The sequence below is a fragment of the Triticum aestivum genome, chromosome 7B (assembly GCF_018294505.1).
Source record: "Triticum aestivum cultivar Chinese Spring chromosome 7B, IWGSC CS RefSeq v2.1, whole genome shotgun sequence".
Classification (NCBI taxonomy): domain Eukaryota; kingdom Viridiplantae; phylum Streptophyta; class Magnoliopsida; order Poales; family Poaceae; genus Triticum; species Triticum aestivum.
This window is the reverse complement of record NC_057813.1, coordinates 174,092,325-174,164,413: the sequence shown is the minus strand read 5'-3', so window position 1 is coordinate 174,164,413 and position 72,089 is coordinate 174,092,325. Positions and strand designations below refer to the sequence as shown.

The following is a 72,089-nucleotide window of genomic DNA, read 5'->3' as shown; positions in this document are numbered from 1 at the left end:
GAACTTGATCCTACAAGAGGCACATGATTCACCATATTCCATTCACCCAGGAAATACCAAGATGTATTTGGATTTGAAGAATACTTTCTGGTGGACCGGAATGAAGAAGGATATTGCAGAGTATGTAGCAGTTTGTGATGTATGTCAGAGGGTGAAGGCAGAACATCAGAAGCCAGCAGGATTGTTACAGCCATTGCCTATACCCGAATGGAAGTGGGATAAATTAGGTATGGATTTCATCACGGGATTGCCCAGGACCCGTTCAGGCTATGACTCGATTTGGGTTGTAGTCGATCGTTTTACGAAGGTAGCTCATTTCATTCCAGTAAAGACCACCTACAGCAGTGCCAAATTGGCTAAGATATACATGACAAGGATTGTATGTACGCATGGAGTTCTGAGGAGTATCGTATCAGATAGAGGAACCCAATTCACCTCAAAGTTATGGAAACAGTTGCACGAAACATTGGGAACCAGGCTTGAGTTTAGCACAGCTTTCCACCCACAGACAGATGGACAGACCGAGAGAGTCAATCAGATTTTGGAGGATATGCTTAGAGCTTGTGCCTTGGATTATGGATCAAGTTGGTATGACAACTTGCCATATGCGGAGTTTTCTTACAACAACAGTTATCAATCCAGTTTGAAAATGGCCCCTTTCGAAGCCTTGTACGAAAGGAGGTGCAGAACCCCGTTGTTGTGGGATGAAGTTGGAGACTGCCAGTTGTTTGGACCAGATTTGATGAAGGAGTCTGAGCAGAAAGTAAAGTTGATTCACGATAGGCTCAAGGTAGCCCAGTCAAGGCAGAAGAGCTATGCAGATTCAAAACGCAAGGAGATAGAATACGAAGTCGGAGACAGAGTTTATCTTCGAGTATCGCCACTTCGAGGAGTTAAGCATTTTGGAGTTAAAGGAAAGTTAGCACCCCGATTTGTAGGACCTTATCGTGTTTTGGAACGCATGGGAGAAGTAGCGTACAAGTTGGAATTACCCGAGGGATTGTCAGGTGTTCACGATGTGTTCCATGTTTCTCAGTTGAAGAAGTGTCACACAGAGATGGCTCATATACCACTGAGAGATACAGTGCCACTGGAAGAAATTCAGTTGAATGATGATTTGACCTATGAAGAGAAACCTGTTAAGATTCTCAAGTTTGCCGCCCGAGTTACCCGCAGCAAGGTCATTAAGTTTTGCAAAGTTCAGTGGAGCCACCACACTAAGGATGAAGCCACCTGGGAGCGAGAGGAAGATTTGTTCAAGGACCACCCTCACCTATTTTCTAGCCAACCCGAATCTCGAGGGCGAGATTCATCTTAAGGGGGTAGGTTTGTAACATCCCAAATTTTCAATTTGGAATGTTATACATAGAGCATCATTGCATATCATATTTTTCATTGCATTTTTGCTCGGTCCTAGAAATTCTACACAACTCAAGGACCCATGGAGAGACTTGGGGATTTCGTTATTTTCATATTTTGAGTTTTCTCAAATTTTGAAAAAATAGGATCATTTGATTTTAATTATTTTATCTTCAATTATTTCTTCTATCTAGATATGAGAGAGGGAATAAAATGACTTTCCCAAAATAAAGAAATAATGAGGATTTAATAAAAAAAAATCAAATAAGAGTTTATTTTGGAGTTTTTCACCTTTTTATTTGAATTTAGGAAAAATGCGCCTTTTTCAAAATTGCATTTAGGCCCCAAATAAATGTTCATCTTGTCTTGCTTGATTTTAGAAGTCGGGGAAATTTTATTTCGGGATTTTTGGAGTCCGTTTAGTATTTCTTTCGTTTGTTTTTCTGCGCGCAATTATTAAAAAAACGCGCACCGACCTTGGGTCGTACCCGAGCGGGACTCCGCCCGGGGGCACCTTTAAATAGCGCCGCCCCGGCGCCCCTCAGCCCTCCGAGCCGCCCCGCCCCAGCCCACCAAGCCGCCCCGCCGCCACCGGCCCACCCGCCCCACCAAACCCTAACCTTAGATCTGCGCCGCCGCCGCCGCCTGCCGTAGCCGGAGCCGCCGCCGGACCCCGCCGCCCCCGCCGCCGACCCCGCCGACCCCGCCGCCGAGGTTCGCCACCGCCTCGTTTTGCGTGCCGCCGGTTTTTTTTATAAAAAAACACGGGCGGTTTTTCTTTGGTTTATTTTCAGTTTTTGTTTTTTTAGTTTTCGTTTTTATTAGATCGGTTTTTTCGGTTCGGTTAAATAGCGAGCATTCGCTCGTTCGTTCGCTTTAACGAACGCGTTCGTCAGATTAGTTTAGTTAACGAACGTCCGTTCGTTAACCCGTTCGTCGTTTTTCTTTTTCTCGGATTTAATCCGCGATTTTTCTGATCGCGATTCCTGATCCGATTTTCGTTTTAGTTTAACTTTTCGCTCGTTTATCGGAATCAGTCGATTCAAGCACCTGGAGTTTCGTCTCGAAACCCTCTTTCCGAATAATCAACTTAAACACGTTTTTGCCTCTGTAAAAATTGACTTAGATCCAGATTAGTAAAACGAAGTTGTTTTCTTTCGCCGTTTGATTTCCGTTGCTTTGTTTGATTTGATTCCTTTTGCAAACCGGAGTTCTTAAGTTGAACTTTCTAGTTAGATCTTTTATTTGAGTTTTACCTGTGCATTCGATGAGTACTTAATGTATGCTTGTTTGTTTGTGTGCGATAGAATACCCGGAGTGCGCCGCCTGTTACTTCGAGTCTCTAGGTTTCGCGGATCATCAGCAAGGCAAGTAACACTTTGACCATACCTTTTCTACTACCCAGTTTTTATGCATTAGATCTATCCTCAAACATTGCATGATTAGGATCTAATTAAATTGTGGGTTTGGGAAGTAGATTGAGGTAGTACCTATTACCTGTTTTATTATCAAACCCTTGGGAGTTACTTCTACGTTTGCTTATTATGCCATGCTATGCTAGTAGACGTGGATTGGGTGAGTGTATCCATGACAGATGTGAGTTTGTTAATTAATGGTTTATTTAAGGTGGCAACTTAAACACACATCTGGGTGGATTGAGGCACCTGGTTTCTATCAGGACTTGCCTGTATTTCTTCGGACCGCCACCCAGGCTCAAAGGGATCATGAGATTATTCAAACTAGAAACTTCCGTGTGCAGCCACAAGCCATTATGGGCTCTGGCATAGTTGATTAAGTTGTGCGAACTCTTACGGGTAGACTAGCAGATGTAGGGGAAAGTAGGTGTACCGGTCTACCCACATGTAAGGTGCTAGTGCTTCTGAAAGACTATGTCTCGGTCATCCGTTTCTCAAACATCATGTAGTGCGAGAAATCTAACGGAGGAGATCGAGTCTTGTGGGGAAAAGTGCGCAAACCTCTGCAGAGTGTATAAACTAATCATGGTTAGCCGTGTCCCCGGTTATGGACATCTTGAGTATCTAGTACTTGGATATCATGTGAATCTCATCATGTTACTTCTAATTAATATTGTTGGGATTTTAATGAGTACTTTTAATTGGGATTGAGAATGCTGTCAACCATTCTCAATGTTTAACAACCACCATGATAGTTAAATGAACTTATTCCTTTCCAGTAGGGAAAAATCGGCTTTATGCAAAACTGTAACCATAGAGCTTTTCCACCAGCCAAATATGCATGTAGTATAGTTTATTCCATTGTTATCCTCTATGTGTTACATTGCCAGCATATTCCATGTGCTGACCCGTTTTCGGGCTGCAACGTTTCATGTTGCAGACTTTTCAGACGACGAGTAAGGTGCTTTTAGGTCGTGGTTCTATACTCAGTGATGCCGTTGGAGTTGATGGACTCGCTTTTCTTCCAAGCCTTCCGCTGTTATATTATTTAGATGGCCTTAAGCCACATTTATTTCAGTAATTTCTCTCTTGAGACATTCGATGTAATAAGTGTGTGATTGCTACTCTGTTATAAATCCTCCGAGTACTGTGTGGTGTCAGCATTACTGATCCAGGGATGACACTGAGCACAGAGATCAGACTGTTTGAGGTCTGGTTGCTACATGTACATGTTCTATATGTCGTGCAATGTGGTATTCAGTTAACTGTTTGGTTCAATTCTGCAAATGTGATATTCAATTTTTCAGGGTGCAATTTTCCAAGTTGTCAAGCATGCTTGGTTTGGTTAACTGTCTTATCTTCTATTAGGAGTATGTTATATTGTGCAATGTGGTGCTCAGTTAATGTTTGGTTCATTTGTTGTGGTGTTTAGTCAACTGTTTGGTTCAATTCTACAATGCGATGTTCAATTGTTGTGGGTGCATTATGTTATTGTATACCATGTGAGAAATAAATCGAATTTGGCTATACTAAATACATGAGAAACAAATACAATTGCTATGTTTCCAAGTTGTTAAGCATGCTTGGTTTGTTTAACTCTCTGATCTTCTATTAGGAGTATGTTATATTGTGTAATATGGTGCTCAATTAACGTTTGGTTCATTTTTTGTAGTGTTTAGTTAACTGCTTGGTTCAATTCTGCAATGCAATGTTCAATTGTTGTTGTTGCATTCTGTTATTGTATACCATGTGAGAAATATATCAAATTTGGTAGTACAAAATACATGAGAAACAAATACAATTGCTATGTTTCCAAGTTGTTAAGCATGCTTAGTTTGTTTAACTCTCTGATCTTCTATTAGGAGTATGTTATATTGTGCAATGTGGTGCTCAGTTAACATTTGGTTCATTTGTTGTGGTGTTTAGTTAACTGCTTGGTTCAATTTTGCAATGCATGTTCAATTGTTGTGGCTGCATTCTGTTATTGTATACCATGTGAGAAATAAATCGAATTTGGTTGTACTAAATACATGAGAAACAAATACAATTGCTATATTTCCAAGTTGTTAAGCATTCTTGGTTTGGTTAACTGTTTGATCTTCTATTAGGAGTATGTTAAATTGTGCAATGTGGTGCTCAGTTAACGTTTGGTTCATTTGTTGTGGTGTTTAGTTAATTGCTTGGTTCAATTTTGCAATGCGATGTTCGATTGTTGTGGCTGCATTCTGTTATTGTATACCATGTGAGAGATAAATCGAATTTGGCTGTACTAAATACATGAGAAACAAATACAATTACTATATTTCCAAGTTGTTAAGCATGCTTGGTTTGGTTAACTGTCTAGTTTGCTATTAGGAGTATGTTATATTGTGCAATGTGGTGCTTAGTTAATGTTTGGTTCATTTGTTGTGGTGTTTAGTTAACTGCTTGGTTTAATTCTACAATGCGATGTCCAATTGTTGTGGATAGAATTTTGTATTGTTGTGCATGTGAGGAATAAATCGAATTTGATTGCACTTAATACATGAGAAACATATACAAGTGCTATATTTCCTTGTTCTTAATCATGCTTGGTTTGGATAAATGGGTTTTCCATGTGGCTTGAATTAATCTGATTAATCTGCAATGTGCTTATTTTTCACCAACATATTTTACTGATAGCATGCGAACCCTTACTTAACCTGATGACTAACTACCTTATATGTGTTGTAGGGAAACAATGGGAAGCACTGAGGTTTACAATCGAGGTTAGCACGTGCATGGTCTGTTGTCTAATAGCACATTATTATGCAATTGCAGGAACCATTCTAATATTTAGGTTTTTAACAATTTGATCTTGCACATGTAGGTCCTGCTGCCAGAGGTTTTGACCCACTGTTCGACCCTTTTTGCATATGGGGAAATGAGTTGTCCATCAATATCAATCAAGTCAAGAAACTCGGAAAGATTTTTAGGATAAAGAAATTAGCGGCAAAAAACAACAAAATCTTTGTCTACACAATGAAGAAGACATCATTTCAGTACAAGATGGTACTAACTATTATACCATGCCTTTTTTATTCCTTTGCCCCATTTCCAATATAGAGAAGATATTTATGCACATCCTTGTTTTCAGGCCTTTCCAAAGCAGTTCACTAATGATTACCTCTCAAACCACGTCTATGGTCAGGAGGCGAGGAAAGTTTTCATACAACACCCACGGTTCAATATTGAAGTGTTCCTGAAGAGGATGAAGGATGGACCATCAATCATCCACAGGCACTGGCCTAAAGTTGCAAAGGCCTTCAACATGAATGAAGGCTCAATGTTCGCCTACCGCTTCAGCAGTTTTCCAGATGAGATGCATCTATCTATGTACCGTCTATGATGCTAATTTTGAAAGGTTCTAGATGTTGCATGTGGAACTTGGTGCTGGTGCAGTTGTGGGGTAGCTGAGTGCTGAAGCTATATCATGTTGTACTCAGATGTATTTCAATTATGAAATCCTGCTTCCTTAATATGGAAATGAAATATATTATGTGCTTAATATGAATGTCAATTAGATTAATAAATGGATTATTAATAATAGGGCAATTAGCCTGCTAATTGGCCAGTTAGCCTGCTAATTGGGTTTTCCTATTGCAAATGGTTATTGAGAAAACACCGTGGACGATGACCTCAGGCAACGCACACAGTTTCTAGGAATAAACCGTGTTGGATCAATGAACAATCACACACGACATTCTCATGAAAACTATTTGCGTTAGGACACCTTGCGCAAACGTTTTCCTTAGAGCGGCTGTGTGGTATGTATATACGAACGGAAACGTTTAGCGGGGACTGCCTATGTGGGATGTACTTACGACCAGAAATGATTGCGCCTGTATACACTACAAAAAAATACACTTCTGTGATGATACGTGTTTGTCACAGTAGGTCACGTTTTTTGTCATGCATGTACATCCATGACAAATTTATGACAGAATCAAGATAGTCATACCTGTGCTGTCGTAGAAGTGTTCCATGACATTACCAAAATTATCATCACGGAAGTGTCCACTTCCATGACGATAAATCGCGCGTCACGGAAGTGCTTTCGTCAAGGGTGACCGACACGTGGCATCCACCGTAACAGAACGCCGTTAAGCTATCGGGTTGGGTTTTGGATCCGATAACCCGTTAACAGCCCCGACCATTGGGGATTTTACACGTGTAAAATCATCATTGGCTGGAGGAAACACGTGTCGGCTCATCGCTGGGACAGATGTCATCCACTCATTGGACAGAAGGCACCTATGATACGTCGACACGTGGCACGGCCCAACAAAGGCCCATTGCTGTGAAAAGGTCGGCCCGTTTGACTTGGTAAAAAGGTGGCGGGCCGGCCCATGGAAAGCCTGTTAACGGCATGTTCGCATATAGCCCATTTACAGCCCGCTAACCCAAGGCCCGTTACGCCCTATTGGAATTAGGCCCAGTAGCGTCATCTGGGCCATCCAGTATGATTCCAACCCGTTTTCACTTCTGGCCCATGTATGGCCCATGAAGTCTTTCGGCCCATATGAGGCCCTATGTAACTCTTGGCCTATTAACGGCCTATGGTGAAACTGGCCCGTAATGAATAGTGTATCACTTTACACCCATTAACGGCCCGTGGTGAAACTGGCCCGTATAGAACAGTGTATCACTTTATACCCATTAACGGCCCGTTATTCCGTTGGGCCATTTCCAGCCCATGTTATCTTTCGGCCTTCTCAGAGCCCATTTATTCTTGGGCTCATTTCCAGCATTCGTTTACTTACGGCCCGTTACTATCATTTTCTGCTTGTGGGCCAAATTTAGCCCGTGGTTACAGTCGGCCTGTTTGTGGTTCGTTAATAAGTTGGGCCGTTTTCATAGCGTCATCAAATACGGCCTATTAACGATGGCCCATTATGGTCGGCCCATGAATGGACGATTCCAACTCTAGCCTGTTTACGGCCAGAATGCGGTCTGTTTGGCCCATGTTTGGCCAATCGATCATACGGCCCGTATAAGGCCCATAGATGATACGGCCCGTAGAAGGCCCATTGTTTCTACGGCCCATAGAAGGCCCATTGTTTCTACGACCCGTAGAAGGCCCACTGTTTCTACGGCCCGTAGAAGGCCCACTGTTTATATGGCCCGTAGAAGGCCCACTGTTTCTACGGTCCGTAGGTCCAGTGTCACTACAGTAAATATTAGCCCACGGTTATTGTGGCCTAGTTTTAAAAAATAGGTTATTGCAGCCACTAGCAAACCGCAGAAAAAGAACTGCACTGACTACAAGCAAACAAATAAACAAAACAACAAGGAAATAAATAAGCAAGCAACTTACACTAGGCTATCACGGTTATTACACATATTACATCCACTGGGCATCAAAGTTCGCCACCAGTGCAAATATAGGGAACACAACACATATAAACACCATAGCAAAACAAGTCCAGAACTGAAACCACTTCAGAAGAGCTCAAGAAACAATATCCTAGGTACCCATAATGCTGGCAAGATGCTTAGCAAGCTTATTAACTTTCTCTTATTTAGCGCTTAAGTCCTCCAGTGCTTGCTGTTGCACCAGAAAGTATGCATCTGAATTCTGCAGGGACTTCCTCAGTCCTTCGGCTTCCTGTCGCATAACATCTAATCGATGTCTTTCAACTTGAAGTTGAGACTCAAGAAGCCGAACTAATTCATGCAACGAGTTCGAAGAGCTGGTAACAGCAGTGGTAACCAGTAACTCGAACACTACATCAAGATAGGACTTTGGGGTTGTCTCAGTGTCTTCAATATAGTTTTTATCAGCTTTCTTGGAGACCAACAGGGATGTCTCACTATCTTGAACCTTATCTACATTACTTCCTTTACCATTGCATAACAGGGTACTCTTCTCCAATATTTTATCCGCGTTCTAAAAGAGAAACAAACAAACACATCTCAGGTTTACAATGTAGTATATGAAACTCATTTTGGTAAACTAGTTCAGTAGTAAGGTGGACAGGATAACAGCATGAAACAAGCATATATCTATGTAGTATGGTCACTGTATGGTCTATATCATTCTAGTTTATGTTGCCAAATCAAGATAGATACAGTTTGAATCATATCTATTTAAGACAAAGCAGCATAGACAGAATATAAGTGTGGGAAACTACACAACAATAACAACACTTGTAATGTGCATGGCATGAGAACATAACTGTTTATTCAATTGAAACTAAAATCAACATAGAGCAAGTTACAACAGCAAACAGCCAAACACGTTCAAGAAACAGGTTTAAAACATACCTGTTGCGCCATTGGAGTTTCAATTGCATCCTTCAAATTTGAAATTGGTTGGTATCAGTAAATACAGTGATGCAAGAGCAAAGTAGTATGAACCATAGCTACGGAACCTAACCTGAGAACAATTCTTCTTCTGCTTTAAGCATTGACTTCGGGTTCGGAGTGGTGGTCCTCGTGATTTGGGCACTGCAGTTGCCTTACTAACTACTCGTGTTTGGGTGCTCTGTGGTGGAGACGGTGTTGTGTCAACAGGAACTGGGTGTCTATCTACTGGGGTTGGTGTTAGAAGGGGTGTAGCTGGTTCTCTGTCCAACTGGGTAGGGGTACAATCTGCATGAGTGTGGGTTATGTGTGGTGGGGCTGGTTCTTGGGCAAGTACAACCGTGGTTCTATCTGCATCGACAGGTAGCACGATCTTTTCTGAAGACCGTGTTTTTACTCCCACAGATACTGCCATCACTCCCTCCAATTGAAATGGCTGATAAACAAGAAAAGTAATTGAATGTACAGACATTGTAAGATAGACAGGTGCAATGGATAGTAGGGAAGAAAACAGGGCATGAAATAATTCACATTTATGTTGTCTAAGCAAACAGAATAGCAGGACATAATTTCACATATATGATGGCTAATTAAACAGGATAGCATGACACAATTTCACATGTATGATGGCTAACTAAATAGGATAGAATGGCATACTTCAAAATATGATGACTATGTAAACAGGATGACATGATATAACTATACGATGTGTCTATTAAAGTGGTTGGCATGCCATAAATCACAAACATGCCGTCGATGGAAACATGATGGCATGATATAATTCACGGATAGAATGACATAATTTAAAATATGATGACTATGTAAACAGGATGAGATGATATAACTATATTATGTCTTTAGAAAATGGGTTGGCATGCCATAATTCAGATACATGCTGTCTATGTAAACATCATGGCATGACATAATTCAAATATATGATTTATATACTAAGGAAGTGAGCAGAGGGCAATCGCATATATGATGTGTCAACTAAGGAGATGGCATTCAATGTTGTGTATATGATGTAAAAACTAAGCATTGCAATACAACATATGCATTATATGAGTAATATAACCCTGCCAAGTTTGAGCATACACCTCAGGGGGATAATAGGACTGGTCATCTGCCTCTGAATCCTCCTCTGAAGAGCTATCTGTAACCAGCAAGATATCTGCTTCAGCAGGTAGCATTGTCTGCTCTGAAGACCTTTTTTCACTCCAGATTTCTCCATCACCAATTCAAATGGTTGATGCACAGGAAGAGAAGTTGAATATACAAACATTGTCGACAAAAGCAATGGGAAATACAAAAAAAGGATGGCATGATATAATTCACATATATGACGCTTGCCTAAACAGCATGGCATTGCATAATTCACATACATAATGCCTTGCAACAAGATAACATTGCATAATTCACATATATAATGTCTTGCAATAAGATGGCATTGCATAATTCACATATATGGTAATTAGACACTAAACATGTGGCATTCACACAAAGCATGTCTAAACTAAGCAAATGACATAGCAATGCAAGATACCATACACACGATATGAGCAACATAACCCTGCCAAGTTAGGGCATGCACCTCGGGGGGGGGGGGGGGGAATATGACTGGTCATCTATCTCTGAATCCTCCTCTGAGGAGCTATCGGTAACCAGCAAGACATGTGCTTCATCAGATAGCATTGTCTACTCTGAAGACCTTGTTTCCACTCCATATTTTTCCATGACTGTGCTGAATGGCTGATGCACAGGAAGAGTAATTGAATATACTAAAATTGTTGAGAAATTTAACACGTAATAAAAAAATGATGGCATGATATAATTCACATATAAGATGACTGGCTAACCAGGGTGGCATTGCAAAATTCACATATATGATGCCTGGCTAGACAAGATGGAATTGCATGATTCACATATACGATAAAGAAACTAAACAGTAGGCATTGACACAAAGCATGTCGAAACTAAGCAGATGACATCTTTAATGTATACAGTAAGCAATGCAAGGCACCATATGCATGATATTACCAACATCAGCATGCCAAGTTAAAGCGAAGACCTCATGGGGTAAATAGGATTGGTCTTCTCCTTCTGAATCCCCCTCAGAACAGTTATCTTCCTCTTGATTATGATTCGAAATGGGTGGAGGGGGGGGCTGCCTTTGCGCCCACCATGGAACGACATCTGCATGAAATTTTATTGCCATGCAAAGCTCGTCTCTTTTTCTCTACATGATCAGTTCCATTTGTGTACAATAACTGGCATGCATAGGAATAAAACATAGTGAGATTATGTAAGGAGTGCATGCACAAATCCAGAGTGATGGTAGCAAAGTTTGGATAGACCCAAAACCAATGATAGCAGGCAGATAATAGCTTTAGTTAAAAAATACAGATAATGGCTCCTTTAATGTTTGTTTGCACCCAACATGAAACTCATAGTAGACACCGGAGATTAACCAGATAGTAGACAGATAGTAGTGATTGCTGCCCCAATATGTACCCCACAACCATTTAAAAACTCAAGTTTCACCATTAGTTTGGACCTGACTCGGAGTCTAATAGGTGAACACGATGATAATGTAGCATGTCATCATATTAAGCGACGCATAACGTAAGCAGACAAGGAAGAGTGCGACCTCTCTTACGGACCCGTGTAGTCCTCAAGGTCATCTGCTCAGTTGATGATGGTGATGCAGTTGTCGTGGCTGCCGGCGGCGGGGAAGAAGATCTGGAGAGCGGATCCCTGTTGTGGTGAACCCTTTTGTCGTTGGAGCAGCTGAGCTGGGGTGGAACACAGCGCCGCATGAGCAGGACAAACCACACAAGGTTTTCTTTGACACATATCTGTAACAGAAGTAATTGAGTAAGGGCTTGTTTGAATTTGAGGATTCTAACAATGCAGGGATAGGAAATAGACAGGAATAGGATAGGAATGCACGTGCAAAACAGAGAATTTAAAAACACAGGATTTCTGCCAATCTGGGTGTTTGATTCACAACAATTGGAAGATCATAGGATGCAAAAAAGCATGGTGAGATTAAGTCAAACCACAGGAAAATGTACGGTTATATTGCTATTATGCTACTATCTCTTAGTCTTGTGCTTGATGAATAGGAATATGAAAAGGAGGAGAAGTGGAAATTAGAATTCCTATGGTTTTTCTTTCAAGGAGACACTAAAGGAACAAATCCTACAGTTTTCCTTTGCTCCATTCCTTTGCACCAAATTCATGAAAAGTAGTACCATAGGAAACTTTTCAATTCCTATGTTTTTCATTCACTTTTCCTTTCAAGCGCTGGCGATTCTAGTAGGCAGGCTTGAGCAAGGAAAATCCTACACTAAGAGATGCAACAAGTGTACAACCTCTTTGGCGAAGCCACGTCGATCTCAGCGTGATTGGGTTGGCCGGTGAGGATGCTCCGGCTGACTTTGTTGTCGGAGGAGGGGAAGAAGATCTTAGGCGTCTGGAGATGGAGCCCAAGGTACTGCTCCGCTGTGATGGAGGGTTTCGTTGTTGGAGCAGCTCCGATGAGTTGTACGGCGTCGAGGCTGAAGCAGGACAAGAGAGACAACGAACAACGTTAACCTGAGTGGAATTCTAATAGCATCTCCAATACATGACGTAAAATACATAACCACAGAGTGCTAGATGTAAAATACATCAGCCGCTCATCTCTGAACTTAACTGTCGAAACTGAACTTAACTGTCGAAACTGAACTTAACTGCCGAAACTGAACTTAATTGTCGAAACTGAATTTTGCTGTCGAAACTGAATTTTGCTGTCGAAACTAAACGCACTAGCAAGGTGAGGCTACATGTCGGTCGACTGACTTTTTCATCTCTGGTCAGTCGATTTTGCAGCCGTTGGATACGAAATCAAGGGCCCGCGGTTCATCTTCAACCTCCACCCCCCTGAGCCGCCAGCCACCACCGGCCAAACAGCAGCCCCCCGCCGCCCGCGGCCGGCGGTGCGCTGCCCTGCCCGCCCCGAAAACACTCCCCATTGCCGGTCCACCGCCGCCCCGGCCATCCCTCTAGGACCCCCCGTGTTGAGCTTTTTCTCCGGCGATCCCCACGCCACCGCCCCGCCAACGCCCCGCCACCGCCGGCGACCACCGCCCCCATCCTGAACCCTAAGATAGATAGTGGGGAACCTCTCTGGCGAGCCCCCCTCCCCGCTGCGGCTGGTTCTCCCTTCACCCCGGCGAGCCCACCCCTTGAAAATCGACTGACCCAAAAGTCGATTCAGTCGACTGAAGTGTAGCCAAATCGGAGCAGCATCGCAAGCAAGAGCAAGAGCGAGAGCAGCAGCAAGAGAAAGAGCAATAGCAAGAGCAGACCAGGCAAGGGACCGAGAGCAAGAGCAGAGCAGCAGCGCGAGTGAGAGCTAAAGCAGCAGTAGCTCTTGTTGATGTGGACGTCGCCGCCGAGGGAGAGACGCCGTGGAGGAAGTGGCCGGTGACGCCACCGTGGATGGAGCCGCGCCGTGTTGGCTCGGGACCGAGCGCCGGCAGCACCATGAGATCGAATCAAGAAGAAAATGCGGAGATTAGTGTACAACCTCTTTGGTGGCGCCGATTAGGCCGCTTCATCCGAGGAAACGGTGATGCTGATGCTCTTCCGGTGGTGCAGGTGAAGACACCAGTGTGGGCATGGAGGTGGCGCGAAACAAGAGGGGAATGTCGGGGCAGCTCCTTGGAGGTGGAGGACGGGGTGGCTGAACCGGCGGGACGATGAGATTGACGATGGATCCTCATCCGGTACGGTGGATGAGGGACGTTGAGGTGTTGATGTGGACGATGTCGTCAGGGAAGAGGCTCCGGCTGGGTGGTGGATGGAGCAAGGTGTGGGGTTTCGTCGCAGGTTTTCGTGGCCTCGGTGTACGAATGGGTGGGCGGATGGGATGGCAGTGGGGAACCATGGCTTAGAGACGCGCTTGTCCGAAATGTGGGGTAAGTTACGAAAGTACCCTCCACCGATTTGACAGGAGGTGGGAGTTTTCGCGCGGTTCTTTCGGTTCAGGGGTACCACGGGCATTTCGTGTGTCGGGATTTCACTGGAGGTGGGAGTTTTCGCGCACGTTGTAATTTCGGAATAGCAAGGCGGGGTTGAGATGGAGGGAGTTGCCGGATCACAACGAGACAAAGATATATCTTAAATATTTCGGGCTAACAAGGCGCGGGTTGAAGAGGCGGGAGTTTCGCAGCACGATAGACAGAGACGCTAGCTTCAATTTTCGGCATAACAAGGCGCGGCTTGAAATTTCGGAAGAACAAGCTTAATGTGTACCCAAAAGAAAAGACAATTTGCACCTCAACACGCACAACACACACACACAAACACCATTTAGACTAGAGTAAGGTACACGTGCACTGCACGCATGAGATTTGGCAACCAAATTATGAATAAATACCACATTATAGCATGCAAGCTTTGAGCCATATATGCATGATGTAGATGTTCATTTAATTCTTATAGTTCATTTCATTCAAAATCATCTAGTTTTTATAAGAAAGCTAATCTATTTTAAGATTCATGGAATTGTGCGTTGTAAGACATAAAGTAAAAACAACAAATGGCAAATCATGTAGAAAAACATTTGGGCAATTCTGATACGAAAGATTCTAGAACAAATAAGAAGTGCTTGTGTTTTGATGTTTGTGCATTATTCTTAAGTTCAACCATGGAGTCTTCTAGATTATACATGTGGCAAAATCTGGTGGAATCTAGATGATATCCAACGACCAATAGTGCTCAAATTTTCCATCTTTGGACCATCGGATTCGCCTCATCCAACGACCATCTTTCAAAGTTAAAGTTACCCGCACACAATATAAAAATATATATAATATAATATATTTATAGGGGTATAGATATAGATATGTGATGCGAAAGCCGCCCATCATCTCCAATTAGAATAGTGTGTCCATGCACGGATGCGACGTGGCCAAATGATGTCTGCCATCGGTATCTCAAATTCAAATCAGTCTGACCTTGTTCAGTGTGTATACATTACAACATGCTCGTTTCCAAACCACACCGTGCAGATCTCCATTATATTCATGCATGCATGGGTTTCAAACATCAGGATCTCTTATTCAAATATTTGAATTCAACTTTACATTGATTATGAACTCACCTATTCTTTTACACCTACATAGTAGTCTTCTCTTTATAATTGTACCACTAACTTCCTCTCGTGCATGCATGCACACACACTACCAATCGGCATTATCCATCGCACGCATGAAATCTTTTTCTTCAGGTCGGTCTCCCATGAAGGCACACACCCACACACATCCCCCTCTCCATCATATCGGGCATTCTTTATCTCTCACGCGTGCGTGCGCAATGATCGATGTTCCTCTATGTATGTGTGTATATAGCTAGGTCTTTCATAGTTTTCCACACAAAGCGATTAATCGATATATCCAGTGAGGTCTCACCCTCTTTCCCATGCCCACATCGATCAATCTATACCTCTCTATATAGGATTAACATAGATAGCTAATACACCCACATTAATTATATTCCAACGTCCCCCTCTCATCATCCATGCCTTCCGCTTCATCTCTCAGACGCGTGCACAATGGCGAAGACAGGGGGCAGTAAAGGCCCTGCCCCCCCTAACATCACTATATATCGAGGCTAATATGAATGTGATCATTAGACAATTGCTGCTAAAAAAGGTTTAATTTCATGAATTGACCCTCCTCATAAAGGATTGGCAATGCTTGGCCCCCTAGATCATTTATTTTTCATGGCTCCGCCACTGCGTGCAACAGCGCACGTGTTCGCCCCCTCTCTCTAAATATCGATCTCGCACTTGTGCATTCCTTCATAGTCTCCCTCCACTCGGCCCCTCGCACCATCTTCTAGCCCCCCACCGGATTTTGCCACATGTACAATCTAGCAGACTCCATGGTTAAACTTAAGCATAATGCACAAACCTCAAAACAATAGTGGTTCTCTTTTGTTCTAGAATCTTCCATATCATAACTGCCCGAACTTTTTTCTAGTTGAATTGCCATTATTTGTTTTTACTTTATGCTTTACAACACACAATTCCATGAATCATAAAATAGATTAAGGGCTTCTTTGATTCAAAGGATTCTCAAAGGAATTTTGGAGGATTCTAATCATTAGGAATTTTTCCTATCTTGGTTGTTTCATTCGTAGGATTGTAAACCATAGGAATTTTTCCATATGATTCATTTGCACTAGATTACATAGGAAACATCCCATCCACTCAAAACTCTTTGAAAGAATTCTGCGTTTTTTCCATGCATAATCAAACACTCGTACAATTCTGTAGGATTCAAGACGACATTCCACTATAATCCCATGTTTTTCCTATTCCCGCGTTCTTAGCTTTTTTATAAATTGATTTTGAATGAGATGAACTATAAGAATTAAACGAAGGGCTACATCAGGCATATATGACTCAGAGCTTACATGCTATAGTGTGGTATTTATTCATAATTTGGTTGCAAAATCTGATGCGTGCAATGCACGTGTACCTTACTAGTACTTCGAGTATGTGCAAAACACGTAAATTAGAATACCAATGGCACGCTACACAATGTCTCTCTTACAGTTCATGAAGCCACGTGGCACATGTGGAGGCGTTGTCGTGACCTCCTTGCGTGGATTGGTCACAATGGCGTGTTGCTGGTTCCAGAAGAATGTACTCGTCCTCCCTGACCCATACTGGCGGTACATGCACGAAGCGAAGATGTGCACGCACGCCACGCACGCACTCATTCCCTCGCACGCACACGCGGGTACACGGGCGGACGCAATTTTGTACCAAGATCCACCCCATGTGATAATTTGACGCGTGTAAAGTCGTTCACTTCATTGATGGTCAATTAATACAGCGCATGCAAATTGAGTGGACGTGAGGGCGGAAGAAAGACATTATTACTCCACTGCGCGCATGCGAGTAGTTAAATCGTGGGTTGCTAGTAGTACTTCCATTGGTCTCCTTCGTATTTTGTGCCAATTTTTGACAGTAACATAATATTTACGCATTTGAGCAGTGTAGTACTTGAAATTTATGTTCCGCTAAACTCATCGGGAGCCATTTCGGGCCTCGAAACCAAAACCATCAATTAATCTTTACCTTGTTCCCATCACATTCGAAAGCCTGCTCACACCTACTAGTATGTACCAAACCTGAACGTGTTCCCACTATGCAGGTATTAGTACTAGTGCTAGTACTTAGGTTATAAAAAGGGGAACTACCTAACCGAAAATTACTCTACCTTTCCTCCTCATAAGTGCTTCTTCTTCGTCCGTCGTTGCCATGGCCGGTGAGCAGAGCTCTAGGTTGAGAACTACTCGTAACAAGGGAGCGGCAACCAAGGCTATGGAAAAAAGAGAGGGCTCGCCGCCATGCAGAGACCTCGAAAGATCTCTCACGGGCAGGCGATGGCTCCTAGGAGCGCCCTAGCCGCTGAGGCGAACATGCCGAGCCGGCGGAGCTGGAGTCGTTATCCCTCGACAGCATGCCCGATCAGCTCAATAAGCACCTCAATAAGTAGACGGAGTTCATCCAAGGCTTGATGGAGTTGCTAAAGGAGAGCCTCGACGACATGCCCGCTGAGCTCAATTAGCGGGGGGAGTTGACTGCCGGCTTGGTGATGCTGCTGAAGAAGAGCATTGCCTCGGAGAAGAAGGCGACCGGCGAAATCCTGCGACTTCAGGAGGACAAGGCGAAGCTCTGCCACGAGATCGACCTGTTGAAGGAGAAGAACGCCGGCTGGAAGAAGCTGCATGAGAATAGTAGTTCCTCGATGAAGATGTTGCAGGCCCTCGTCATGGAACAGAAGGAGGAGTTGGCGAAGCTCTGCACCGAGCACCCGGCTGCTGTCAAGGTATGTAATGCGGCCGTGGAACAGATGATGAAGGCTCGCGTCGAGAAATCCCGCGTCATGGACAGAATGAAGAAGATGGCGGAGGAGACGCGCAAGGAGATGGAGGTCGTGGAGGCGATGAAGAAGCAGTTACGATTCCGCGGCGAATTAGATCATTTGGGGTGATAATCTTCCTTCTTCTTTTGCTGTTGTGTTTCATCTTTTGCTTCGGGTGTTTCGCCGCACGTGTCACGTTCTCTGCGAGGCATGAATAGAACAATGTTTTTTTTGAGGGAATGAATAGAACAATGCTAACAATGAGATGACTAGCAAATTAGATCATTTTTTATCGCCATATGGCACTGGGCTGCCGTGTTTCGTGCTCCTCCGTCGCAGTACTACTCCAGTGGAAAACTTGAGTATACCGCACGGTTCTTTGCTCCTCCTCGATCAGGTCGTCGGCGCATTTATACGAGCAGTCAAATCACAAGGCCCCGCCTTCCAGCAGTAATGAGCCGTCAAATCACAAAGGCCCTCGCCTCTCGTGAAACCGACCAAGCTAGACTGCCCCGCCCTCTAGCCTTTTAAAAAATATATACTTTTATACAACAGTAGTATCTATGGGTTGTGCCATGGAGCAAAATTTGAAATTAAAAAAAAGGTGGTACATATAGAGAGCGCTCGTCGCCAAATTATGCATATAGTACTATTAAAAAGGCTAGTCACAATAATGGTGTCCAGCACAACCCACCCCTCAAATAAAACTAAGCACCCTGGAATTCTTTGACAAAACTAAGCACCCTGAAATTGTTTGACAACTAAACTGCTGGCTATATGATGTTGGCCATATATATTGTACGTATATAATGTGAAGAAATGAGTGGTAGTACTATAACAACTAAAAGATGAAATGTAAGAAATACTAGTATGTACGTACTGAAGAGTTAAAGTAACAAGAAGAGACATAACATAGTTCTGCTGGGGGCTCAGCACAACACACCCCTCAAATTAAACTAAGCACACCTGAAATTAAACTATGCAACTAATCTGGTATACACTGCATTAGAAGTTTAGAACCACCATGAGCAACGACATTGCCACCTTACTCGGAGTCCTCATCCACGTCCTCGACTTCGTCCTTGTCCCTCTTCCTCTTGGCTGATACTTCTTTGCTTGAACCGCCAACTTGGCTGTTGCTCTTCATCCAACCCTTGTAGATATTGAAACAAAGGTATCCATCCATTGCAGCGTAGTGTATGTGGTCTATATCTAGTACATTCCACTGCCATGCATGATGATGAAATGTGTATGGAGGTTTCTTCAGTTTACCGTACGAAGGATGAACCATGGCTCCTGCGAGGGTCAGCATTGAAGGCTGACGAGAGGGCACCAGCCGATTCTTCTGGAGTCGAAGGGGTTGCCTACAACGAGGCCTATCCGATGCAGGACTTCTTTGTCGTTACCAAAGTCTACAGTAACGAATTTGACTAGGTTGCTCTCGAGGAAGTCCTTAAAATCTTGGCACTCAATGTCGGCATGGCATATGTGGTAGACCAAGCATAAGTCATGCACGCAAACCTGGATCACGGCGGGCTTCTTCCTCTCTTCGTCCTTTAGATCCTTCTCTCATCCCACACCTGTGGTGTACTCAACATCTAGCCCATCGACCCACTCATCATCTGAGTTTTCGAACATGCGTCTAAAGCGAGAAAGGCATCCTTTCACCATCGCGGAAGTACGGGTGGAGATGACGTCGAACTCATCGCCGGTGATGGTTCTAACATTGTACTCACCGCCGATCGGGGAGATTTGGGACGCCATGGATTTGGGATGAGGGTTAGGATTAGTGGAACTATTGTAATGTGAATGGACAGGACGACTAGGAGCGAACCGTCGTAGTATTAAAGGACGTGCGGGGACGAGTAGGAGCGAACTGCCAGCGTGCGAACAGCAGGGTAGTGGCTTTCCATTCTCCCATGATATGGGCTTCTGAGAGCCCTTGGATCTAAGATCGAATGGTTGCATGGCGTGATTCTAGACCTATGGGTGAATATCCTATCTTGGAGGGTTATTCTACAAATTTTCAGCAACTTAGCATGCGATCGTTTGATCTCAAATCCAAGGGCTGCCAGTAGCACGTATCATGGTCGCGCCTACCATGACCGTCGCGTCGCTCGCGCGGTCGCGCCCTTGGAGATTTAACACGGTGCCTTAGGCAATCTGATGTTGGCATGTCATACATAGTCATCACTTAGTCACTCATACTACAACAAGGTTGGTTATAAGTGCATTTTTTTACTCCTCTCTATCTATTTCTTCGTACTCCCTCCGTCCCATAATATAAGAACGTTTTTGACACTAGTGTAGTGCCAAAAACGTTCTTATATTATAGGACACAAGGAGTACTAGTATTTATTGCATTTGCCAAGGAGTGGCCTCTTCCAATGAAATGGTGTTGCTAACTTTGCTTCATTTAATTAGCTATAGACTCAAAATTGTCTTTTCACCTAAGTACACGCGCTTAGCACTGTTTCTTCCTTGGGTCACCAAACTAGTCTCTCTCTTCTTGATTAACTTTCCACATCAGACTTGATGCCTATGTGGCAAGCTTAAGCACCTGTAGGAGCAAGTAAGTACAATAGTGCGCTTTACATGGCATTTTTGCATATGTGGAGGAAAGAGAGGCAAGGAAAAAGTGAAGAAGTGGGCTCTCATGCAAGAGCTAGCCTCTAATACATGGTGGAGCATTGGGAGAGGCACCTGTATGGAGGTGGTCAGGAATAGGGAAACTCACGCCGGTCGTAGCGCCGCAGTTAAAATGATAATGGCAAGTCAAATCATGGGGCCCCACCTATCCAGCAGTAACTCGCTATCAAATCACACAGCCCTACGTTTGCAGCAGCCTACTCCCTCGTCTTCTCGCATCTCTGTAGAAACGACTAGGCGGAACTACCCCGCCGCCTACCGCACAGGAAAAGCCCCGCCCTCGACTTTTAAATAGTATATAGTATACTAATTTTGTATCCATGGATTGCGCCCGCGCCATGGAGCAAAGCATCTAGAAAACGGTGGTACACATGTACGGAGTATACAGCATGCCCATCGCGTTCGCGTCACACCCCACACGGTCGGTCGGTCTAGCACGCTGCTCTTCGAATGGAACGCGTGTCACATTGCGTTCGCACACACATGTGGGACGGCAATTGAGAACCGACCTTAGGCACACTCCCCGGCCCCGCAAGTCGGGTGACTTAATAGAAGAGGGAGACGAGCGATAGTACTAGAGAAGTGTTATACTACGTTGGTGCCTGGACGATCCCTATAAGACACGGAAGATCAGTTCGTCCATGCATGTGACCAGACTCCAGCAGACACGCCTGGATTGGCTATCATCTACATATCGTGCAGGCTGTGTTGTACATGGCTGTAGTTGTGGTGAGAATCTAAAAAAAGGTTTCTTGTCATCTCGCAAAATTAGGTGTCATGTGCTTCGGATCACTGCGAGGGTTAAACAGCGACAACTGAGTTGGGCTAGTCATTGGGGGCACATGCACGAACAGTGACTACTCGGCTGCCGTCTAGGTCAAGTCGGCTATGTTAATTAGGACATCTATCGACGGACCCCTTTTCTACGAGTTTATCTTTAATTTGAGCTTTGTTCCTCGTCTAGTTTGTCCGTCGAGATTCATGTTGTCTCCTTTGGGCAGTGAGGTTATGATTTCTTGTGATGTGGCATTTTTTCGTGTTATATGTTATAATCCGGCGCTTCAGATCAAAATGACGACAACTATGCCTCTGGGCCATGTGCATGAAGACTTCTCGACAGTCATTGACGAGGTCAAGCCGGCTCCGGTAGACAAAAGAAAACTAAGTACTACTCCACTATATAGGCAGGAACCTCCGCGCTTGCTTGCTAGTGTTGCTCTCTTCACACTGTCTCGGCCTCTCCAGATCTAAACACGATAGTAGTGGCCACTCTCTCTCTCTCTCTCTCTCTGCTCACCGCTGGTCACAGATCCAGCCGGATCCTCTCCGCCAGGGAAGGTGAGAAGGTGCAATGTTCACGCGGTCATCCTCGGCGACGGCTCTTACCCACTGTTGGGCGCGTCCCGATAAGCCTGCCTTGCCGTTCTCTCCCAAGCACCGCTGGCGAGGGAGGGCCTCCGACCCCTTCTTCCTCGCTGCCATAGTGTGGGCAAATCCGACCTCCCGCCGCCCACCTAGCGACATCCCGGCGACCATCAGGTATAACTTCCTTCGAAACTGGCCTTGCTCTACTTCCCGAGCTCCTGACATTGCTGCATTTGTATCTTTTACTATTTCTCAGGGCCCCTCGTAGATAGGATCGATCGATTGTTCGAAAACCACCTAATTTTTTTATGTTTAAGAGGTAAAACTAGTTCATGCACTCGAATCTAGTACTACTTGGTTCAAACAAGGAAGAAAGGGTGTGGGGGGTGGGGGAGGATTTGTGACCTGAATCTAGGACTTGGTCGAAAGAGGAAATAATGGGGGTGAAAAGTAGCAGAGACTGGCTATCCAACTGGTCTCTAGGTCTAATAGGGAAATAAAGGGAAACACAGTACAAACTCAATATAAACCCGATCTATTGGTTGAAAAAGGAAAGGAAGTGGGGACTTGGGGACAAGTCAACAGAGTAAGTCCAGCACTAGATTTGCTAGCCTCACATAGTATAAGGTGGATATACCGAACAAAAATGGGACCAACCCAGATATCCTGTTCTGATGTTTGTTGCCCCGAGCCACTCTTATGTAATGCCACTGGTAAAATGTAGCAGTCACACTGCTAAAAGTAAGGACACGTTAAATCAATGTTGTTTTCAATGTAATGCCTCCAGTAATATGAATCAATGGCACTTCTTTACATGTCCTGCTAAAATTTCCCATTAAGATAAGTTGGTTCTTTTCATTAGAAATGCAACTGTCCTGGTCCGCCTACTCTCCCGTGCCCAAAGTAATGTCATATTTAACGGTTGTCATAGTTAATACTAATGCCCACACTAATATCTAGCAATGCCACTTCTTTAGAAATTGCTACTGCCCTTGTAGGATTGCCATTCAGATAAGGAACATGCTTCTTTTCATTTGATGCATGTTTCATCACTTGTTAGTCACCCTCCTTTCCACCTTTTTTGTGCAAACAGAGATATACATTTCACGCTCGATCTTAGTTGAACTGCACAAATGATATCCAAATTATAGTTTCACAACCAACCTTGATGTTGCTCAATTTTATTGCAACTAATGAAGAAGAAGCTCTGTGGGTTTTGTTTTCTGATGGAAATGGAACCGGGGCTGGAGCCCTTTTCTTAAAAAAAATGAAGAAGAAGTTGCTAGCTCACGGGACATTGCTTCATTTTAGGTGAACTGCACCAAAAGGTCCCATGAATTGAATCATCCATGTTGGTGACTGAAAGAGCCAGCTTCAGCATCCCAGTCTAAGCACCCCCGGCCTCCATCCTTGCGACGCACGGTACACCTCGTTTGCCACCTGCTCGACCCTAGTGTCACTGATAAAATGAAGTAATAATACAGTTAAAATAGAGCGAGTGTCATCTCTATCATTTCATTTCCAATGTAGATAAGGAAAGTGCTTCTCTTTGTTAAAGTATGTTTCATCAACTAGTCCCATTGTTAATGTTTAAGCGTTTCTGCAAACTGGGGTGCTTAATTTTAGTTGATATATACAAAAATAGAGATTTGAATGTCTCAAGGCGCCTCCTTGTACTACCCTGTACACTGATGTTCATCACTGGGAGAAGGTGTATCTGGGAGACTTGGGACGATGTCGAGTATGAGGCGTACCGTATGAGGCGTTGCAGGGCCCATCTCGCCCTCGCAGCATGGCATACTATGATACTATCGCAATATTTTCTTCTATTTATTTTGTGTGTTTCATCAACTAGTGCCACTATAATGTAATCATGTTTTTTCATTATCTATGCAAACAGGGTTATTCAGCTGCATTTTGGTGGAACTGCACAAATGTACGTATGGAACCGGCATATATGCAGAGTGCGAGGTGTGCCAAGTAAAAATTACCGACACCAACCATGCTGCATGCATGCATTGGCATCCACCACCACTAGTGGGATGTGTGGCGCTCTCTATGGATGGATCTTTCTCGGCAGCAAATCCTCTAACCAAATACTAGTAGCTTATATTGGCAGTTTTCTAGGGAGTACTCTTTTCTGCAAGAAGCACCAATCTATTTTTCTTTATTTGTACATTGTGTCACAACTTTGACCCAAAGGTCCAGAGCTATTTTAGGGTGATTGGTGTAGTACTCGGAGACTGATTGTAAGCATGATTTTCATTAGCTGTCACACTGATTGTAAGCATGAGCAGGTGGAAGATTAGGTTAGTGCGAAGCTTACCTTAAACCCTACCGCCACCGTTGAAACGAGGCGAGCGTCGAGGGAATCGTGGAGAACGGCGGGGAAGCGACGTCGCGCCATCCGGCCTCCTCTTGCGGTGGGAGAACGAATACTCGTGTGGCTACGGCTGGCTCTGCACCCTCACGAACAGCACACAATACTCGATCGATTCTTTATCCTCTGGGTGCTCGACCTTCGACCTTCGACCTGTTCCAGTCCAAAACCAGCGTCGCTCCTCTCCCGTTCTAATCAAAAACCAGCGCTGCTCCTCTCCTCTTCCATTCAAAAACCACCGCCAGCGAGTGAAGGTGCTGTGGAGAAGTAGATCGATGGAGGAGTACAACCGATACATGAGGATCACAGACGTCGACCCTGTGAAGCTAGCTAGGATGTTGGAGATACAGTCTTGGTTTGACAACAAGGACCAACTAGTGGCGACGGCGACATCCATGGCCAAATATCTGCAACAGAGTGAAAAGGCGGCGATACTCCCGGAGGGAGTCGCGCCGGAGTACATAGAGCAGCTCCTCTGGGCCATGGAGAAAACAGATTCACCGAATCCGATCGTGAGGGACCGGTGGTGGGAGTATCGATCCCAGATGGAGCATCCACCAGAGATTGAAGGATCGAGCATCTATAGGGCACCGTTTGTGAGGGTGTCCTGCCAGAGCGAGCCGGTGGAGTCTTCGTCGACCGAACCCAACTACAAGAGGAGAAAAGCAGTTGGCCCGACGACGCTTCCCCGCCATCGTCTCCCTCGCCGTTCACATCGTCTCACGGGGCGGCTGTCTGCCGCTGAGGAATAGGAGGGGGCTGCCCCCCAGCCCAATAGTTGGGCATGTTGTGAATTGTCTGGAGGAGCTTAGGGTTGTCAGAATTTGCAGGTTGTGAATTGTGTTTTGTGTTGTGTATTTTGAGAGTACTTTCAGATATGAATGTCTTTTGAATTTCAGATTTGCAGTATTGAGCGTATGAAGAATTTTATGAATTCTAGAGATCTATTTTTAGCACTTAAAAAATGTAGTTTCATAGGAGTATAAAAGTGCAGACGAGAAGAAACTGCAAGTTTCAGTTTCATATAAGAAACTACAAGTTCAGTTTCAGATAAGAAACTGCAACTTTGAGAGGCAAAGCATTTATATTAACACGGCCTTTTCAAACAGGGTTAACATCATGTTGGAAGTTTTATTCATGGTCGAAAATGGAACTACCAGCCAGTTAACATCATGCTGATCAACATTCATGCATAGCACATCTTCATATGATGCACAGTCAAAATGCCCACACAATGTCGAGTGTGCGGAACACAGAGAAAATGGGGGACAAAGTTTTGGCAAGTGTTGGACGTGGTTTTGGGCTGCCCCGTTTAGGCTTTCATTTTTAACATGCGCAGCCCACGACCTTGGATGGGAGGGCCTGTTTGTATTTTCTTAGGGCCGTCATGTATCGACCGGCCTATGGACCTCCCATCCGAGGTTTTATTTTTGGCAGCCCAATTTATGTATTTTTTTAAAGAAAACGCAGAGGTCTGTTCTATTTTTCTATATAAGAATAGGAACGCCAGGTCCAACTTATGTTTCCCTTCTAACTACATTATATATATTTATATTATTTTATATGTTATTATATATTATTTTTATTGTCATCATATATTTAACAGATACTTACATATGTAAGAAAACAATATCCCACATCTTATTAACTTATAAAAATAATTTCTTAACAAATAAAATCCTGGATTGTTTTGGCACGAAAATCCTAGTGATTGTGTACAAAAGCTTGGTAAGATTTAAGGACGAATGTAATAATATCACTTATTATTTAAATATATTTATAACAAAATGCTCAGCCCCTTTTTATTTTTTGATAACATTGCTGGCCCAACCCAACATTATAATTAGAATCAGCCCAGCAAAATTGTGTATTTCGAGAAAGTGCAAATGGCCTGTAATTTTTTAGGAAATAAAATAAATGGGCCGCATGGACACTACATTATTTGTTCACCCAGCCCAGCTAATGGTCGTAATTCAAAAAAAAGATCAAATTGACTGTAAATTCTACCGCGCAAAAAAAAGATAGTAAATTCTGAAAAAATGGGTTGAATACGTGCCACATTTTTGGAGGCTGAAATGTGGGCCAATAGGTCGAAGCCAACGCAAGTCATTGTCAATTTAGTCAACAAATGATTCTGACATGTTAGCCGTTGGATTTACATCCAACGACCGACATCCATCTTCAATCTCTCGTCTTCTTCCTCCAGCGCCACCGGGACCACCTCCCGCCTCCTGCTGCTAGCAGCTCTGCTTAGCATGCTTCGCTATGAAGTGCTACTCCACCCTTGGCCAGGCCATCCCTCCACCCCTCCACACCTCCTGTTCTTCTCCACCGATTGCTGAACCACACTGCACTACGGCACTAGAACCAGTTAACCCTCGTACACCTCTCTGTCTGCGAATCTACTCCCGCGTCTTCCCATCTCCAGCTCATTGCTGTCCGGGGCCTCGCCGTCGTCCACCACCTTGGATGCTCTCGGCGCGGCGTGGTCAACATGGTCAACGAATGACACCATCGGAAGTAGACTGTGCGTGGAGAGGCTGACAGCTGGTTCCACGGTCGCACACAAGGAAATGCCTCCTTATTACGCGCAAAATAATGATTCCTCCACCTAACATCTGGGACCCACCGGAAGGCCCTCTGTATTTCGCGAAAAAAACATGCCCCCCGCTGACATGTCGGACCCACCAGCTATCTTCGCACGCAAGGAAGTGCCTCCTTATTAGGCACAAAAAAATGAATACTCCCCCTGCCAGCTGTAACCTAGCATACTGGGAGGCTGACTTGTGGGCCTACCAAGTTGACGGGGACGGAGGGCTTTGTCAACTTAGTCAATATGAACGATTCTAGCTCCTGCTACCGTACGATGTTCATCCAACGGTCGTAGTGCTTCTTCAACCTCTGGTCTTCTTGCTCCAGCCGCCCAAACCAGCGCCGGTCGTGCCGCGTGCTCCTGCCTCCCGTGGCTGGCTGTGATGCCGCAGACGCCTCACCGCCCCCTACTACTCCCACCACCAGCCAGGCCATCCCTCTACTCACCCACACCCCCTGTTATTCTGCGGCGACAGCAGCCTCACATCGCAGCCGAACCAGTGAACCCTCGTACTCCTCTTCGCGTGGGCATCCACTGCTGCGTCTTCCCCGGCTCCGAGTCGTCCCCTTCCTAGGCCTCGCCGTCGTCCACCGCCGTGGTGCTCTCGCCGCGGCGTGGTCAACATGGTCAAGGAATGAACGACTTCCATCGGACGTGGACTGTACGTGGAGAGGCTGACAACTGGGTCCACGGCCGCAGCAAGGAAGTGCCTCCTTATTACGCGCAAAATAATGATTCCTCCACCTGACAGCGGGGACCCACCGTACGGGCCACCATATTTCATGAAAAAAACGTTTCCCCTGACTGCTGGGACCCACCAGCTACATCTTCCCATGCAAGGAAGTGCGTCCGGGCAAAAAAACGATTCGCCCCCTGACTACTGGGACCCACCAGCTACATCTTCGCATGCAATGAAGTGCGTCCGGGCAAAAAAAATGATTCGCCCCCCTAACTGCTGGGACCCACCAGCTACATCTTCGCACGCAAAGGAAGTGCGTCCGGGCAAAAAACGATTCGCCCCTCTGACTGCTGGGACCCACCAACTACATTTTCGCACGCAAGGAAGTGCCTGACAGTTGGGACCCACCTGGTCAAAGCGTACGTAGCGTTGTCATTCTGGTCGCGAACGTGTACGTACATATATACTGGTCGATGTAGAGGCGCGCACGTGTCGTAATAGAGGCGCATACATGTCGTAGTAGAGGCACGCACGTAGCATGTACACGTACGTATAGCGGCCATGGTGCAAGAAAGAAAATACAGCCACGTACGTACATACGGGCGGGGTCTCGAACGCCTACTCGCGCATACGTATGGCCAAGGCTCGTGTACATGGCTGGGTCGGAACGGAGAAACAACGTCGTCATCTTGTTCATGGGGAGGCAACAGAATGTGTCGTGTTCATGGGGAGGCAACGAAATGCGTCGTGTTCATCGGGAGGCAACGGAACGCGTGGGAGCCAACCGGCTGGGTCGGAACAGAATGCGTGGTCGTGTTCATCGGGAGGGCTTGGACGGAACACGCGATGGAAACGAGGCCTGGCGTACCGCAAAACGGAGGAAACGGACCTCCTACAGTCGAAACGCGAGTCCTGTTGATCAGAAGGGGTGTGGCGTACCGCAAAACGGAGGAAACGGACCTCCTACGGTCGAAACGGGGGTCCTATTGATCGGGAGGGGTGTGGCGTACCGCAAAACAGATGAAACGGACATGTGTTGGAGCGCTACAGTCGAAATGGGGGTCCTGTTCATCGGGAGGGGTGTGGCGTACCGCAAAACGGGACTCCACGGGATACTGTTCATCTCCACCGTTGACCTCCTCCAGCCTCCACGGGCTACCGTCGACCTCCTCCAGCCTCCACGGGCTCCTGTTCATCTAGCCTCCACCGCGCGCTACTCCACCGGCTACTGCTCAACCACCCCTCCACCGTCTACTGTTCATCCAGCCCTCCACACCACGGGGTCCTGTTCAACCACCCCTCCACGGCCACCCCTCCACCGTCTACTATTCATCCAGCCCTCCACACCACGGGGTCCTGTTCATCCAGAGGCAACGCCACCGCTCACTGTTCATCCAAACCGCCCCCGCAACACTCACTGTTCGTCCAATCGATCGGCTTCAGTTAGCAGCAGTAGCGAAGGAATCGCTTGATCGGGTTCAGTTAACAGCCATCGATCGATCGCTCAGGTTCAGTAATGCGTAGCCTGCAGTGCAATCGCTCGGGTTCAGTTAGAGCCCAATGCCTCGCTCGAGTTTAGTTAGATTCAACGCCTCACACACAGGCGCGTACCTATACAAGAGAAACGCGCATGGCTCGGCCCCCGACCTCGCACTGTAACCGGCAACTCCCCGAAATTTTCCTTCCCCTCGCTTCTACCACGGTTTTTTCCGTCATGGACGGCCCAAAGAATGTCATGCAGCTGCTTCTCCGGCCCGCCCAGGATGAAAAGCCCATTTTCTGTCATGATTTTTTTGTCATAGAAGTAGGAGACCACCACATCTATGATGATACCGGGTTTTTTCACAATTATCGTCATAGAAGTGTCATATGTATGACAGAAAAAAATTTTGTTCGGCCCAAAATGTCACGGATGTGTCTTTTTTTTGTAGTGGTAATTGTATTTTTTTTAGCGTTGATGTACGTATAACCGTATTTGGTCGCTCGTTGGTCGCACACAACCTCATTTTGCTGAGCATGTGTGCCAGGAGGGCATATCCTCGACGGTTTCTAGGTTGTGTGGCAAGGAACCCCCCCTATCATAGTCACTCACTAGGTGACGGTTCCAAACCCGTCGCGGAAAGGGGTTAAAAACCGTTTGTATATAGCACCTTGCTGTACCAGTGTAATAAGTAAAAGTGGGATGATCATCATTGTTAGAGCATTGTTCGATGTGAGGAAAGGATGATGGAGGCTATGATTCCCCCAAAAGTTGGAATGAGACTCCGAACTTAAAGTAAAAAGAGCCCAAAGAGCCCAAAATAAAAAAGAGAGGCCAAAGAGCCCAAAAGAAAAAATGAGAGAAGGGACAATGTTACTATCCTTTTCCACACTTGTGCTTCAAAATAGCACCATGTTCTTCATATAAAGAGTCTCCTATGTTGTCACTTTCATATATTACTAGTGGGAATTTTTCATTATAGAACTTGGCTTATATATTCCAATGATGGGCTTCCTCAAATTTCCCTTGGTCTTCGTGAGCAAGCGAGTTGGATGCACACCCACTTAGTTTTCTTTCGAGCTTTCATACACTTATAGCTTCAGTGCATCCATTGCATGGCAATCACTACTCACTTTGCACCAATATCAATTGATGGTTATCTCCATAGCCTATTAATTTGCCTAGTTGGTGTGAGAATTTTTTTCTCCTTTTTGTCTACTACCACCTTTTATACAACTCATAGTGCTATATGCATGGCTCATGCTCATGTATTGTGTGAAAGTATGAAACAATTGCTTGGTTTGTCATTGGGGTTGTGCATGATAAATACTTTGTGTGATGAAGATAGAGAATGACAAGACTGTATGATTTTGTAGGGATAACTTTCTTTAGCCATGATATTTTGAAAAGCCATGATTACTTTATTAGTATGCTTGAAGTATTATTGTTTTTATGCCAATATTAAAATTTTTGTTTTTAATCTTATGGATCTGAATATTCATACCACAATAACAAAAGATTACTTGATAAGCATGTTAGGTAGCATTCCACATCAAAAATTCTGCTTTTATCATTTACCTACTAGAGGACGAGCAGGAATTAAGCTTGGGGATGCTTGATACATGTTCACGTATCTATAATTTTTTATTGTTCCATGCTATTATATTATCCATCTTGAATGTTTTATATGCATTAATATGCTATTTTATATCATTTTTAGGACTAACCTATTAACCTAGTGCCCAATGCCAATTGTTGTTTTTTCCTTGTTTTTGTCTTCTATAGAAAATCAATACCAAACAAATTCCAAATAGAACAAAACTTTTCGAGGATTTTTCTTGGACCAGAAGACAACCATGATGCTTCGGGAGGAGGCCAGAAGAGCCACGAGGAGGCCACAAGCCTGCTGGCCGCGCCCTAGGGGGGCGCCCTCGGGGCTTGTGTGCCTCTCGGGACTCTCCTAACCCTGATTCCAGCTCTATAAATACCCAAATATTCCACGTACACCAAAGGGCACACCAAAAATACTTTTCCGCCACCGCAAGGTTTTGTTCTCGTGAGATCCCATCTTGGGGACTTTTCTGGCACTCTGCCGGAGGGGGATTTGATCATGAAGGGCCTCTACACCAACCTTGTTGCCCTTCAGATGATGCGTGAGTAGTTTACCACAGACCTAAGGGTCCAAAGCTAGTAGCTAGATGGCTTCTTCTCTCTCTTTTATTTTCAATACAATGTTCTACTCGATGTTCTTGAAGATCTATTCGACGTATTGTATTGAAGATCTCCAAGAACACCGAGGATTCGATGTATTGCACAATCTTCTTTTGCGGTGCATTTGTTGAGATCCGATGAATTGTGGGTTTATGATCAGATTATCTATGAATATTATTTGAGTCTTCTCTGAACTCTTTTATGCATGATTAAAATAGATTTGTATTTCTCTCTAATCTATTGATAGTTTTTGGTTTGGCCAACTAGATTGATCTATCTTGCAAAGGGAGAGGTGCTTTGTGATGGGTTCAATCTTGCGGTGTCCTCACCCAGTGACAGTAGGGGTAGTGAGGCACGTATTTGTATTGTTGCCATTAAGGATAAAAATATTACCATATTGATTGGATCTATCCCTCTACATCATGTCATCTTGCTTAAGGCATTACTCCGTTCTTATTAACTTAATACACTAGATGCATGCTGGATAGCAGTCGATGTGTGGAGTAATAGTAGTCGATCCAGGCAGGATTCGGTCTACTTGTCACGGACATGATGCCTATATTCATGATCATTGCCTTAGATATCGTCATAACTATGCGCTTTTCTACCAATTGCTCAACAGTAATTTGTTTACCCACCATATGCTTTCTTTAAGAGAGAAGCATCCAATGAAACCTATGGCCCCTGGGTCTATTTTTATCATATTATTTTCATATCTATAAAACCAAAAACCCAATACCTTACTGTAGTTTATTTATCTTTACTTTATTTTACACTTTTACTTAATTTTATACCTATCTCTATCAGATCTCACTCTTGTTAGTGACTGTGAAGGGATTGACAACCCCTTTTTCACATTGTGTGCAAATGATTGTTAGTTTGTGCAGGTGAATCTATTGGAGACTTGTGTGTTCCTCCTACTGGATTCTTACCTTGGTTCTTAAGTGAGGGAAATACTTATCTCTACTTTCCTGCATCACCCTTTCCTCTTCAAGGGAAAAATCAATGCAAGGTCAATAAGTAGCAAGGCATTACTTCGTTCTTCCATGAACTTAATACACTAGATGCATGCTGGATAGCAGTCGATGTGTGGAGTAATAGTAGTCGATGCAGGCAGAAGTCGGTCTACTAATATTGGACGTGATGCTTATATACATGATCATTGCCTTGGATATCGTCATAATTATTGGATTTTTTATCAATTGTCCAATAGTAATTTTTTTACCAATTGTACGCTATTTTGTCGAGAGAAGCCTCTAGTGAAAACTACGCCCCCCCCCCCGGTCTATTTTCTATCATATATTAAAACCAAAAACACCCTGCTGAAATTTTCTTTTATTTATTGTATTTTGTATTTTTGTTAGATCTATTTGTCAAAACCTATACAATTTAATTTTTCTCAATACCATTGAGGGATTGACAACCCCTCTACGCGTTGAGTTGCAAGTATTTGTTGTTTGTGTGCCGGTGTTATTTACATAGTGTTGCTTGGTTCTCCTACTGGATTGATAACATTGGTTTCATAACTGAGGGAAATACTTATCTCTACTGTACTGCATCATCCTCTCCTCTTCAAGGAAATCCCAACGCGGCTCACAAGTAGAAGGAAGAATTTCTAGTGCCGTTGCCGGGGAGACATCATCAACATCTATCAAGTACCTACACATAAACTTTCGTCTCCTTGCATTTACATTATTTGTCATTTGCCTCTCGTTTTCATCTTCCTCACTTCTAAAAAATGTTTTATCAAAAAAATGTTTTACTTTGTTGCTTTACTTGTTTGTTTGCCATAATTGTATGTTTATTAAAAATTAGAAAGCTAAAGGCTTATGGATCCTCATCCACTTGATAATCTTTTTAAAAGATCTAATTATGATGAACCAACTGCTAGTGAAATGAGTTCATTTGATTTTATTTATGAAGTTTTGCTTGAGATTCGTGAATCTAAAAATTATGATGAAGTGTTAAAATAAGAAATTTATAAAGTGATTCATGATAGCTCCTTGAATGAAAAGCATGATTGCAATGATGTGATTATAAATTTTATTAATGTCAATTGTGCTAATAATATGCAAAACCCTAAGCTTGGGGATGCTAATTTTGCTATTTCCACTACTTATTGCAATGATCATGATTGGGGTGATAATGTTTCTTATTATCTTAAAAATTTATTTAAGCCTCATGATGAATATGATATTGATAACAATGTTTGCAATAATATTGAAAGTGGGTTTGGAAGAGCGTTAACTTTAGGTAAAAATAATCCCACATATTTGGAGAGTGTTCAATCTTATGGATTTTTCTTATGAAAGTGGGTTTGGAGAGGTCATGACTTTATTTGATGTTAATCCCACTATCTTGGAAGATTATAAAACTTTTAGGCATGTGGATCATGAAGAGAAAATTTTATATGATAGCTATATTGTTGTATTTGATTATGATTGAGAGAGGAAAATATGGTTGTAGAAATTTTCATGTTACTAAATTACCTCTCGTTATGTTGAAATCGTCAATGTTTTATTCTTCTCCTTTGCATATGCTAGAAATTGCTTGTCTTGATAATTTCATTTCCTATAAAATGCCTATGCATAGGAAGTATGTTAGACTTAAATGTGTTGATCACATGTTTTGTGATGCTCTCTTTGTGTTTCAATTATTATATTTCATGTGAGCATTCTTAAAATCTCAAGCCTATCTTAATGGCTATAAAGAAAGAGCTTATTGGGAGATAAACCAATAGTTATCTTTTTCTGTTTTCTTGTGTGTATACAATTATGCTACTGTTATGATTGTGTTTTAGTGTTTTAATTAGTGTTTGTACCAAGTAAAGCCATTGGGATGATGGTGATAGTTGATTTGATTCTCTGCATTAACAAAACTTTTGCGTCCAGTAGAAAAATTGTTAAAATTCCCTGGAGCGTGATAAAATTATGAATTTTTTACACCTGGTTTATATACAAATTTCCCATGTTGTCCTAATTTTTCAGAATTTTTTGAGTTACATAAGTATAGTCAAACTTCATGTTACTACAGACTGCTCTGTTTTTGATAGATTCTGTTTTCTTTGCATTGTGTGCTTATTTTGATGAATATATATGGATTGTATCGGGGGGTATAAGCCATGGTAAAGTTAGAATATAGTAGGTATAATGCAATAATAAAATATGAATGGGTTTGCAACAATACTTAAAGTGGTGATTTGCTTTATCATACTAACAAATCTCCCGAAGGTTTTGTTAAGTTTTGTGTTATTGAAGTTTTCAAGTTCTGGGTGAGATCACGATGGTTGAAGGAATAAGTAGTGGCAAGAGCCTAAGCTTGGGGATGCCCAAGGCACCCCAAGGTAATATTCAAGGACTCCCAAGCAACTAAGCTTGGGGATGGCCCGGAAGGCATCCCCTCTTTCTTCTAACGATCATCGGTAATTTTACTTGGAGCTATATTTTTATTCATCACATATCATGAGTTTTGCTTGGAGCATTTTGTATTATATGAGTCTTTTCTTGGTTTATTATTTAGTTTGTCACAATCATCCTTGTTGAACACATTGGTTTGAGAGAACCACACGCATATCATGATTTGCTAGAATACTCTACGTGCTCCACTTAAATCTTTTGAGCTATGCAATTGCTCTAGTACTTCACTTATATCTTTTTTAGCACGGCGGTGGTTATATTTTAAATAAATATGCTCTCATGCTTCACTTATATTATTTTGAGAGATGAAAATTTTGAATAAACATTTATGCTCTCGTGCTTCACTTATATATTTTTGAGAGTTAAGAATAGTAATGGTATGCGAGATATGAATATGGTCCCAAAGTGGTAGATATCCAAGGGGATATAATAAAAACTTTCATGAAGATCATTGGAAATTATGAACTTGATTCCTTGCAATAGTTTTGCGATATAGAGATAGTGATATGTGAGTCATGTTGATGAGTAATTATGCTTTAGTAAGAATATTGGTGTTGAGGTTTGTGATCCCTATGCATGCACATAAAGTCAATAGTTATGCAACGAAATTATATCCTACTTGTGGTGCATTATTCGGTGTTAATTATGTTCAATGCTCATTTATGATCGTTTTTGTTTTTTGGTTGGTTCCTTCTCAATCTATTTGCTAGCCTTACCTTGTACTAAGCGGGAATACTACTTGTGCATCCAACTCCTTAAACCCAAAAGTTGTGCCAAATGAGTCCACCATAACCACCTATATGTGGTATTTCCATGTCATTCCAAGTAAATTTTTATGTGCCACCTCTAGTTTTCAAAATGAATTTCCGTTTTGTGGGCCCGTACTGCTCATGAAGCAGCAGGGGCTGGCCAATATTTTCCATGCTAGGTATTTTGTTCCCACGATGAGTGTTTATTCACTTGTCATTGAACGAGAGTGTGGCAGGTAATAGGGATGCCCAGTCCCAAAATGAAAAATACTATGATAATAAATTTCTTGGAAAGTGTTGGTATAGAAGGCACCCGTGGATACGGCTAGCCATGGATTGTGAAAGAATAATGGTGGAAAGGAAATAAACTTTACTTTTTTTGGGAACCGCCTATGATTTATCTAGCATGGAAGATATTGGGAACTCTCGTTTCGTTGACAGGAAAAGCATGCCTCTCAAAACAATTTTTATCTCTCAATTTAAGCTATGAGCTCTGGCACCTCTACAAATCTCTCCTTCCCTCTGCGAAGGGCCTGTCTATTTACTTTTATGCAATTTTCATTTTTATTGAGTCTTCATCTTCTCTTATAAAGCACCAACCAGGGAACACTATTGTCATACTTGTGTATTGGATGTAGTTAATATTTGAGTGTGTTTCATGAATGGATCAATGATTGAGCATAATGGGCTAGGGATAACTTTCTTTAGCGTTGATATTTTGAAAGACATAGTTGTTTGTTGATATGCTTGAGTATTGATGTTTCCATGTCCAATTTATAGACTATTGCTTTGAATCATTCAAGTCCAAATGTCCATGCTACAAAGAAAAGAATATATGATGAATATGTTAGATAGCATTCCACATCAAAAAAATTGTTTTTATCATTTACCTACTTGAGGACGAGCAGGAGTTAAGATTGGGGATGCTTGATACGTCTCTAATCGTATTTATTGTTCCATGCTATTGTATTATCAATCTTGAATGTTTTATATACATTTACAAGCAACTTTATATCGGTTTTTGGGACTAACCTATTGACTTAGTGCCCGGTGCCAGTTGTTGTTTTTTGCTTGTTTTTTACTTTGCAGAATATTAATACCAAACAAAGTCCAAATGCAATGAAACTTTTTGGAGATTTTTTTTCTGGATAAGAGATCCTAGAAGCTTCTGGGGGGCATAAGAAGAGTCATGTGGGGCCCACTAGGCACCAGGGCGTGCCAGGGGCCTTTGGCACGCCCTGGTGGTAGTGGGCCCCATGGGCACTGTCTTGACCTCCTCCGCCTCTATAAATACTCTAAAATCCCAAAAATCCTAGGGAAGTCCACGAAATACTTTTTCCGCCATCGCAAGTTCTAGAACCACGAGATCTAATCTAGAGGCCTTTTCTGGCACTCTGTCGGAGGGGGAAACGATCATGGAGGGGTTCTTCATCATCCTTGCTGCCTCTCTAATGATGCGTGAGTGTTTTACCACAGACCTACGGGTCTGTAGTTAGTAGCTAGATGGCTTCTTCTCTCTTTTTGATCTTCAATACAATGTTCTCCTCGGTGTTCTTGGAGATCTATTTGATGTAATGACTTTTTGCAGTGTGTTTATTGGGATCCGATGAATTATGAGTTTATGACCAAATCTGTCCATGAATATTATTTGAGTTTTCTCTGAACTCTTTTATGCATGATTGTTATAGCCTCATATTTTTCTTCGATTTGTTGATTTAGTATGGCCAACTAGATTGATTTTTCTTGCCATGGGAAGAGATGTTTTGTGATGGGTGCGATCTTGCGGTGCTCAAACTTGGTGACAGAAAGAGACATGCACACATGTATCGTTTCTATTAAGGGTAACAAGATGGGGTTTATTTACACGTGAGTTTATCTTGTCTACATCATGTCATCTTGCTTAAGGCATTACTTCGTTCTTTCATGAACTTAATACACTAGATGCATGCTGGATAACGGTCGATGTGTGGAGTAATAGTAGTAGATGCAGGCAGGAGCCGCTCTACTAATCTTGGACGTGATGCCTATATACGTGATCATTGCCTTGGATATCGTCATAATTATTTTCTTTTCTATCAATTGCCCAACAGTAATTTGTTTACCCACCGTATGCTATTTTCTCGAGAGAAACCTCTAGTGAAAACTACGGCCCCGAGGTCTATTTTCTATCATATATTAAAACCAAAAATACCTTGCTGAAATTTTCTTTTATTTATTTCATTTTATATTTTTTAGATCTATTTACCAAAACCTATACAATTTAATCTTGCCCAATACCGTTGAGGGATTGACAACCCCTCTATGCATTGGGTTGCAAGTATTTGTTGTTTGCGTGAAGGTGCTGTTTACATAGCGTTGCTTGGTTCTCCTACTGAATTGATAAGCTTGGTTTCATATCTGATGAAAATACTTATATCTACTATACTGCATCACCCTCTCCTCTTTAGGGAGATCCCAATGCAGCTCAGAAGTAGCAATACGACGGCAGAGGAAATCTGCTCCTACCATCTCGATGGTGAGTCCGGCGGCACTGAGGCGAAGGATGCGAGTTGTGGCGATTGTGAGCTTCTCGTCGTTTAAGTCAAGGGAGCCCCAATCCCTGCTACGCTCCACCTTCTTCATCCTTAGTCTGCAGAAGTCTGGGAACTCAACATCTTTAATCCAACACCATTCTGCTCGCCATTCGTTCTGCGCCAAATGTAGTTGGCCATCAAGGTAGGCCTCCTTGGCGCAGGCCCTGGGAGACAAGTAATGCCGCCAGAAGGAGCATCTACTTCAATATGTGGGACAAAGTAGTGGCGGAAGAAAGCAACATTGGGCGCTACTCCAACAAAATTTTCGCACATGTGTGCAAACACAGACATACAAGTCATGCCATTCGGGGTGAAGTCAAGAAGATGGAACTCGTATGTGCACATGATCTTGGAGAAGAAGTCGGAAAAAGGGGGGCAAGCCCGCAATAAGAGTATGCGGTGAAGAAGGGATACTTTTCTCCACTATACTTGGCAAAGCCGGGAAGAACTTGTGGCGTGGGGTGGGACGTCGTTTCCCTCCCCCGCATGAACGCGTACAGCTCTACGAGATCCTCCTGCTTCAGCACCGGCGAATAGACGATGTTGTTCCTCCACAACGCCGTCATCTCCACCTTCTTCTCCTCTTCTTCCGGGTCAGCTAGCTTCTTAGCTTTGCCTTGGCCTCTTTTGGGGGGCCATGACGGCTGCTGAGGAAGTGGGTTTGGTGAGGGACAGCGGCACGGTGGAGCGGCGGCAAAAGGAGCAAAGTGCATGTTCCAATATCCTTGTCGACCTATGAGGTTCTAAGACAAGGATAATATAATAGCATGAATTGCACAAGGAAGAAGACAAAGGAGGCGAATGCTAGATTGGGAAAGAAAGGGGGTACATGAGCGGGGCCTCTCGCGGTTCCCTTTTTATGGGGAAGGTGCGGTGGCTGGCTCTTTACCGTCCTACGTGGTTGCGCTTTTCAGGCACACTACCCTTCGCAGCCATTTCATTCCACCTCTTCCACATTTCGCATTTAATGCGCATCGTGGGGGCGTGGTAAAAGAGAAAATTACGATAGTTATTCTCTGCCATGCGTGCCTGTGCACTATTTGGGCCTAGCCCAACGATGCCTCGCATGCATGTATGGCCCAGGCATGGGGCTCCTGTCGGTGTACTAAATTAGGGGTCCCTTAGTACCCCAGACTCGTGCACAGGCAGTTGCAACCCTCCGTATGGCAAAGCCTTGCCGGAGGATAAATCGACCCAAGCCTCACACTCGGACACCAAGACCGTGAAGAAGATCTCCAGGTAGGTGATCGAGAAGTACTAAGTTAGTACTGAAGATCAAGATTCCAATTGCCGGCAAGCTCCGCACTGGCAAGCCACGACCCAGCAAGCTCCTTGCTGGGAAGTTCCCCCTTCACACTTTTTGACCACTCCACCTCATCGACCAGCTGATGGCTTGTCAAGATTAGGTGTCGAGCGGACGAGCGACTTGGGAAGGATCATCAGGCCGCGTGTCAACACATCGCATGCAGATCAACTTTATTGACACTTGTCTAGTGGACGTGTCAAGAAGATAGGCTCGTCCACGTCGACAACACAGAAGGAGAGACGCCTTTTGCCAAAGGATTGCTATCAGTTCACGACGCATTAAATGCCCTTGTCATGGTCCGGCAGGATTATGTTGGATATCATTGAGACCACTATTCACAAGATGTAATGACCGTATTGCCACTGTGGTGACCCCTTTTTGTCTATAAAAGAAGGCCCATGGCTACCTTGGTATAGGTCGACACTTTGCTCACGCTTACACCGTAGATGCACCTTGCTCGCGTTTTAACAACAAGTTGCGCTTGTAACTTGAGCCCCAAGTCAAACCACCCAAAGGCAGGAGTAGGCTTTTACGCCTCCACGGCGGCCCGAATCTCGCGCGTGTACTATTGGTTTTGCTCTCCGTGCTCGTCGATCTTGTAAGCCGAACTGCAAAGGGGCCTCGCTGGTCCCATAGATCGTCGTCGTACTTCTGACACCCGAAGATGGGGAAGATGCGGCAGTGCAGTCGTAGACAGAGAGGAGTACAACATGGGGCTGCAGTCGACGGAGAATAACAGGAGGGGTGGATGGGTGGAGGGATGGTCTGGCCGGCAGTAGGGTAGCGCTTCGCAGCGAGGCATGCAAAGCAGCACCGCTGGCCACCAAAGGCGGGAGCAGGAGGCCCCGTCGGTGCTAGAGGAAGAAGACGAGAGATTGAAGATGCATGTCGATCGTTGGATGACAACGCCTTCCGCAGGCTTCGAGATATTGACCCACATGTCAGCCTCCTTGCGTGCGAAGATATAAATGATGGGTCCTATCAAGGGAGGAATACATTTCTTTTTTCCCGTAATAAGGAGGCATTTTCTTGCGTGCAAAGATGTAGCTGCTAGACCCCAATAGATATATAAACAATATGAACAACTCTTACAGAATCAAGTGAACAAGTTAATAACTTGTGCAGTTTAGGCATGGTAACTTTTTATCCAAAAAAATCATTAAAACATACCAACCTGGGCTCTAGTTTCGAAGGTCTAATCATGACTATATGTGAAAATGATTGACGGTATGTGAAAATGATTTTTGAATCGAAACAACAGTTTGAGCTATAAAACATTTTAAATTTTAAATTTCAATTAAATCTTTGCTGACATAAACAATTTCTAAGAGTTAAACCCTGCATTCGTCATGCGCACATTGACCAAAACTTCAAGGAATCAGGTTTGATGTTACACATTTGTCATGCGTAATGCCTCTCGGATCAATATCTGATGTGAATATAACGAAGCATAAAACAAACTTACTAGAAAATAGTCCACTTATTGAAATAGGAATCAGGTATAACAGTACCCGATTCCAACACAAAGACAATCAGTATCTAGTCAACGAAACATTTCATGAGGCCATGCCGCCCATGTCACCTTCGTCAAGATAGAAGCAGCCTCAAAATTTGTTTGATGGATGGCGTGTCCGTTTAGCTTGGCTTTGAAGGAACAAGTGTCTTCAATGTTACCGTTGGAGCATCTGTGACCAAGCATGAACTTCAAATGCAACATAGTATTTACTGTGACAGCAATCACAAACCTCCTTGCACCACACCAGTCGCCAGCGGAGCCATGAAAAAGCTGAAATTCATGTTCCTCCACAACAGAAACAATGGAACTGAGGGATAGATCAAAATCACCATGTGCTTCTGATATGATAACTTCTACAGTGGCCGCAATTGCATTACTCACAAGTGCAGCAGACATCTCAACTGTAGCACAATTACCATTAATGGGAATTTCAGTTGGTTCCCATGGCATTAATAGTCCACGAAATTCCGACATTCCATCAATCAACTGTGTGTCATCTCCTTTGTTTTCTCCGTTCTTGATTCTCATGTCAAACTCAAGTAGAACATCACAGTGAAATGCAATGCCTCTCTTAGGTCCGGTCATTTGAATGAGAGAACCCTGTAAAACTATTGCTGTTAGTACTTCATATAACAAAAAAACCAAAGCTAATACTTATCTTGCAAATGATGCCAACAAATAGAAAAAAACAAGCAAATTAGGAGTTTTACACACAAACTCAAAACTTTTTTTTTATACAGGAAGGCCTTCATGGCTTGCTTTATTAACTTTAAATAACGCTTACATCATCCGCTAAAAATATAGAAATAAAATCAGGGGGTGCATCTACCCACAAGGATGGATTGTTTGCACGACCCCACTTTGCTAGCTCATGAGCAACTACATTCGACTCTATTACAATGCTCAATAGAAACCTACTCGATTTCTCTAAGTAACATTCTGCAGCACTCGAGGAGAGGAGCTGCCTCCGTAGAATGACCTTCGTTGTGCCTCAAAGCTTCCACCACGGTGACATTGTCCATTCTTACCAGGACATTGTTGCTTCCAATACTTCGAATAAGTTCACTAAACAGACCATAGTAAAATCAAAACGCACTTTCAGGTCTAAAATATCCATTAGGTTATTAGACATAATCGGTTTACGTGGTGGTGCTCGGCGCATCAGCAAAAGGCAGGTCCATGAGGCACTAACTTATATGAAATATAATTTAGCTAATATGGGCAATCCAGAGGATCTAGGATTGCAGGGTATGAATAGGGTGGGCATAACAAGTTAATCTGGTCTTCGGTTCTTCGGTTGCATTATGGTAGACCTGGTATAATATGGGTCATCTCGGTCCTACGGTGAGGTTACTCAATTTATCCGAAGTAACAACCTCTATGGGCCAAACCACCTAACTCCGTAACTCCCCAAGGCCCAAGTAAATGCTGCCATGTCCGAGCCCAAGGCGCTAGGGCCTAGGGCTACTCATCTGAACATTCATCGCCCATGGCTGGCGATCTCTCGGCCACTCCTGTAGTTTGCAATTGCAAACCCTACAAGGTAGCAGCCACGCGTCGACTCATCTTCCTGAAGGCAACTCAGCAGCGACAACCTGCAGTTATGACCTGCGAGTCTGCCATGCAATGGACGCCAGCATGAACAGACTAATTCTTCAAGTCAAAGGCTATTTTGAAGGGGTGAAACTGGGCCGCTCCAGGCACAGTAACAGCAATAGCACAACGAAACCTTAAGCTGCCCGGTACGCCCACCGTTATGACCACCAACACAATAATCTGTCTGTTACTTTTACCCCATGTATTACAACACTATCCAAGCATCTATTACTGGAAGACGATTAGGAGTTTGTAGTATGCCATCAGAAGTACTCCCTCCCTGAAATGTATGGCGCACTTGATTTTTACAGTCTTCAATGTACGAGATTGACTAAGATTTTTGCTTATAATATGTCTGTGAAGTTAGTGTAAGGACATATGGCATAAAAATAACGTTTAAGATGAATGCAAGATGCCATCCAAGTATGTCCATTCCATGTATGTTGGTAGAAATTACCGGTCAAAGTCAGAATCAAAGATAGTGAAAAGTCAAGCATGCCTTGACTTTGGGAAAAGGGAGTACATCAGTTTCGATCTCATTATTCTCTGGATGCAATGTACAATGGCTGCAGCAAAAGTATTGATATTCACCTGTTGCACGACGATGGGATCTTCTCTGCTACGATTGAAAAGATAATTAAGCCTTAAATCATATTCATCTCGTGCCGCGATGTATCCATATAACTGCATTGAGCCACTGTTGATAGGAGATTTAGCTAACTTTAAGGAGAAAATCTGCATCATTTCACATGTCATATCGTCCCAAGATGCTGGCTCCAGCTGAGCTTCACCAACGATATTATATTGCTGTTGTTAGTTAATATGCAATTGATAAATGAATACTATAAGGAACTTGCGTTGTGCAGCACATATTTAAAGGCCTGCAAATGGGTAACAACTGCCTATTCAAATCCATACACAAACTATTTAGGTAGGTATGAGTATGAAATAACACCCAAAGAATTCAGGTATGGGCAGGATAATACAAACTTAAAAAAAATTATCCACACACAATTTACCCACATAAACTTAACTTATGAAGCGATAAGGAGCGCTGCGAAGGGGCTAGTATCAGAGCCAACTACTGCTTTGCCATCAATTGCTAGCCTATGGGTTTGTCCCATGACCACCATGGCTTCAACTACAGTGAAGAAAGAGGGAACACCTTCAGCAGCAGTAATGAGGTGTCTAGCAACTGTAGTGGCCAACAACATATTTGTGCAAACTGCGATAAGCAGTATGCATATGGTCACCGCTGCACGCAGCAATTCGACATCGAGGTGGATGACTTTGATGACGACAATGTTACGAGTGTGGCACCCTCTTGCTGTCTCACCCGACGCTTCTGCAACTGGGGCAGTTCAGCCTCATGCAATGGAGGCGGTAATCTTCAGTAGCAGTCACAAAAATGACATGGCCACAACAGGTAGAAGCGGAAGTGCTGCATAAGCTAACAATGATAGGATAGTAGTATAGGATGGGTTACAACCAAAATATCAACAGTCTGCGGAGGCAGTACCCTAGGAATTGTCTAGACAAAACAGCCATTAAACACCTAGAACATGACATGTGCATTGAGCTTGTAACAGATAGTTTTAGTGTCCAGAAATAACTTGATGTGTACTGTAGCACCAACATACTGTACTGCCGACCTACTGTAGCACCAGGGACTATAGCAGAGACCTCGAACTCCTAGAAATAGGGGGGTGCATCTTGTGTAATATCAAGCTTGCAGTGCATCGAAAGATAGAAGATTTTGGCCTTGTGAGGCAGCAAGCCACCAAAACAGCTTGTGTACTTGTGAATGTTGTGAGAAACACAACACACGCGCACACACACACACACACAAGCACAGAGAGAGAGAGAGAGAGAGAGGCTGAGTGATTCAGCTAAGTTTCATTGCTAGTGTTGTGTGCGTGTGTTTGAGAGCGTGTGAAGATCCCAGGGAAGAGAGCAATTGAGTGATTCAAACTCAAACAATTGGTAACAGAGATAGGTGATGACAAAGACGATGACACGTGACACTGCACCGAGTGGAGCCATGGTGACTAGTGGCTTACGCAACCTGGCGACAGCAGCAGCAGGGAGGATTCCGTTCCCGCAGCTAACAAGGACGAACTACGCAGTATGGAAGATGATGATGAAGTACCTCCTGCGAGCAAATGGTGGAGGGGGGTGTGGTTGATCATGACAGCTCATCCAAAGGAGGTTGATGAGAGCAAGGAGGAGCTGGCCTTTACGTGTTGCAGAGGATACCACTTCTGATGTGTGCACAGGCTACAAATCCATGCATGTGGGCGTCGAGCTCGTCCAAGAGGCAAGGATCTATCACTTGCGCCCAGAGTTTAATAGCCTCAAGCTGGCTGATGGAGAGCCTGAGAATGACTTTGCTGCGAAATTCACGATGCTTGTGGGGCATATGCATGAGCTTGGAAACACGATGGAGGAGAAATATGTTGTGAAGAAGTTGCGAGCTGTCTCCAACAAATTCATCCATTTTGCTTCATCAATTGCGCTATTTAGTGATGTCAACAAGATGGCCATGGAGGATATTGGGTCACTCGACTCAAGGCCTATGAAGAGCTTATCAAGGGGCTAAAGACGAGAGGTGTGGAAGAGCAACTTCTCATGACAAGAGGGCACGACTTGTCACAAGGATGAGGTCATGGTCGTGGACGCGGTGTAGCCCACAAAGATAGGTACAATGACAACTATGATGACTTTGGGCATTGTGCTTCCGAGTGTCCAGAGAAGAAATACAAAGCACTCCTTGCTAAGGCCAGCAATCCTATAAGAGTAGTTGAGGGGAGTGCACGCCCGGCGGTGTGATGCCAATGTCATATGAAGCATCAATATGTGGCCAAAGACGACAGTGGTATTAGTGTTAGAGTATGTAATGGGCCTAATGGGCCCGTTAGTCTTAGGGTTAATTAGAGATAAGGGTCGCTTGCTTAGGGGTCAAGTAAGCCTTGCTTGGGAGTCAAGTAAACCTCTCTATATAAAGAGAGGAGATGTGTCAATCTAATCAAGCAAGAATTAAGAAGGAAATCCCTTCCCTCTTGCCCGGTCGTGGGCAAAAAGACCCCCGGCCGGCCCTCTCGCGCCCTCCTTCTAGCAGCGCCGTCCTCACCTGGGAGGAGGTGTCCGGGGTGCTGCGGGACCTAACCCAGGAGGTCCAGGAGATCCACCTGTTCTTGGCCGGGTCCTACGGGCCGCACCAGGCGGCCTTCGCCGCGCTCGCCTGGCCGCTGCAGCTACCATCCATCGCCACCCCCGCCCAGCCCTGGCTGCAGTGGCAGCCGCCGCTCCTGGCAGCCTCCGCCGTGTCTGGCGCGGCACCGCAGGAGCCGCTGCAGCTGCAGCAGCCACCGCCGGTCAGCTCCGCCGTCCAGTATGGGATGCCCTACGACGGGAGTGCGACGACCTCGTTCCCATCAGCGCCGCCGCCATCTCAAGGTGTCCACATCTAGCAGATCAAGTCCCTGCCGTCGCCGTCGCCGTCACCGCTTCCGTCTTGGATCGCTACCCGCCACGTGTCGACGGCGGTGAGGCTGCAGGCTGCTGCAGGCGGCCTCCTAGCGCGTCGGCGTGTGCGGGAGATGCGTGGTCTGCAGCTGCCGCTCCTCCAAGTTGCCCTTCGCTGCGCAAAGGACCTCGATCTCGTCCGCTGCGTCGGGGATCTTGGGCATGCGGTTTTCCCCGCGGGCAGCGACCTCAAAGTCTGCGACATCGGCGGTTGGGGGGGCGCATCCCTCCTCGTCATTCTCCATCGCAAGCCCTCCACTCTTCCCCGTGCCGTGCAGACCAACAACCATCCATCGGGGAGAAGGCAGGGTGTCACCGACAGGAGCGCACCGCGTAGCAGCATTGCTTTCCGCCGCCGGCCGCCGCAAGGGCGCCTCTACTGGTCGCTCTTGCAACCACTTCCAGGTGGCCATACACATGCACTCCTTTGGTCCAGGTGGTGTCCATGGGATCCAGGTGGCTGTACACGTGCACGTCCAACGTGCGGATGGTGTCCACTTTTTGTTGAGGAGTCCGGTCCATTTCAGGTTGAGAGTCATAAAACAAGCCGAGATGTAAAAGGCTTGTTTTTTAGGTGTTAGGTTTGTGTTGCATCGAGTCATGGTTATAAGTTGGTTAGGCTGCAGCTCGAGGACAAGCTGCATGTCCAGGTGGGGTGTAGTGTTAGAGTACGTAATGGGCATTAGTCTTAGGGTTAATTAAAGATAAGGGTTGCTTGCTTAGGGGTCATGTAAGCCTTGCTTGGGAGTCAAGTAAACCTCTCTATATAAAGAGAGGAGATGTATCAATCTAATCAAGCAAGAATTAAGAAGGAAAACCCTTCCCTCTTGCCCGACCGTGGGCAAAAAAGGCCCCCGGCCGGCCCTCTCGCGCCCTCCTTCTAGCAGTGCCATAACAATTTAGTGTTAAGAGTATGTAATGGGCCTAATGGGCCCGTTAGTCTTAGGGTTAATTAGAGATAAGGGTCACTTGCTTAGGGGTCAAGTAAGCCTTGCTTGGGAGTCAAGTAAACCTCTCTATATAAAGAGAGATGATGTATCAATCTAATCAAAGCAAGAATTAAGAAGGAAATCCCTTCCCTCTTGCCCGGCCGTGGGCAAAAAGACCCCCGGCCGGCCCTCTCGCGCCCTCCTTCTAGCAGCGCCATAACAATTTGGTATCAGATAGCTTAGTTCCGATCATGTCTTCGCCGCCGCCCACCCCGTCGCTTCCGCTGCCGACCGTCACCACCGCGCCGCTGGACATCTACACCGCACCGCTGCCCTCCCCGTCCGCGCCGCTGGTCGCATCCTCCGGCGCCGCCACCGCACCACCGGCCGCCGCCTACACCCCGGAAGAGATCACCGGGGTCCTCAACGACCTCGTCACAGCCGTCCAGGGGATCCGGCTGTACCTGGCCAGCCCCTACGGGCCGCCGCCGCCCCTGCCGCCGACCGTCGCCATCGGGCCGCCAGCCCTGCCGTGGTACTCGCCGCATCCAAGGGCCTCCGCGGCGTTCGCTGGGACACTGCAGCTGCCGCCGCTACCCGCAGTGGCCGCAGTGGCCGACGCCGGCTCCCTCCGCGCCTCCAGCGCCCATCGCCGCCGCCGTGGCTGCCGCCGCCGCACCAGGCGGCCTTCGCCGCGCTCGTCGGGCCACTACAGCAGCCGCTGCAGCTGCCATCCATCACCACCACCGCCCAACCCTGGCTGCAGTGGCAGCCGCCGCTCCTGGCGGCCTCCGCCGCGCCTGGCGCTCCGCCACAGCAGTCGCTGCCGCTGCAGCAGCCACCGCCGGACAGCTCCGGCCCCGCATCGACCACGCCGGCGGGAGTCCCGCTCCACCAAGTCCAGTCCCCGCCGTCGTTGTCATCGCTTCCTTCTTGGATTGCTACCCGCCACGTGTCGGCGGCGGTGAGGCTGCAGGCTGCTGCGCGCGGCCTCCTAGCGCGTCGGCGTGTGCGGGAGATGCATGGTCTACAGGTGCCGCTCCTCCAAGTTGCCCTTCGCTGCGCAGAGGACCTCGATCTCATCCGCTGGGTCGGGGATCTTGGGCATGCGGTTTCCCCCAAGGGCGGCGGGCCTACTGTTTTCCCCGCGGGCACCAACCTCAAAGTCTGCGACATCGGCGGTTGGGGGGGCGCACCCCTCCTCGTCATTCTCCATCGCAAGCCCTCCACTCTTCCCAGTGCGGTGCATACCAACAATCGTCCGGTAGGGAGAAGGCATGGTGTCACCGACAGCAGCGCACCGCGTAACACCACTGCATTCCGCTACCGGCCGCCGCGAGGGCGCCTCTGCTGGTCACTCTTGCGACCACTTCCAGGTGGTCATACAGATGCACTCCTTTTGTCCAGGTGGTGTCCATGGGATCCAGGTGGCTGTACACGTGCACGTCAGACGTGCAGATGGTGTCCACTTTTGGGTTAAGGGGTCCAAAATAAAGCGTCCCAGTCCATATCAGGTTGAGAATAATAAAACAAGCCGAGATGTAAAAGGCTTGTTTTTAGGTGTTAGGTTTGTGTTGCGTCGAGTCATGGTTATAAGTTGGTTAGGCTGCAGCTCGGGGACAAGCTGCATGTGCAGGTGGGGTGTAGTGTTAGAGTATGTAATGGGCCTAATGGGCCCGTTAGTCTTAGGGTTAATTAGAGATAAGGGTCGCTTGCTTAGGGGTCAAGTAAGCCTTGCTTGGGAGTCAAGTAAACCTCTCTATGTAAAGAGAGGAGATGTATCAATCTAATCAAGCAAGAATTAAGAAGGAAATCCCTTTCCTCTTGCCCGGCCGTGGGTAGAAAGGCCCCCGGCCGGCCCTCTCGCGCCCTCCTTCTAGAAGCGCCATAACAGTTAGCCATCGTCAGGAAGAGTTAGTGTGATACCTACAATGATGGTGTGATGCCATCATTTCAGAAGGGTCGGTGAGATGCTCAAAACAATGGTGTGATGCCATTGTCACAAGAAATATCAGTGTGATGTTCTTAGATAGTCGGTGTGTGATGTCGTCACTAGCCATGAGGCGGTACAAAGCCATCAGGAGATGGGCGCATGATGTTGATGGTGTTGATATGACAAGATTAATGGGGGAGAGAGTAGATACACAAGGATAGGACACAGAATGTTAGGATAATCCTTGCATCCTATAGCGTAGTAGTATAGGACGGTTTACAACCAAAATATCAACAATCGGTAGTCGATACACAAGAGGAATTGTCTAGATGAAATAACCATGTAACACCTAGAGCATGAGTTGTTCATTGAGTTGTAATAGCTAGTTGTAGTCTCCACAACAAACTTGATGTGTATGGTAGCATCGCCCTAGTGTCTACTGTAGCACCAGCGACTATAGGACTGACCTAGAAGTCCTATAAGCAGGAGGGTGCATCATGTGTAATATCAAGCTTGTAGTGCATCAAAACAGAAAAGATTTTGGTTCTGTGAAGCTACAAGTCACCAAAACAGCTTGTGCAGTTGCGCATGTTGTGAGAAACAGGACTGGTGACCGAACCGGTGAGCCCCTCAGTTCAGGTTTTACTGGTCGGACCGGTCTACCGGTTCATCGGCTTGTTTTTTAGGCTGTAAATAATATGTATTGTTTACTAATACCATAGTAAGAAAAGATAAGATACTTTCAGTTTCTTCTACAGTACAATAAAGTTGGTTGGGCGAGATGGTTATTGGGCCAAACCTGAGGGCCGGTCTCTGTTCATATAGACCTAGGTTCAAATGATACACACTAATTTCCTATTTATGCGTGTTTGTTGGTTCGACCTCCCGGTTTTTAGCCCCAAATCACAAAAAGAGTCCGATCAGTCCGGCCCAGTGGCAGAATGGTCCAATGATCTTAAGAAACAGCCAAGATCGCCATTTTCGGTTTTTCCCGATTCCGCTCTGACAGCCGGTCCGGTCCGGTTTCCAAGACAATGAGTTGCGTGATTCAGCTAAGCTTCATTGCTAGTGTTATGTGTGTGTTAGTGTGAAGAATATCTCAGGGAAGAGAGGCGTTGAGAGATTCAACTCCAACATCCGTTAAGCTTCTACGTAGTTAAGGGCCCTGTAGTTAGGCGACGCAACGCTTCAGAAATGGTAGCAACTTCTACCACAGCTTCGTCTGTGCAAGTTAGGGGGCGTCAGCCCTAGTCATCAAATAATTGATATAATTATGTTCGATAGTGAAATTAGATAAGAGTTTTCAATTTTTCATTGCCATGTTATCCACCCCTGCATGTATAAGGAAGGGTGTGCACTCATCTATGATAGACCAAATAATCAATAAAAAAGTCCAGTCACCTCCACTAACCCCGTTATCTCCCTCCTCTCTCAAGCCGAGTCTCCTCTATCATATAATCTATCAACCATTACAAAGGCAATAAGTACAGAATGGTTGTAGACTAATCCCTTCTATAAACGGCAACCATTGGAAGGACATCAGTTAAAACTGAACTAGCAAATATGTTATATTAGCAGGAACTTGATGTGGAATTCCGTTTGTCATTTGGGTGGATCCTTAGCTTTTAACTTTAGTGTTACTCACTAGCTCGCGACAGTCCAATTACTAAAGTTGACAACAACATTCGGGTGACATAACTAAAGTTAACACAGGGATGCAACTACTACAAAGGTGTCCATTTGGTTAGAAGGCTCCCCACTCGTAAGGGGTATGGCTTGAGAAAATGCTAGACGTTTGTCAATGTGCTCCACCTTAGGTAGTGATGACCTTGACAACTGATATTACTGCAATCACTAGGTGTCAATGTTATTTAGTGCCCTTCACGCCTCGTAATCCAAAGAATTAGAGGTGTCGTGGTATAGACTCACCACAACATTGTGAAGTCTTCTAGCACTATAGAAGCACTAGGTGTTAACTTGGCATTTGATGACTAGGCAACACCTAGGGCTTCCGTGCAATAATAGCAACTTGGAGCACAAAGGAAGGAAGCAGATGTAAAATACTCCCTCTGTAAACAAATCTAAGACGTTTACAGAGGGAGTATAGTAAATAACAAAGAAAGGAGGCCCATTAACCTTCGGTTTTATTTGCATGTCTCCAACAATGGAGACAAGCAGAAGCAACTATCAGCAACTCTGAATATGTTCGACCACCCCATCTTCTCATCTCACCCCCAGGGTGAAGACCCAGGGTACCCAACGAAGGGCAGGGCCAACTGGAATAAACTCCAGCATAACAGTAAAGAATAATGCAAACATTACCTCAAGTTTTTAAGTACATAATATATCAATGGGATTACTGCTGCCAAATGTCCTAGGAATGGATAAAACAAATAAAAATAGGAAAAGAGATTCAGATAACATACTTTCTGTGCGGTCGTCAACATCTACACAGTATTCACTTTCCCATTCAAGCCTTTTCTTGTATATAGTACCATCACGGTGGCTGCTACCCGGGATGATTGGCTGGTAATACACATCTTGTATTGCACTTGTCTCTACCATGGGATTGCTCTCCTCTGCTGCCTTCATCCTCTCTGCTTTATCCATGCCTCGTGTAGTAGCAGAACAGAAGGAGAGGCACGGCAAATCCAGCTTGCTATGCTTCTCACTTCCAGGGTCCAAAGGTAAGCATAAAAGGTCATTCTTAGCATCCGACTCAAATAAGATGTATGCTATTATAGGCAGCATTAAAATGGTAGTTTTAATTTTAGTACCAACAAAAATCAATTCCCTTTTCTTTCTACGGTGGGGTGCCGCATGAAGTAAAAACGATCATATTTTACTTGCCTTCCGAGTAAGTTTTTTTTCAATTTTCCGAATAAGATCTTAAATAAAAATAAAAATTTCAGGGGGGGGGGGGGGGGGGGTGTAAAAGGATCAATAATTGGATCTTGATTCTGGCCAAAATTTCAGGGGGGGGGGGGGGGGGGGATCTTGGTCAGAATCAAGATCCAATTATCGGTCAGAATCCAGAAGCAGAAAAGGCGCATGATTATAACGGTACATGTTCGCTGTTCGAAGGTAATAAGAAACGAAAGGAGCCAAGAACATACCGGAAAATTTTATAGAGATGTTGATTTGGATAAGACGGTGCTGACTCCATGAGTGGAGGGGCATCTCGTCGGGCAAGAGCTGGAAGCCACCAGCGAGGCGCAGCAGAGCCGACTCTGCTGACGCTTCGGATAATCGCCCATGGGAGGCTTTGCATCTCCAGAGAGTATTGGCAAGGCAGACTCGGCGGCGGCTGCTTATTTGCACGGGGGAGGTGTAAGAGTAGCGATGGAAGGCGTAGCTCTCGATCAAGATTACTAAGTACTTCAGTAGCAATGGCTATTACAACCAGTACAAGGATTCATGGAGTCCTATCTTGCAGAAGGGGAAGGAGGAAGGTAGGAGAAGGATGGTAACAGCCGCCGCCGTGCCGGGTTCGTGATCCTGGTACTTGTAGTCGTTGCGGTGGGTAGCTCCTGCAGTAGCAAGGCAGTTGGGCCTAGCCCATACCTATCAGCCCAGGAGGGATGCTGACATCGCTCCCCGGGTGCCGGCGCATTGCTCAAAAAATATATACGATCGCGGGCATTCGAACATAGAACTCGCGTGATCTAGACGACTTGTTCCGAGAGCAACTAACGAGCGGTCCTTCAGGGAAAACCCTATTCGCCGCTCGCTGCGGCGAAGTGTCGGGGATTCGCACAGGGCAAGCATGCTTGGGATAGGAGATGGGCCGGCCCAGTTCGAGCTTTACAAAGTACGCCCAAATATGAACCCAGTTTTTTCATGTGTATTCTGTTTTTTCCATTCTTCTTCTTCTTTTTCTGTTTCTCTTTTTCTTTTTCCTTTGTTTTATAGTTTTCTTTTTCTTTTTTCTTCTACTTTTCGTTTTTAATTATTTCTTTTTCTTTTTTCTTTTTCTGATTTTCTGTTTTTTCCTTTTTTTGGTTTTTTATTTCTTAATCCTTTCCTTTTCTTCTTTTTTTATCAAAAGAATTTCAAAATATTCAAATCTTGTTCGTGTTTCCATAAAATGTTGAGGTTTCAAAAGAAGTTCTCAAGATTCAAACATTGTTCTCGTTACACAAATAGTTCAAAGTTTTGAAATGCAGAAATGTACCGGATTTCAATTTTTTGTTCCCGTTTTCATAAAATGTTCGTGCTTCCAAATTTGTTCGGGATTTTTCAAAATTTGTTCTTGAGATGAAAAAAATGTTCGTGCTTTCAAAATATGTTCGCGCTTCCAAATTTTCTCGGGATTTTTCAAAATTGTTCTCCGTTGTAAAATTAGTTCTCAAGATTAAAAAATGTTCGTGCTTTAGAAAATTGTTCGCGCTCCCAAATTTGTTCTCCATTTCAAAATTTGTTCTCAAGATTAAAAAAATGTCCGTGCTTCCAAATTTGTTCTCCGTTTCAAAATTTGTTCTCAAGATTCAAAAAATGTTTGTTCTTTAAAATTTGTTCTCCATTTCAGAAAATGTTTGAAACATTTCAAAAAATGTTTGTCATTAAAAAAACATGTTTGCAAATTTTTTCTTGTTTCTCGAAAATCTTCTGAAATTTTAAAAACTGCATGTAATTCTAATTATTTTTATGTAATTCAAAAACTATTTCGAAATCTGAAATTTTCCAAAAAATTGTTCGTGTTTTCTAAAATGTGTGCAACAATTGAAAAATCTGTACGCTACAACAAATATGATCCTGCAAACCTGTACGTTATACTATCACAGTATATTAAAAGTGGTGCGCGCAGGAAAATAGCATGAACTCCCAGTTGGTGTGGTGGCTAGCATCTCGCGTAATCAATTTTCTGGCGTGAGTTCGATCCCTAGCCGCTGCACTTGTACTTCTTTTTGGGGATTTTTTTGCACTATACATGGGCCGGCCCAGTCGGAGCACTCCTGTGCGGGCGGCCGACTGTTTGCCGCAAGGAGCGGCGCATAGGAGCTCCCGTCCTTCAGGAGCCTCGCAATGATCAGCGCCACTTGACGCACTCTCAACCATTCGTCACATGTCGCGTTCTGGTCATTTCTTTCGGATTATTTTTTTGCATGAGTTTTCGGCTTTTTAAATGGTTTTTTCTTCAAGGTTTTTCGACGTTTTGGTTTTTCTCCGGTCTTCCTTAGCTTTTCGACAAAAAAAAAATCTCGCGAAAAACATGTTTTCATCTTTTTTTCGCGAGGGGCACGGCCATGCCTCTCGGAACGGAAAAAACGCATTTTCTGTTTTTTTTTCGCGAGAGTCACGGTTTTGCTTCCGCGAGAGGCACGGTTGTGCTTTAGCAAGAGGCATAGTCGTGCCTCTCAAAAACGGAAAAAATATGTTTTTTGTTTTTTTTTCTTTTGCGAAGTCACGGTTTTGCTTCCGCAAGAGGTATGGTTATGCTTCCGCGAGAGTCATGGACGTGTCTCTCAGAAACGGAAAAAACGCGTTTTTTATTTTTTTTTCTTTCGCGAGAGTCACATTTTTGCTTCCGCGAGAGGCACGGTTGTGCTTTTGCGAGAGCCACAGCCGTGCCTCCTCGGAGACGAAAAAACGTGTTTTTTCTTTTTTTTCCTTCCGCGAGAGTCACAATTTTGCTTTTGCGAGAGGCGCGGTTGTGATTTCGTGAGAGGCACGAGTGTGCCTCTTTCGGAAAGGGGAAAAACCCGTGCTCCTGGTCGGCTTTTTCGTATATTTTTTTCATGAATGTTCGTCAAAACCTATCAACATGAGATCTTGTTTTCAAGATCTCGATGCAAGAAATACAATGATTAAAGTGGTTCAAGATTTGGACGCACGGCTTAAGAGATGTAACATTTTGAATAAACGAATCTACGAAAAAGAAGAAAACTACCAGGTTGCAACAAGTGACACACATGCAACGCGCCACTTGTCACAACCTGAGGAGGTTCGGGTGATCTTTGTAAAGAGTACTCCTCAACTAGTGAATTTGATTTGTTCCTACCAACTGACATAGCAGTCGTATTTGACAATAAAGTAGCATTAGACCTAAAGAACTAGGCACGCTGTGCAGATCCTAATTAGTTTGCGAATTTCGAATGCAATTTTATTTTTCAAAAAATGGAATGTTCTATGAAACGCGAACACTTTCCAAATTTGTGAACAAATTATTACAAAACTATTACATTTTTGAAAAACAGGAAGATTTTCTGAAAATAATGAAGAATTTTTTTCAAAATATAAACATTTTTTGAAATTACAAACAATTTGATCAAAACGCAATTTCCTAGAAAATTCAGAAAACATGTTTTTTTATATGTGACCAAAATTGGAAAACAGAACATTTTGCGAATTTATGATTTTTTGGAAATGAGAACAATTTTTAAAATTCCTCAAACATATTTTGAGTCTGCGATTTTTTGTAAAAACATGTTTTTTTAATTTGTAAACACATTTTAGTGAGAACATTTTTTGAAATTCCCAACCATTTTGTGAATAAAAAGATAAAATGTGAACAAACTTTTAAATTCTGAACATTTTCATAAAAGTTGTGAAAAATTGAACATAAATATTCAGAACAAATTTAAAATAACTGAAACATTTTTTGAAAATCACGTACAATATTTTAAAATTGAACATTTTTTGAATTTATGGGGAAAATTTGAGCTCACGAACATTTTTGAAAATTTGGACATTTTTTGAAATATGTGAACAACGTTCAAAAATGTGAAATAAAATGTAGAAAGAAAAATTAAACTTGAAAAGGGAAAAAGAAACAGAAAATAAAAAATAAAAAAGAAAGAAGAAGAAGAATGGAGAATAAAAAGAAACAGAAAAATGAAATTAAAAAAATGAAAAACAAAAGAAAAAAACAATTCAGGGAAGAAGTTTCCCAAAACCAGATGATGTTGTAGGTGAACTACGTGCGCAAAATGGGCCGGCCCATTGCGTCGCTCGGTCGCTTCGCCTGTGCGAAGCCCCGGCAGTTTCACACGACGCGCATCGAATAGGGTTTTTCCCTGTTTGGTGATTCAAGCGCCCGTTATAGGCTATTTTGCAAACAAACGTCTGAACCACACCCTCCTCTTGCAAGCTGGACCAGCCCGGGTTCGAACTAGAGATCTCTAGGTTCAGAGTAGATAGTAACTACTAGGCTATCTCGATTGATTGTGCCTATTCACTTTGTTTTCACCTCTTACCCTCTTTCGTTCGCAGAACTTTTTCTTGTTTCTTTCCTGTTTTCTTTTTTCTTTTTCTTGGACGGTTTTGTTTGTTTTTTCTCTTTCTTTTTCTTTTTGCTAAATGCATGAACTTTTTCTTCATATTAACAAACTTTGTTTCAAAATCATTGAACTTTTTTTCCGGATCGACGAACTTATTAAAAAAGTCAATGAACTTTTTTCAAAATCGATGAACTTTTTTAGAATGGATGAACTTTTTCATATTTGAAGAAATTTTTTAGAATCGATGAAATTGTTTTAGATTTGGTGATTTTTTTTCAAATTTGATGAACTATTTTCCAAAATCAGTGAATAGTTTTTTGATTGGATGAACTTTTTTTGAAATTTTTCAACTTTTTTTCAAAACTGATGAAGTTTTTTGCAAATTGGTATGCTTTTTTTAGTTTGTGTAATTTTTTTAAAATCCATGGACTTTTTTGAATTCAAGATTTATTTAAAATTTTTATATTTATATTTTTTGGGAAGTCAATGGTTGACTGGTCAACTCTTTTTTGTTGAGGCAATGTTGACTGGTCAACTGGTCAACCATCGAATAGTCTACGTTGACGAACGAACCAAACACGCTTGGTGAGAGGACTGCACCACTAGTGGTTAATGGGCCGACCTAGTTGTGGAGCTTAGTGAGCGCCAATCTCCTAACCGGCATATAAGGCGTCGATTAGGAGCTCCTGCCCGTGCCAGCTCTCCTCAAGTTCACAGCTGAGACCCCATGGCATCTCATGTTTCTTTATACATACGATCCTGAGCATATCTAGAGTACTGTTAGCGAGCCGATGAATAGAACATAGTATTTGCAGATGGAAGTTGAGAATCTGCACAGTGCGTGTTACTCCATGGAAGGAAATATATACACAAGGCAGGCTACCACTCATCCCTACATGCAGGGATCTGGAGGAGGTGGTGCCGATGGACTAGCCAACTATCCTAGCGACTAGGTCATGTGGTTACAACAGAGAACACGTCATACAAAGGTACATGTACAGGAGTCTAGTAACGTTACAACTCAACACCCCCCCGCAGTCCGAACGTCGTTAGGAAAGACGTTGAGACTGGACCGAAAATCACAAAACACGGACGAAGGCAGCCCCTTGGTGAAGATATCCGCGAACTGAGACGATGTCGGGACATGAAGAACCTTGGCTTCACCGAGAGCGACGCGATCACGAACGAAGTGAAGATCAATCTCCACATGCTTCGTCCGTTGGTGCTGGACGGGGTTAGACGAGAGATACACCGCACTGATGTTGTCACAATAGACAATAGTGGCTCGACGCGGGGGGCGATGTAGCTCGCCGAGAAGCTGACGGAGCCAACAGGACTCGGCGACGCAGTTGGCCACGGCGCGGTACTCGGCCTCGGCGCTGGATCGAGAGACCGTCTGCTGTCTCTTGGACGACCAGGAGATCAAGTTGGAGCCGAGGAAAACACAAAACCCAGAAGTGGATTTGCGAGTGTCGGGACACCCGGCCCAATCTGCATCGCTATAGGAAAGGAGATCATGCGGTGAGGAGCGGTACAGCTGCAAGCCATAGTGAGTGGTGCCTCGGAGATAGCGCAAAACCCTCTTGACCAGCTGGTAGTGTGTGTCGAGAGGAGCATGCATGAACAAGCAAATCTGCTGCACCGCGTAAGTGAGATCCGGCCGCGTGAGTGTGAGGTACTAGAGCGCACCGGCAAGACTGCGATATCTAGAGGGATCAGAGAAGGGCTTGCCGTCAGTACTAGAGAGCTTGGAGCGAGTGTCGATGGGCGTGGAGATAGGGTGGCAGTTGAGCATGTTGGCACGATCCAAGATCTCTAATGCGTACTGCTTCTGAGACAGAAAAAGACCAGCAGCGTTGCGATGGACATTGATGCCGAGGAAGTGGTGAATGTCGCCAAGATCACTCATAGAGAACTCCCGGGTGAGTGAGGTCACGAGCGAGTCGAGGAGTGTAGGGGTGCTGGCTGTCAAGATGATGTCATCAACATATAAGAGTAGGTATGCCATGGAAGAGCCTCGACGAAGAATGAAGAGGGAGGTGTCACACTTGGAGGAGAGGAACCCGAGAGTGTGGAGGAAGCTCGTGAAGCGAAGAAACCAAGTCCGGGGAGCTTGTTTGAGACCATACAGGGACTTGTTTAGGCGACAAACATGGGTGGGGTGGGAGGAGTCAACGAAGCCAGAGGGCTGCTGGCAGTAGATAGTCTCAGCGAGATCACCATGGAGAAAGGCATTTTTGACGTCCATCTGTCGGATCGGCCAATGATGCGTAGTAGCGAGGCTGAGGACGACGCGGATCGTAGTAGGTTTGACGACGGGGCTAAAGGTCTCCCCGTAGTCAACCTCGGCCTGCTGTGTGAAGCCACGGACCACCCACCGCGCTTTGTACCGGGCCAAGGAGCCGTCGGGGTGGAGCTTATGCCGAAAGATCCACTTGCCGGTCACCACGTTAACACCTGCAGGACAAGGCACCAAAGACCAAGTATCATTCCGGATTAGCGCATTAAATTCGTCTAACATCGCAGCACGCCAATGGGGATCTTTGAGTGTGGCATGGTACGACGAGGGAAGTGGTGACGGTGGAGTGGTGACGGATAAATCGAGAACGTCCTTAGGCATGGCGAACCCCTTTTTCCCACGAGTGATCATCTGATGAGGATTGTGTCGGGGGGTGACAGGAACGACCCGTGGTGGAAGTGGTGGGTCAGGAGGAGAAGGTGGGGTACGCGGTGAAACGGGAGTTGGGGCTGGAGAATCGGGAATAGCCTGCGATCCCGAGCCTGATCCGAACCGAGAGGATCCCGAGGCCCACAGGCGAGATGCGGGTGAGGGCGCGCATGCGTTGGACGACGCAGGGGACGGGCGAACGGGCGTGCATGCATGGCTGGGTGGCCCCGCGAGGCGGGCGCGGGCGGGTGGGTCTGCATGGGTGGCGGGCCCCGGGAGCCGCGTGGGGGAGGCGACAGGGGCGGGCGGGCGCGCGTTTGTGGGATCGGTGGGGGCGCGTGGCGCGGGTGGGTTGGACGAGGTGGGTTCCGTCAGGTATGAGGAACGGGGATCGAGGAATCCACGAGCGGCTGCGGCAGGTGCGGCAGGTGGGGTGGGATTTTCTGCAGCCCGCGGGCTATCTGCATACGGAAAACATGTCTCATCAAATACCACATGTCGGGAAGTGATAACTTTGCGCGTGGAGAGGTCAAGGCACCTGTAGCCCTTCTGCTCACGGGGATAGCCAAGGAAAATACAGCGGGCGGAGCGCGGTGAGAGCTTGTGGGCCGTGGTGGCAGAAAGGTTGGGAAAACAAAGGCACCCAAATGTGCGTAAGTGATCGTAGGTGGGGTTAACACCATAGAGAAGAAAGTGCGGCGTAAAGTGGTGAATGGCACGGGATGGACGTATGTTGAGGAGGGTGGTGGCGGTGTGGAGTGCTTCAACCCAAAACGCTGGAGGGAGATGTGCTTGGAAGAGGAGGGTGCGGACGACATCGTTAGTGGTGCGTATATGGCGCTCCGCCTTGCCGTTCTGCGGAGAGGTATGGGGGCACGTGAGCCGGAAGGAGATGCCGTTAGTGGAGAAGAAATCGCGAAGGGAAGTGGTGAGGAACTCGCCGCCATTATCGCATTGCAAGCATTGCACAAGAACATGAAATTGAGTAAGAATGAAGGAGAAGAAGCGTCGCAAAGTGACACAAGTATCGGATTTGGCACGTAGGGGAAAAGTCCAGGAATAATGCGTGATATCATCCAAAATGACAAGATAATATTTGTAACCCGAAAAACTAACTATTGGAGAGGTCCACAAGTCACAATGCAACAGTTGAAAAGGTGCAGTGGTATAGGAGGAAGAGGTGGGGAAGGGTAGGCGTGCATGTTTGCCCAATTGGCAAGCGGTACATAATGGTGACGGTGGAACTTTATTACATGTTGGGGAAAAATCAAAGGGAAAATAAACTAAGGAAGAGGAGCTCGGGTGCCCGAGCCTTTTATGCCAAAGATCCGACGGAGAAACGGTAAAGGCCACCGGAGGAGTGTCGCCACGGCCGCCGGAGAAGCGGTAGAGGTCACCAGAGCTATTGCACCTCAGAAGGACCGCCTTGGTTCGAAGATCCTTCACGGAAAAACCAAGAGGATCAAACTCCACAGAACATGAATTTTCACGAGTAAATTGGCGTACGGAAATAAGATTTTGGACAATATTAGGAGATAACAAGATATGAGTGAGGTAGAAGGGGCGGGGAGGAAGACGAGTTGTACCAATGGCGACGACCGGAAGACGAGCCCCATTACCGACAACGATGTGACGAGATTGATGCGCTAATAAGGGATGAGACTCGAGCAAGCTACCTGGGTCCCCGGTGATGTGGGAAGAGGCGCCTGTATCCATGATCCAGTCGGCGTGAGGCGGGAAGGCCGCCCCATAGCTTGGCGCAGCATGATACATCGCCGCGGTGTCCCAGGAGGGTGGCGTGCCGGAGTAGAGGACGGGCGGAGTGGGGTGCTGCATCACCGGATATGCATGGGTGGGGGCGCCGGGGCGAGGGCCAAGGATGCCGGCCGAATTGGGAGGGATCCAGGGCGATCGCGGAGGTGGAAAGGGCATCCCCACGGGCGCGAAGTACCCCAGCCATGGCTGCTGCGAGCCACGACCGCCCCCACTTGGCGTGTCACCACGGCCGCGGCCGCGGCCACGCCCCCGCCCACCACGGCCACCGTTGCGGTTGGCGCCGTTTGGTGATCCGCCACGGCCACCGCCTCCAGCGGGGCCGCGGTCACCGCCATGGCCACCGCCCGCAGCTGGGTCGCCACCACGGCCGCCGTTGCGGTCACCACCACTGCGCTCGTCGGGGGAGTGCACGGCAAGGACCTGCGCACCCTCAGCACGCGCCTTCTTGTCGATGGCGAGTTCGGCGAGCACCAGCCGCGACCGGGCCTGAGCGAACGTGGGCAGCGGGACGGTGGACTGGAGGATGGCCGCCTGCAGCTCAAATTTCTTGCCGAGGCCATCTAGCATCTGTAGAGTGAGAGTACGGTCGGTGACCGGCTCCCGAACGTCAGCGAGTGCTGCGGCAATACCTTGGAGTTTGCGGCAATAATCATTGATGGAGAGGTCGCCGCGGACAGCCGCCCGGAACTCCTGCCCGAGGTGCATGGCGAGCTCCGCCTCGTTCTCCAGGAAGTACTCGTGGAGGCGCTGCCAGATGGTGTAGGCGGTGGAGCCGGCCGGCGCGACGATGTCGAGGAGGTCGCCGGCGATCGTGAAGAAGAACCACAGCATGATCGTGTTGTCGTCATCACGCCATGCGGGGTTGGAGAGACGGGCCACGGCGCCGTCGCGGACGTGGTCCTCGGCGTGGAAGCGGGCGAAGAGGAGGTTCAGGTAGTTTCGCCACCGGATGAAATTGGCCCCGTCTAGGGACAGCTTGAAGTCGACGACGTGTGTGATGCTGGAGGGAAGGCCGCTGGCGGGCGCAACGGTGAGAGGGACGGAAAGAGGTATTTCGGGGTGGGAATTGGGTGGGTGGGTCAAGGCGCCGGAGGAGGTGAGGTCGGGGGTAATGGACGCACGAGGGCGCGCTGCAGAGGCCGCGGAAGGAGATGTGGCGGCTGCGGCAGCAGCTATCTCCTCGGCAGAGAGACGGCGGCCATCGCCGACGTCGCCGGTGTCGTCGGAGTCGGCTGGCGGAGGGGAGCGTGGGCTGTTCGACATGGAGAAGGAGAGGAACGCCGGCTCTGATTACCAAGATGGAAGTTGAGAATCTGCACAGTGCGTGTTACTCCATGGAAGGAAATATATACACAAGGCAGGCTACCACTCATCCCTACATGCAGGGATCCGGAGGAGGTGGTGCCGATGGACTAGCCAACTATCCTAGCGACTAGGTCATGTGGTTACAACAGAGAACACGTCATACAAAGGTACATGTACAGGAGTCTAGTAACGTTACAACTCAACATTTGCATGCTCCGAACTTTATGAGGTGTGCTCGGTTCAAGTTGTGAATTATGAGAAGTCCTCGGTTATGTTCAGTAAGAACACAGGACAAGCGCGAAGGTATGAGGTTCTGAACACTTTTCAAATTCGGGCTGAGGCGAAAACAGAAAGGTATTTGGGGCTGCCTATCTATGTTGGCCAAGCTAGAAAACAGGTCTTTGAGTACCTGAAGGAGAGGATTTGGCAGAAGATCCAGGGATGGCAGGAAAGGTTGTTGTCGAAGATGGGCAAAAAGATGTTCTAATTAAAGCATGTTCCCAAGCGATCCCAACTTTCGCCATGTCTTGCTTCAATCTGACCAAGACACTTTGTGAAGAAATTAGTGCTATGATATGCCGATTCTGGTGGGCTAAACAGGAAAAGAGCAACGTGATGCATTGGTTGTGCTGGGAGTTACCGACAAAGGCAAAATAGGACGGTGGAATGGGATTACAGGACATATACGGATTCAATATGGCTATGCTCGCGAGACAAGCCTGACGCATGCTTACTGTACCCGATTCCTTATGTGCCCGGGTGTTGAAAGCAAGATACTTCCCACGGTCATCCATTTTGGAAGCTGAAGCACACTCTGGAATTTCATACACATGGCGCAGCATCCTGAAAGGGGTGGCGCTGCTAAGAGAGGGGCTGATTTACAGAGTTGGAGATGGAACTTCTATTAAGATCTGGTCTGACCCATGGTTGTATAGGGAAGGGGTGAGAACACCAACAACGCAGAGGAGGGGATGCCTTCTAACCAGGGTCTGCGAGTTGGTGGATCCGGATACCCACACGTGGGACGAAAGACTGGTGAGGGATATCTTCAGGGAGGATGAAGCTAGAATTATCCTTGCCACCCCTGTTCGTGATGAGCATGAGGACTTTTATGCATGGTACCATAACAGCAAAGGGCAGTTCTCTGTTATGTCAGCATATAAGGTTTATGTCAAGATCAGAGATGCGGGTCTCCCACAATGCTCAAATCCTCAGCCGAACAGCTGGGACTGGAAGGAAATTTGGAGCCTACCCTGTCAACCCAAGATTCAACAGTTTGTATGGCGGCTCGCCCATAACAGTCTACCTCTGAAACTGAACATGAAGCGGAGGGGTATAGATTGCGATACTCTGTGTGTTTGCTACAGACGATTGGATGAGGACGGGGCTCACCTGTTTCTGAGATGCAAGCAAGTTAAGAAGGTATGGAGATCCCTGCAACTTGAGGCTCTACGGCAGACGTTTTGTACCTGCAGAAACGCAACGGAACTGCTGGATAGAACACTCCGACTGCCGGAAGATAAAAAAAAACCTTGGTTGTATGCCTGTTGTGGAAGTGGTGGGGTTGGAGGAATAAAATGAACGCTGGGGAGCAAGCTGGGCCAGTGGAAAATCTGACAGCAGAGATCAACAACTGGGCTATCGATTCACTTGCTTTGTGTCGACCACCTCGTACTGAACCCCGTCAACAACAAGTGCAAGAGTGGAGGAAACCAGAGGGAGACAGACTAAAAATTAACTGTGATGGGGCCTTCACGGAACACCTTGGCAAGGGCGGTAGGGGATTCATGGTCCGAGACAAGGATGGGGATGTGCGAGGGTCCGGTGCAGGGTGTCTGCGCCATGCGGCTTCAGCACCGCGGACAGAAGCAGAGGGATGTGCCAAGGCTCTAGTAGCTGCCTCTAGTTGGGGCATGACGGACGTCAAGGTTGAGATGGACTGTCAGCCACTGGTTTCTGCATTGAAAGACTCCGGGTCCGATCTAGCACCTGAAGGCATCCTCTTTAAGGAGATACGTGACTTTGCCAGGCTAAATTTAAACTCTGTATCTTTTAATTTTGCCCCGCGGGGTGTAATAGTCTAGCTCATGCTTTAGCTGCCTTTGGCGCTCATCGCCTGGTTGATCAAGAGTTCTGGTACGAGGACCTCTCGAACGATGTAAATGTTCGCAGTGCCAGCTCCTTGCCTGGCCCGGTGTGATGTACGGAATACAGTGTTCCATTTCAAAAAAATGTCCAGTCCTCCTGGATCCCATAGCTCACGGGAAGAAAGTGCCGACAGAACTAACTTAATTGTACACTCTTCATTGATATGTACTCCACAAGATCTGAACTTTTACTCCTTCTACCGATGAGATGCAAGACATATGCAATTGTTGTAATTGAATCCATTGCTCTCCACTGCCTTATAGTGCATTCTCCACTTATGAACTCCGTCTATAAGCAGTACAAACTTTGCCAAATAGTATGGTGGGTAGTCAAAGGCGGAGTTGACTTACGACGAGGTTGTAATAGCTGCGGCCGATGGTGACTCCAGTCCGAGAGGTGCCAAGGAAGTGGTCGACGGAGCCACACATGGTCCATGCTCCCATGCAGATGACCCTCTCCATTATAATCTTCGATGGACGTTGATTAGTGGGTGCCATGGTGAGAAGACAAGCATGAGTGCTCCCACCTTTAAGGGCCGCTCAACGAGTCACTTCCAGTATCAGCAACAATGCAGGCCCTCCCGGATCCAAACACATGCTCGCTGGTAAATGCCTAGGCCAAAGCCCAACAAATCCATAGCATTAAGGAGCATAAAATCTGGATGGAGCTGAAGTGAGATAGACCTGCCATTACAGTCATGAAGCTGCAGTTTGGAGACGTCCAGTTGATGATATGGAGATAGCAGCTTAAATGGCTGATGTCCTGCTCGATACGCATCAAGTGTACTGGGCTCAATGCATGTTCCCACGTACCAATGAGCATCTAGAATCAAATACGCTCGAATAGAGAAAACTTCCAAGCAGTCCAACCACAGGCTAAAAGAATTTGTAGACATAAGGTGCGATAATGTCACGCCCAATATGCGACCCTATCCTAAAGGAACTCGAAGGTCTCACCAAAGATAGAAGCGCATATTGAACACGCTTTTGCAAGGTGAATATCATTATATCGTACCATTACATAATAGTTGGGGATACATGCAAGAGGCATAGAATGCCACATGAATACAACAACATCATACAAGAGATCAACATCCGACTACGGATGGAACACAAACAGAAACTCAAACGACATCCACCCTGCTAGCCCAGGCTGCCGACCTGAAACCTATCCCCCGATCGAAGAAGAAGCAGAATAAGAACTCCAAAGTAATCAAACATCGCTCTCGCATCAAGATCATCGCAAAACCTGTACCTGCGACTGTTGTTGTAGTAATCTGTGAGCCACGAGGACTCAGCAATCTCATTACCATGGGTATCAAGACTAGCAAAGCTTAATGGGAAAAGAAGGGGTAAAGTGGTGAGGTTGCAGCAGCGATTAAGCATGATATGGTGGCTAACATACGCAAATAAGAGCGAGAAGAGAAGCAACGGAACGGTCGTGAAGCTAGCAATGATCAAGAAGTGATCCTGAACTCCTACTTACGTCAAACATAACCTAAAACCGTGTTTACTTTCCGGACTCCGCCGAAAAGAGACCATCACGGCTATACACGCGGTTGATGCGTTTTAATTAAGTCAAGTGTCAAGTTATCTACAATCGGACATTAACAAATTCCCATCTGCCACATAATCGCGGGCACGGCTTTCGAAAGATAATACCCTGCAGGGGTGTCCCAACTTAGCCCATCACAAGTTCTCACGGTCAACGAAGGATATTCCTTCTCCCAGGAAGACCCGATCAGTCTCGGAATCCCGGTTTACAAGACATTTCGATAATGGTAAAACAAGACCAGCAAAGTCGCCCGATGTGCCGACAAATCTCGATAGGAGCTGCACATATCTCGTTCTCAGGGCACACCGGATGAGCAAGATGTCGGGTTGGCATAGACCCTGGTTGCCCAGGGGGCGCCGGACATCGCTCGGTTTGGACCAGCACTCGGAGGAGAACTGGCCCGGGGGATAAATAAAGATGACCCTCAGGCTCCGGAAACCCAAGGGAAAAAGGCTTAGGTAGGCAAATGGTAAAACCAAGGTTGGGCCTTGCTGGAGGAGTTTTATTCAAAGCGAACTGTCAAGGGGGTCCCATAAATCACCTAACCGTGTAAGGAACGCAAAATCAAGGAACATAACACCGGTATGATGGAAACTAGGGAGGCAAGAGTGGAACAAAACACCAGGCATAAGGCCGAGCCTTCCACCCTTTACCGAGTATATAGGTGCATTAATTAAATAAGAGATATTGTGATATCCCAACATAATCCTATCCATCATGGAGCAATCTTCAACTTCACCTGCAACTAACAACGCTATAAGAGGGGCTGAGCAAAGCGGTAACATAGCCAAGCAACGGTTTGCTAGGAAGGGTGAAAAGGTTAGAGGCTGACATGGCAATTTGGGAGGCTTGATCAACAAGAGATAGGTAGCACAACATAGCGATAGAACGAAGCAACTAGCATAGCAATGATAGTAGTGAGATCCAGGGTAACGGTCATCTTGCCTGAAATCCCGCAAGGAAGAAGAACGAGTCCATGAAGAAAATGAAGCCACGAAGACGAACCAAGCGTAGACAAACGAAACAGGAACTATCGAGAAGGAACACAACGGAAAAAAGCAAACCACATGGTAAACACATAAGCATAATCATGGCATGATGCACAATCAAGTATGATGCATGTCCGATTTAATGAGGCATGGCACGGCAAAGTGCAACAAACAATACTACAAGTTAAGTGGAGCTCAATATGCAACGAGTTGCACATTGACGAAACACCACATTCGAGTTATTTAGTTCGCTCTCGTTTAGATACACAACAATATTAAATGTTGTTAAACATGGCAAGAGGTGAAACATAATAAAACTACCTATCTAGGCAAGTTTAAATGAGGCCGGAACAACAAACAACAATTCCAAAAAATCCTCATGTCCATATTTTGAATTTGGTACTGTTCTGCCCTAAAACATATTTTATTATTGTTAAACAGGAAAATAAAGTGCACCATGTTAATCTATGCATTTTCCCACCCCATTTACATATAAAGAACATTTAAATCTAGGCTACGGTTATTTAGTTATGAAATAAATCATTTTAGCATAGCATTTATGCAAAATTAAACAAACAACAAGTTTAAACATTTTAACATGGATGAAAGTGGCATATTATGAAACTAGATGAAAAACTAAGCATTTTACATATATGAAGTTTTTACATATGATGCATAGTTCATGAGTTATTGTATGCATGAAGTTGGAGGGTTTTTCTGCAAAACAGGTAAATCACAGGATAATGACTAAATTCGCAGGCAGGGAAAAAATATGAACGGGCCGAAACAGAGGCTGGCCCAACAGTTCACAGGAAGGGCTTGGTGGTTTCTCACCATGGGCCAAGCCCAGAACTGTGGAGAGGGCGCTGGTAAGCTGGTTGCTGGGCTTGGAGGCTGCTGGCCCAGGCGCTGCAGGCGCGGTCATCGCTCGGAATGAGCAAGCTCTTTCTCTCGTTTCTGAAGAACACAAGCAGCAGCTCGACCATGGCGATGAAGAGGAAGACGCAAGGTGGTGGTGGTGGGGGGGTCCTGGCGACGGAATCGGCGGGGACCGGCCGGAATGGGCGGAACGGAGCGCGGGGAGGCGCCGGGGTCCAAATCCGGCAAGGGGAGGCGCAGATCGGGGCGTCTTGTCCTCCTGCTCGAAGCAGAGGAGGACGAGGGACTTGGCGGAGCGACGGATTGGCGTCGGACTCTAACGACAGCGGGGCTCCGGTTGGAGGGACGACGAGGAAGGGGAGCAGCGCGGCTGCCGGCAGGGACGAACGGGCGACGACGCGCACGACGAGGACGCGACCATCGATGGGGTTCCTGGTTCAGAGAGAGAGATGTGAGAGGAGGGACTAGAAAGCAGGGGAGGGGAAGGAAGGAGTGACGCGAGGCTCAACTACAGGTGGTGCTCCACGGCGGAGGGAGCTCAAGTGGCCGGGCGGCGCGAGGGAGACGAGGTGAGGAAGAGGCGCTCGGGACAGGAGCTGGCTGCGGGAGGAGCGGGAGAAGAGGAGCTCCTCCGGTTGGCCGGGTGGATCGAGGGGAGGAGGCTGACTGCGAGGGGATTTGGCAAGCTGTAGGTGGCGAGCGATGGTTGGGGAGGGATGGATACCGAGGGGGATTTGGTGAGTGGGTGGCGGCGGCTGATCCGAGGAGGAGGAAGGTTGTAGGTGGTGGCGGCTAGGGGGGACAAATGTCCTAGGATTTAGGGTTTGGTCTAAAAAATGAACAAGGAGGTTTATATATATATATAGGAAAGAATGGAGTTTGGATCATCCGATCGAAATCGGGAAGTCCAAATAAGAAAATGGAGATGTTTTATAGATGTTTGGAGATGATCCGGACCCATTGGTCATGACAGCCCGGGTCGGGTCCGGGAGAAGTTTTCGGACTAGGTTGCGGAGGTGGTCGGTGGCTGTGCAGAGAGGCTCAAACGGTCGGACAACAAATGAACGGTTTCTCTCGAAAGGGATAACGAAGGCAAGGGGGGGGGGGACGCGGCAACTACGAACGGATGCAAGCTTTATGAAAACATGCAGATGCAATGAGCATGATGCTATGAGATGAAATGGAAGACATGAACAAAATGCAAAACAAAAGGCAAAAACCCAACCACGGAGAAAATAATATATCACATAGCCGGAAATGGCAAGAGTTGGAGTTTCAATTATGGAAAGTTACATCCGGGGCGTTACAATACTCCACCACTACAAGAGGATCTCGTCCCGAGATCTAGGATGGCAGCGGATAGAAGCGGAAAAGGAAGAGAAGAGGTAAAACTAAGTTGCTTCTTGTACAAACGAGTGAAAACAATGAACCTTGAGAGGTTGAAAAGTTGAAAGAAAGAACACAACGGAGTTGAACACAATTGAGAGCATTGCGGTAGAAAATAGAAAGAAGGAACACCATGTGAACCTTGGAGGTTGCAAAGGTATGAATGATGAGTACAATGGACAAGAAGGAATTGGAACTAGTCTGGTTGAAACGAGATAAACAAGGAACAAGGAAGAACAAATTCGGACAACACTCCGGTTGAAAAGAGAGGCAAAACTCGACAAGATGAAAGAACTTGAATGAGATGACACAACACTCTGGTTAAATGGATAAGCAAGAAAAGAACGTGATCCTCAAAATTTGAGATGATGAGTGAAAAGAGCAACATCACAATGTCTCCGGAAGAAAGAATAGAAGACAGATCATTGGAATAACAGAATGGAGTAGAAAATGCCAACTTCTGTCACAAATGAGCTTGGAAAGCACCCTTCCAAGAAGGTTATAATGGAGTTGTTGGAAAACCAACAACGAAAAGAATAAGCTTGTAGTGGGCTTATGGAAACATCTCAACACTTGAGGTAAAATTCTGCCACTAACGAAAAACAATTGCTTGCTTGGGATCAAAGAAGAGATGAAAACTTCTTTCGCTGAGAGGATAGGAGAAATAACTTGGACCATTTATAATCACCAGAATAGCAACATACCTTAGGGAAGGCTTAAGGTGAAATATAACCCAAGATACTCCAACAAAGGGATTGATGGATTTAAAATACCTCATTCTTGACAACATGTGAATCGCGAAACATGAATAAAAATTGTCAAGAATGATATAACACCATCATAAAAGATGAGATAGAAAGAGCTGCACTTCGGATGCAAGATGAAGAGTGCTTGAACTCCTCAAAACAAAACATGTGTTGGGCACCATGTTTATTTTAGAGTATAGCTTGGCGGATCTTAACTTCGAGAGAAATCTTGAAGAACAATTGAAGAATGAAAAGAATCCTTGATGAACCACCATGTAGAGCCTCCATGAAGAACTCCGGTAATAAAAGGATGATAGAAAGAAAGAGAAGTTGAAAACACAAGGTGAAGCCTTGCGATGATTTAGATGGAGCTTCGCGACGAGATAAAGCGGAAAACTTGAAACTCCGGAGAAGAAAAGATGAAGCATCTCGAACCGAGAAATGTGACATGATGAATAACTCTGGAAAGAAGAAACTAGATCACTTGGATGAAACAATAATAAGAATTATGTTATGCGTATCCTTCACCAATTTAAATTGATGACAAGCAACAGATTTGGCATACTACTTATTATTCTTGAGGGATTGAAAAGAGATATAGTACCAACTTGAAGAAGTTATTGATGGGACCACCGGTGGGATTTGAAACAACGAATGAAATGATACGGTAGCAAAGGAAGAGGAATCTTGAACGAACCACCGTAAGAATTGAAAATGAAAGTAGCAAAGGCACAATTCACCAGGAAGAATTGGAAAACGAATGAAGATACTTGAGGGGATTTAGATACATGAGAACGAAGAGGCCATGAACTGATTAGAGGTTATTTGAATGATGCACCGGTAAGATTTGGAGAACGATAGCTACACACTGAGAACGAAGAATTATGACATGATGGCCTTCGGAGGAAAGAAATGGAAACAACTCATGAAATGTTCCAGATGGTAAGAAAAGAATTGTCACAATCAAAACAATTATGGGAGGATGACATAAGCTAGAACTATGAATCTTCAAGAGAACGGACCAAGATTTAGGAGAAATCCTTCTTCGGTCTTCAAATGTTGAGAATGAAGATGAGAACCACCATGAATTGTTGAGGCACTCCGGAAGGATTAAAAGAGGAAAGTTGAGCCAAAGATGAAAAGAATTTGAAAGCGACCTTGGAGAAGGCATGTGACTGATGGAAATTCATTCTTACGTCAAACTTTGAAATGAATTTGAGAATAGCTCCGGGAAAATTAGAAGAGTCAGGTAAGATCCTGGGAAAAGACCTGTGGGTTAGGGGCCACTAAAGAGAAAAGCACCATTGGAAAGGGATGTTGAACAGATAGATGATGCACCGGAACAATTGAAATATTTGAATGAGGTGACAACCTCGAATTAATCCGAACATAGACGAATCTCCTGAGATGTCTTGAGCACTCCGGAAGGATAAACTGGCGAGAGGCGAACGAGCAAGGAGAACACTTGATCCAAGGAAAAGAATATGATCAACCCGAAAAACTTGAATTGAGTCCACCGGAGAAGAAAAGAGATGAAGAATGATGAACTTGAAGCTCGTGAGCATCTTCACGAGGGATCACCGGATCAGAACATTGATTGAAAAGAGTGAAGAGACTTCACATGAATAAATGGATACTTGATTAAAATATATGAGTCCTTGAAGAAAAGGGTGGGAGGGCGGGAAAACAAAGACACTTGGGACGGATGAAACAAACACCGTTGAGAAAACTTAGAATTGATCTCGCAAATGTTGAAATGATCGGATCCACTTGAAGAGAAGCACGCCCATTGGAAAAAATTAACATGACGACCTCGATGATCAAGAAGGATTAGTATTCACATAGCAATATGTGAACACCGTTTAGGAAAGGTATGGATTCAACATTTGACTCCGAAGCAACTCGAATACCACAAATAAAACAAAACAAAGGATTTGGCTTCCAGAATAAGCCGAAACAAATACATATGATAGAGATTTACCCAATCCCATATCAGGCATCTGTCGGAAAGATATTCTAGGAGCTACTTGAATTCCCACCTATAAACTCCCGAAACTTTCTGGTTATGCAATCTGGTGTTGGGGATACAAGGGAAGCAATATATCTCACCCAAACTAGCAATCCCTACATCCAGCTGTATCCATCCGTTAACACATATCCAAGAAAACTCCGGATGTCGTGTACCTCAACCTTCGAAAAGCATCTGTTATACAAGCTATGGCAATACTCCCGAACTCCCCAGTACTGGTGGCGTCGAGGTTATCTCACCAACAACTGCATAAAAGAGAATTTCAATGTCGGCAAAACTTAGGTATTCCAGAACTGCAACGATAAAATTATGACGACAACACCTCCGAGATCAACTCCCCGGGACACTACCACAACCCCTAAAGTCAGGAGGCACCAAGAACAATGTTCTCGTCACAAGACTATCGGAACGATTCCAAGATACCCGCGTGATCCTAAACTTTTTTTAGTGAAATTTGAGGAGAG

At 45.3% G+C, this 72,089-nt stretch overlaps 1 protein-coding gene across 1 annotated transcript; it reads right to left on the bottom strand.

Moving 5' to 3' along the window:
• Positions 1-40,795: 40,795 nt before the first annotated feature.
• LOC123155807 (uncharacterized) lies at positions 40,796-52,415 on the bottom strand. Its single transcript, XM_044573936.1, has 4 exons — positions 52,042-52,415; positions 51,352-51,596; positions 43,130-43,323; positions 40,796-41,542 (listed from the first exon to the last, which is right to left on the bottom strand). Exons 1-4 carry the CDS (start codon positions 52,194-52,196, stop codon positions 40,970-40,972), a joined length of 1,167 nt encoding a protein of 388 aa, XP_044429871.1. The 5' UTR covers positions 52,197-52,415; the 3' UTR covers positions 40,796-40,969.
• Positions 52,416-72,089: the final 19,674 nt, after the last annotated feature.

Bases quoted from the DNA above. Each gene is read 5' to 3' on its own strand.
- LOC123155807 (XM_044573936.1), bottom strand. From the start codon at position 52,196: ATGCAAAGCCTCCCATGGGCGATTATCCGAAGCGTCAGCAGAGTCGGC. The intron at 51,597-52,041 runs GTATGTTCTTGG...GGACCCTGGAAG, and splicing joins CATCTCTATAAAATTTTCCG to TGAGAAGCATAGCAAGCTGG. The intron at 43,324-51,351 runs GTATGTTATCTG...TCGTTGGTGAAG, and splicing joins TGTTGACGACCGCACAGAAA to CTCAGCTGGAGCCAGCATCT.